The sequence below is a fragment of the Thalassophryne amazonica genome, chromosome 4 (genome assembly GCF_902500255.1).
Source record: "Thalassophryne amazonica chromosome 4, fThaAma1.1, whole genome shotgun sequence".
NCBI classification, from domain to species: Eukaryota; Metazoa; Chordata; class Actinopteri; order Batrachoidiformes; family Batrachoididae; genus Thalassophryne; species Thalassophryne amazonica.
This window is the reverse complement of record NC_047106.1, coordinates 40,798,413-40,870,501: the sequence shown is the minus strand read 5'-3', so window position 1 is coordinate 40,870,501 and position 72,089 is coordinate 40,798,413. Positions and strand designations below refer to the sequence as shown.

General features: G+C 41.4%; 1 protein-coding gene and 1 long non-coding RNA gene across 2 annotated transcripts; one reads left to right on the top strand and one right to left on the bottom strand.

Moving 5' to 3' along the window:
• Positions 1 to 17,986: 17,986 nt before the first annotated feature.
• On the top strand, positions 17,987 to 19,662 carry LOC117508093. Its single transcript, XR_004559981.1, has 2 exons — positions 17,987 to 19,460; positions 19,497 to 19,662. It is a non-coding gene; the product is annotated as an uncharacterized LOC117508093 (long non-coding RNA).
• A 3,001-nt stretch (positions 19,663 to 22,663) lies between these two features.
• On the bottom strand, positions 22,664 to 50,081 carry fzd4 (frizzled class receptor 4). Its single transcript, XM_034167745.1, has 6 exons — positions 49,833 to 50,081; positions 35,425 to 35,562; positions 30,899 to 31,288; positions 30,644 to 30,789; positions 28,809 to 29,056; positions 22,664 to 24,733 (listed from the first exon to the last, which is right to left on the bottom strand). The coding sequence occupies exons 1-6, from the start codon at positions 50,079 to 50,081 to the stop codon at positions 24,315 to 24,317; spliced, it is 1,590 nt and encodes a 529-aa protein (XP_034023636.1). The 3' UTR covers positions 22,664 to 24,314.
• Positions 50,082 to 72,089: the final 22,008 nt, after the last annotated feature.

Here is a 72,089-nt window from a genome sequence, read left to right as displayed (position 1 = left end):
GCACCGGGATTATGGTGGAGGTTTTCAGGCAGGACGGGATGACTGCTTGGTCCAGGGAGAGGCTGAAGATCCTGGTGAAGGTGGGGGCGAGCTGGTTGGCACACGCTCTGAGCACCTTGCCAGGTACTCCGTCTGGGCCAGCAGCTTTCCTGGGGTTCACTGCGAGGAGCACTCGCCTGACATCATGCTCTTTTACAGTGAGTGGAGTGGTGCGGGGACCAGGTGGGGGCGGGGGGAGGGCAGGAGCAGGTGAGTGCAGCTGGGAAGATCCGAACCGAGCAAAGAAGCCGTTTAGCTCCTCTGCCAGTGGTGCACTCAGGTCCGCTGTTGGAGCATCACAACCCCGGAAGTTTGTTATGTCATGTATTCCCTGCCACACCCTCCGTGCGTTGTTGCTAGACAGATGGGACTCTATCTGCATCCTGTGGTCTGCCTTTGCTCTTTTTACTCCTCTCTTCAGGTCAGCTCTGGCAGCACTATACAGAGCTCTGTCACCTGACCTGAAGGCAGCCTTGCGGGCCCTGAGGAGTGAGCGGACCTGGCTGGTCATCCAGGGTTTCTGATTTGGAAAAGCCCGGATGGTTTTTGTCACAGTCACGTTCCCGATGCAGAACTGAATGTAGTCCAGAATCATTCCCGTGTGTGTCTCCAGCTCATGGGACACACACGGGACAGGACGACTGCAGGAGTTGGCAGGTGTTGTCCCAGATGCTGCACAGTTTCCTCAACATCCTCCACTCTGACACCTCCACCACCGACTCTAGCTTAACCCCCAAACACAGCCAGCTTTCCTGATGAGCTTGTTGAGCTCATGAAGAGGTAAAAATTCATAATGTACAGACATACAGCACAGTTAGATATTTTTTTACACACACACACACACACACACACACACACACACACACACACACACATATATATGTATATATATATATATATATATATATATATATACACTCAACAAAAATATAAACGCAACACTTTTGGTTTTGCTCCCATTTTGTATGAGATGGACTCAAAGATCTAAAACTTTTTCCACATACACAATATCACCATTTCCCTCAAATATTGTTCACAAACCAGTCTAAATCTGTGATAGTGAGCACTTCTCCTTTGCTGAGATAATCCATCCCACCTCACAGGTGTGCCATACCAAGATGCTGATTAGACACCATGATTAGTGCACAGGTGTGCCTTAGACTGCCCTCAATAAAAGGCCACTCTGAAAGGTGCAGTTTTATCACACAGCACAATGCCACAGATGTCGCAAGATTTGAGGGAGTGTGCAATTGGCATGCTGACAGCAGGAATGTCAACCAGAGCTGTTGCTCGTGTATTGAATGTTCATGTCTCTACCATAAGCCAGTCTCCAAAGTCGTTTCAGAGAATTTGGCAGTACATCCAACCAGCCTCACAACTGCAGACCACGTGTAACCACACCAGCCCAGGACCTCCACATCCAGCATGTTCACCTCCAAGATCATCTGAGACCAGCCACTCGGACAGCTGCTGAAACAATCGGTTTGCATAACCAAAGAATTTCTGCACAAACTGTCAGAAACCGTCTCAGGGAAGCTCATCTGCATGCTCGTCGTCCTCATCGGGGTCTCGACCTGACTCCAGTTCGTCGTCGTAACCGACTTGAGTGGGCAAATGCTCACATTCGCTGGCATTTGGCACGTTGGAGAGGTGTTCTCTTCACGGACAATGCGAAGGAGATGTGTTGCACTGCATGAGGCAAATGGTGGTCCCACCAGATACTGACTGGTATCCCCCCCAATAAAACAAAACTGCACCTTTCAGAGTGGCCTTTTATTGTGGGCAGTCTAAGGCACACCTGTGCACTAATCATGGTGTCTAATCAGCATCTTGGTATGGCACACCTGTGAGGTGGGATGGATTATCTCAGCAAAGGAGAAGTGCTCACTATCACAGATTTAGACTGGTTTGTGAACAATATTTGAGGGAAATGGTGATATTGTGTATGTGGAAAAAGTTTTAGATCTTTGAGTTCATCTCATACAAAATGGGAGCAAAACCAAAAGTGTTGCGTTTATATTTTTGTTGAGTATATATATAAAAGGGGATGTTCACAATAATAGTAGTGTGGCATTCAGTCAGTGAGTTCATCAATTTTGTGGAACAAACAGGTGTGAATCAGGTGTCCCCTATTTAAGGATGAAGCCAGCACCTGTTGAACATGCTTTTCTCTTTGAAAGCCTGAGGAAAATGGGACGTTCAAGACATTGCTCAGAAGAACAGCGTAGTTTGATTAAAAAGTTGATTGGAGAGGGGAAAACTTATATGCAGGTGCAAAAAATTATAGGCTGTTCATCTACAGTGATCTCCAATGCTTTAAAATGGACAAAAAAACCAGAGACGTGTGGAAGAAAACGGAAAACAACCATCAAAATAGATAGAAGAATAACCAGAATGGCAAAGACTCACCCATTGATCAGCTCCAGGATGATCAAAGACAGTCTGGAGTTACCTGTAAGTGCTGTGACAGTTAGAAGACGCCTGTGTGAAGCTAATTTATTTGCAAGAATCCCCCGCAAAGTCCCTCTGTTAAATAAAAGACGTGCAGAAGAGGTTACAATTTGCCAAACAACACATCAACTGGCCTAAAGAGAAATGGAGGAATATTTTGTGGACTGATGAGAATAAAATTGTTCTTTTTGGGTCCAAGGGCCGCAGACAGTTTGTGAGACGAACCCCAAACTCTGAATTCAAGCCACAGTTCACAGTGAAGACAGTGAAGCATGGTGGTGCAAGCATCATGATATGGGCATGTTTCTCCTACTATGGTGTTGGGCCTATATATCGCATACCAGGTATCATGGATCAGTTTGGATATATCAAAATACTTGAAGAGGTCATGTTGCCTTATGCTAAAGAGGACATGCCCTTGAAATGGGTGTTTCAACAAGACAATGACCCCAAGCACACTAACAACCAAGCAAAAGTGTGCATATCATGAATGCTTGGTCTCGTTGGATTTGTGAGAATCTACTGAATCTACTGGTACCTTGTTTCCCATGTAACAATAAGAAATATACTCAAAACCTGGTTTTCAGCCTACCCTCGTATATATATCTCACGATATGTGATATAGGACTAATATGTTTTTATTTCTGGCAAAAAAAAAAAAAATGCTCAGTTATCTTTTAATGGGCTGTTCACTGTATTCAATCAAACAACAACAAAATACAAACCCTGACACAAAATCCAAATAATGTTTAAGGTTGACAAAATTCAGGAACAAAAACCCTGAAAAATGAGTGTGCTGTAATGCTGTCCAAAACTCTTAGATCAACCTGGTGTTTCTGTATAAATGTGGATTTTGGTATTTGCTTCAATTGTGTATCAGTAAATGATCATAAATGACATTTACAAATTATTGAAGTAAAATGATGAAGCATAGTATATAACAGATCAATTCAAAGAGATACATACCAGTTTACAGCCAAATACACAATTCCACAAAGAATTCATTTCTCGATGTAAATGGTCATCACGCAAGATGTAATATCTTTAATGCTGAGCACTCTAATTATTTCTTATTTAGGGAATTTTTCTTTACCTTAACTGCACTCTTTTTCTCTTTTTTTTTAATCCAAGGATTTTACACAGCACTTAATAAGAGAGATTCATATAAAAAAAATGGCTAAATGAGTAATCAAAATGAGTATAATAGAAATATCACCTGTGTACTGTAGTAACTATAGATACAGTGGAACAGGATTGACATCTAGTGGCCATAAAGGACAAGACACTTTGGACTTCCAGCATATTATCAGTGAATCTTCAATAAAATGTCACTTTATAGAGTTAGATCATATTCATTCATCTCACTGTTAACATGATATTTTTAAAGAATACACTTAAGATGCCACAGTTTTTTAATGGTGGCAGTTTTTACACGTAGTAATCTTTGAATCCCCGCAGAGTGGACAGAACCAGACAACTGTAACTGCTCCACTTTGATGGAGCATTTCAGCATTTCTTTTGGCTTCACTGCAGCATGCACAGATCAGATCCGTGTTTCTCACAGGCTGCACTTGCTAAACTTTTACACAGTCCATGCTACTCTGCATGTTGTGTGGGCCGCCAGAAGAGGAGGTACTGCTGGCCCACCACCAGAGGGCGCCCTGCCTGAAGTGCGGGCTTCAGGCACGAGAGGGCGCTGCCGCCACAGACACAACCGGGAGTGACAGCTGTCACCCATCATTTCATCACTCCATAAAAGCTGGATGTCATCTCCACCTCGCTGCCGAGATATCATCTACCTGTGAAGGTAATATTCTCTGCTGTATCTGAACTTAACACTGACTTTATAGTCTGAACTTCTTTGCAGCCGTTTTCCTGTGGGTGTTACCTTATCTGTGGGACAATAGAACTTCCACAGGTCCTGAATGACAACTACCCAAGTAAATAACCGATCCATCCCCAACTATGGAAAGTAACCATCTGGCTGCTGTAGCCAGGTGAAATATGGGTGTCCCCTTGTCCTACTCCATCTGAGGCACCTCCATGCTGGTCCATGGCCAGACAAACGCAGCACATGGCCAAAAGGGATCTGACACTCACAATGCAAGTGATACTCATCTTAGTCTGCCTAAGGGAACTATCTCACTGGCCTGCAACACTTGGAGAGTAGATGGAGACGTGAATTAGTGGCCAAATGCGAGAATGAGCGACAAATTTGCAGTTGGTATGTCACTGAAGTGGTACAAATGACAAATCAGTGCATTTCGTCTGAATGTCAGCTGTATTTCACACAGACTCGCGCAAAGATGTCCGCATACATGTCGCGTGAGTGCCACTCGAATGCCATGCAGCATTCTCGCGAATGTCCAGCACAGCCTTCGCGAATGCAAGGATCTGCTGATTTGCATGTGAATGCCGTGCCACACTCTCATGGATGTTCAACGCCACAAGCGGCTGAAATTATGACACATTTGCACACAATGTTGTCAGCTGGTATTATCCTGTTACTATCCTGCTATTGTGTGAATAGATGCTGTGTAAATTCCCCGGCATGTACCCAGTAATGAACAGCCCTGTATATAATAAAATAAAATAATTAATAAAATAAAAATAAATAAATAATGCTAGCAAAGCCTAGTGTCATCACACTAAGGAGTAAAAATACAAAAGGAAAAAACTGTGAACAGGGCACTCACCCACTTGTAAAATGATTTCCCGCAAGATGAAATATGTAATGGTCAGTGGTCCACACCATTAAAAGGTCCTGGCTGGTACATCACACACGGATGGTGTAAGGTGCTCACCTGTGGTCAGGTGTCCTCCTTGATTCTTGGAAATGACCACTAATCAGCCACTGCTGTGCTGAAGCCCACCTCTGTGCATGTGAGCTGACTGTGCATGCATGTGGGTCATGACTGCCATCATGAGACTTTTTTTAATTGTGGTCCTGATTTAGCAGGAAAAAAGATTATCCCAGGTGTTGTGAACAAAGGTGTTCAGCCCGCTGACCATGAGCTGTGGCTGCTGGACTCCCTTGGCTACTTCCAGAAGTGTTGACTCTCCCCGATCATCTCCACTATTTTGGTGTGCTCCCAGAGCAACTTCTGCGTGTCTCCCATGGGAAATGTTAGACCCTCATTTTTGTCTCCAATTACTCACAATGTAGTTTCATCTGATGTCACCCCTCACAAAGTTGTCTCACGATGCTTGCACGTTATGAGTTGCACTGACTACATTCAGAGGTTTTCCTGATGCCCACAGTGGCTGTGTGAGTGTGTGGGACTGTGTGGTGAGGACTCTTGTCGCCTCGCCAACTTTGAAATGTTAAAAGTCCAGGCTTGACGTGTGCAACACCCTGTGAGTCAAGAGAGGGACGAGCACCACCCAGCAAATGTCATGTGAAATCAAGCAGTTTGTCTTGCATTTGCCATTCACCCAGTGAGATAGGACCCTAAGTAACCACTTGTTTGACATAGTTATTCCTGGGTACACAAGATCCTCCTTAGTGTCCAAGTCTCACAATCATGCAGTAAGACAGGAAGAGCCAGGACCTATCAGGCTGGTAGGTGAAGAAATGCTGGACACAAATGCATGGCTCAAACAGCTCGGGTTATTAAAAGGCTTTACTGGTGAGGATTGCGAAGGTCAGTACACAAGTAGGCAGTCAAGGAAAAGCAGCAGTACAAAAAACATCAGGCAAAAAGTCACTGCAACAGGCTGTAGGTCAGGGACACACAAGAAGGCAGGCAGGTACAGAGCTGGAATGAAGGCACATGGCACAACAAACTGGTGAAGAACTAAGACACCCAGTGAGCTTATATAACCCCAGATGATAAAAAGCAAATCAGGAACAGGTGTGTGTGGAAGGCACCAGAACAAGGGCGTGGCCAGAGAGGGGGAAACACCCATCACCAAGAACCAAGAGACAGACAAGAGAAGTAGAGACAGACAGACCCAAACAGAAAAACCCAGCAAGAGAATAAACAAACAAAAACCAATGAACTCAGAAAAATAACAAACAGATCAGAGACAAGAATTAAAATCAGGTAACTAAACAAACTCAAACCCTGACCCTAAAGACTTGAACCTTTGTTGTCCTGCAAAGATATCAGCATTGGTCTCTCATTTCAGATTTTTGGTTCCAATTAACATCCCTGTTCCAAAATTGAGGAAATCAGGCCCAATTAATTACAACTTCAGACAAAATTTGTATTTTCCACAATTAAATGACTGCCTCCAAATGATCATATTCCATGATTCCCTGGTATTTCCGAATACACCTGAGTATGAGCAGCCATAGTGCACGTGTTGGTGGAAATCGTAGGTTGTACAGAAAGCTAAGAAAGTTCAGCTCAGTGCAAAGAAACCTCCAGGGATCTGAGGCATTAGGTTTAGATGCTGTTCTCCTGGTATTATAAACAATCTTTATTTCGATCTGGGAGATGGGCATCAAACCTACAGATTGGAAGAAAGGACTTTTTGTCCCAATCTGGCTTCTGTGATTCAGCTCTGAACCAGTACACGCTGTGTCCACCTGCATGTTTTTGTTCTTGCAGTCAAAGATGACTGCACACTGGAGAATCATAGAGTCTCCTGGATGGACTTGAACAAATGGAGCAACTTAAAGGACACCAGTGACATCAGGTTTTGTTTGGATTGTAACAACGACAGGGGTATCACATTCCTCTCTGTGCCAGAGAAGGCGCTTGCAAGGATTATTCTTAATAATATTCAGTTCCAGCTACTTGTTGCCTAGTGATCAGAACAGCCTGGCTTCACACCAAAGAAGTCAACCATGGGCTGCATTTGAGCCCATGCGAATACTCATGGAATGCAAGTATTAATACTGGCAGTGCTTTTTTCAGCCTATGTTGATTTTTGGAAAAGCTGCTCTCTGGGACATTGTGAGAATTTGTTGGATTGCCAAGAAATTACTGGACATCATAGGCAGCCTACACACAGATACTGTGAGTACTGTACAGAGTGGAGGCAGAGACTCTGAGGGAAATTGGCAGTTGTCAGGAATGTGGTCTGGCTTTTACACTGTCCAATTCTTGCATGGACTGGGTGTTGTGTAGGGTGGTGGAAACCAGTGACTTTGGTGCTTTTTTGGTAAGGAAAGGTTTACTGACTGACTTTGCGGACGATGGTGTGATCTTTGCAGAACCAATGGATTGTCCGATTACAGCACTTGAAAAACTGAGTGAGTGTCTGAGTTTGAGATGGTCTTGGATCAAAACTAAAGGTGCACTGACACTTGCATGACTTTGATTTATGCACTTGCATGACCTGTGTCGTGCAGGAGAGTAAACTAGTCTTTAACGGGTGTAGACTGAACATGAGAGGGGAGCCGACACGTGGAATTGCACAAAGAGAATTTTGAAATGTTCAAAAAAATCCTTCACACAAAAATGTCGTGCTACGTGGCGCGATCTGCTCACCAACACGATGTGCAGCTTGTCAAGTGGAGTAAAGAAGAACTGAACAGAGCGAGTGGCTGCATCAGCGGATCGCATCAGAGTGCATCTCATCTGAAAGATTATAACGAGATGTTACATCTGTCATAAACATATTTTAACAGCTGCAGACAAGAAGGAAAGGAAATGCAACTGTTTTACCAAGCCATGACAATGTAAACATGAAAAATAATTACCTTTTTAGGTGGCTCCAAATGCTTTCTGCAGCTTATTCAGCGAATGTTGCTGCTGAAGCGGTCATCTGTGATTCAGGAAGCGATTAGAGCTGTTTTCAACAGACATCTTGCAGGGAACATGATTAATCGGCTACTAAACAATTATTTTATATATGCAGCATCCAGCGCTCAGTGTGTGGCAGTTAGTTGAACAAAGCACAGCTTCCAGCTGGGAACACAGTGGGTGGGATCGTCACGACGCTGTGCGTGCAAGTGAGTGAATCAAAGTCATGCAAGTGCACCCGTTAAAGACGAGTTTACTCTCCTGCACAACACAGGTCGTGCAAGTTCATGAATCAAAGTCATGCACGTGTCAGTGCGCCTTAAGATGAGGAGTATCGCTTGCATAGTGAGGGAGCATCAGCTTTGACATTTTGGTCACGTGGAACGTTTCTCTGTGCATGAGTGTTAAGGACCCTAGCAGCTGGAGAAGGTCAAAGGGATGTCGAGTTTCACACAATTGCAACAAATTTCAGAGATGTGGGCATGAACTGATTTCCCTCATGTGTCACTGCCATCCAGGACCCAAGGCGGTTTCTTGGTGTCATTGATGTGGTGAAGCGCAGCACCAGTGCGTGATCCCAGACTTGATGTGACTTTACTAATAATTTCACTGATATTCTTTGGGCACATTCTGATCATGTGCATCAGAACAGTTGTACATATTTAAGTGATGTAAATACAACAGATTTGTTTTCAGTGTGGCTTGTACATACATGTCGTGACTGAGGCCCATTGTACCTGGATGTCCACGATCACCATACTTTTGCAAATTATTGCCCCTGTTCTGCATAAGGTACAGAAGACTGTAATAAATAAATATTCCAGCCTCACAAAGTTTTTAGACATGTTCAAAAATTTCCTAGTTGCTCAAAATGTTCCTCAACACTATTTTTACCACTGCTTGGACCTGATGTCAGACTGTAATTAGATATCTGATTATGTTTTAAGGCAAAAGTGTGGCAGTTGGGTGTCATAAATTGGCAAAGGGAGACCGGCCATAGACTGGATCCAGGACAGTTGCAAACCCAGACGCTCCGATTACTGGCTCAGCTTCTGAAATGCTGCAATCAGGGTATTCACTCATACTTTGTTCATGAAAATGTCCAAATAAAGGATTCTGCTTTATACAATGTGCCGTCATGCACAAAGGCCTCTGTGTTTCGACCTGATGCTGAACAAACCTCCTCTCTCCTTCGGCTTGGCTTTTGGGTTTCGGTTTCAGCTCGTTAGCAGTTTGGCTCACAAACTGGGACTTTAAAATCTCCCCCCCCCTCACTCTCGTTCTGAATTAGCTGAAGAGCCAAAGTAACGACGTCACCCAGAATCCCCAGTGGTGGCCATTACTCAAATCTATTCATACCGACCCCGTGCAGGTTGGGAAAATGATTTCAACATTGCTAAGAGGCAACAGCTGCAGCATTCTGTTGTTACAGGATGACAGATTTCTCTCTCCCTCATTTCCCCCTCATTCCATCTCACTCTCATGTTCTCTCTTTATCCCTTCGTGTGTCATTGGCGTACCCTAATACACTCAGTTTTCCATCTATTTCAGCCAGTTACAACCTCATTCTTTCACTTTTTTTGACAAATGCACCCATGTGTACCCACAGCACATTCCAAGGAATATTTGTCCAAGGAATTTTAATCGACCGCCTTCACATTTCTGCCATGGAGGAAAAACTAACTTACTGTTCTCTGAGTGTGCACGTGTGTTTTGTAGCAGCTGCTTTAGTCCAATGTTTACCATGAGAATGGATATTTTCAGGGTCCCGTGAGTCAGATGCAAAGGTAATGTATTGTTTTTCAGGTTGGGTCACTTGGTGTTTAGGGCCCTGTCCCACTGGGGAGAGGATTAATTGCGCATGAATTGAGTACACAAAGTACGGGCGTTCATTGTCGTCTGCAACAAAAATGGCCAAAAATGACAAATGTCCCAGAATTATAAATATATTAATAATATATAGCGAATATATGATGAACAATCGTGGATGTATAACACGTATAGTGAGGAAACAGATCTGATGCATTGAGATTTTCACGGCAGTATTACGGGTGTATTATGATGCATCGCGCACGTGTTGCGGGTGCACGGCATCTGCTTGCGGTCATAAAAGAAGGGCGCTCAGGCTGTCGGCATCACTATTCACACCAACAATACAGCCTCTGGACCATTTGCTGGACTTGGACAAGTTGACTGGAGTAAACAAGCAGTGAATAGGGCGAGTAGTGATGTCAGAGGATCGCATCAGAGCGCAGCTCGTCTGAACGATTATAACAAGAAGTTAAATCTGTTATAAACACAGGAATAAATACTGTAACAGCTGCAGACAAGAAGGAAAAAACACGCAACTGTTTTATCAAGCCTTGACAACATGAACAAGTAAATTAATTACCTTTTTAGATGGCTCAAAATGCTTTCTGCAACTTGTTAGCCTCACAGGCGTGCGAATGGCCCAGCTGCAACTTCCTCTGTGATTCAGGAGATGATTAGAGCCGTTTTCAACAGCCAATTTGCAGAATAAAATGATTAATCCGCCACCAAATAATTATTTTATATATGCAGCATCCAGCACAGAGCGTGTGGCAGCCGGTAGAACAAAGAACAGCTGGACGCCGATTCGTACCATCCTGTCTATGGCTGATGCTGAGACCCTGATCCATGCATTTATCTCTTCTAGATTGGACTACTGCAATGTTCTATTTTCTGGTTTACTGCAGTCTAGCATTAGGGCTCTCCAATTGGTTCAAAATGCTGCAACCAGACTTTTGACACAAAGCAGAAAGTTCGACCACATTACACCCATTTTGGCATCCCTTCACTGGCTTCCTGTCCCAGTGAGATCAGATTTCAAGGTTCTGCTACTAACCTATAAAATTATTCATGGACTGGCACCTCCCTACCTAGCTGACCTAATTAAATCTTACGTACCAGCCCGGGCTTTACGTTCTCAGGGTGCAGGACTACTTTGTGTCCCTAAGGTGAATAAGAAGTCTGCGGATCACAGAGTTTTCTCTTATCGTGCCCCTGTTCTGTGGAATGATCTCCCTGTGTCAATAAAACAGTCAGATTCTGTGGAGACTTTCAAGTCCAGACTTAAGACGCACTTATTTTCCCTTTCATATGGCTAGCATACTGGTACAGTTTTGTTTTATGCTTTTTACTCTTTTAATTCATTTATTAGTAATTGGAGCGGTCCGCGGCCTCAACTTTACCTAAATTCTGGGTCTTTTAGTGAAGTTGCAGGGCTAGTGGCCGGCGATCACCTTAGTATTTCTCTGTTTTTCTTGTTGTTTAATGCTGGCAAATATACAGTATTTTTTGGTCTTTCTGATGCCTAATTCTGTTTTTTCTCTCTGTTTAAGGTGCTGCTCCACCCACAGATGGGAGTTGTATTCGTGTTGGCGATCCTCCTGTCCTATGCGCCAATAACATTTCTTGTATATTCGTCTGTGAACTGTTCTGTGAATTGTTCTGTAATTTATGTTTGTAGCATGGCCCAAGCAGAGGGTCACCCCTTTGAGTCTGGTCTGCTTGAAGTTTCTTCCTGAGGGAGTTTTTCCTTACCACTGTTGCTCTGGGGGTTGGTAAGGTTAGACCTTACCTGTGTGAAGCGCTTTGAGGCAACTCTGTTGTGATTTGGCGCTATATAAATGAAAATAAATTGAAAATTGAAAAAATTGAAAAACACCGCATCTGATTTGCATCCACGGCAAATCAGATGCAAAGCAGACGTAGCTAAAACACTTTATTCGTTTCCAATCTGTATGCAGTCGCTACAACTTAATTTAGTCCGTGATGTGAACATGATGGGCACGCAAAATATCCATTTTACACACTGTCCCAGTTCGCTGCCAAGCTGCAAATCCCTGTCAGTTGCGAATATCAGCAGATGACGGCGAATATACAGCGCATTGATTATGTATGTGTATGTATTGTGTATGTATGGAGTATGTAAGGCGGATGTCATCCGCAGCCAAAATTTTGTGCAGCTCAAAAATCCTGGCAATGGAAAAACGTGCCTCTGTGGATAATTTGCGTACGTGTGCAGGTGTCGGCCGACTCATACAAGCATGTTTCACGCATATTGCGGATGTTAAGTGAATATGAGCCAATTTTGTGCGCAATCCATATGCAAATTCTCCTAAACGCCAGGGGACAGGGCCCTTAGGGTGAGTTGTTAGCTCCTTAGAATGATTTTTAAGTTACTGTAGAAGGGGTGTTACTCCTTATCGTTGGGGGAGGTTTCATTTTTATGGTTTATATTTTGGTAATGCAGTCACTGTAGAACAGGTAGCTAAGTAGTATAAGGAGTTAGGCTATATGGAGGCCTGGCTTTGATTGCAGGTCATAAAACCAGTCTGTGTTTTTGGACAAGACCCTTCATCTGCATTGTCTCAGTTCACCCAGCCATAATTGGGTGCTGGTGTTTGCTGGGGAAGTAATCTAGCAGACTCTCATCCATTTCCTGCTATGGGATCTGGGGATAAGCACCGGCATCAACAGGCCTTGGGACCTCCATAAACCTGTTAGTGGGGGCTGTTAGCGACCTTGTTGTTCACTTTTGGAGGAAAGTGCGTTTTTTTTTTTGCTTTGCTTTGCTGATTTATCCATTTTCTACATCTGCTTACTCCAATTAAGGGTCACAAGGGCAGCTGGAGTCTATCCCAACAGACATAGGGGGTGTGAAACACCCTGGACAGGATGCCAGTCTATAACAGGACAGTCAAACACATTCACACCTACGGTTAATTTAAAGTTTCTGTTTCACCTAACATACATATTTTTTGATTTGGAAGGAAGCCGGAGCACCTGGAACCCATGGTAACGCAGGGAGAACACGCGAACTCCACACAAAAAGGCCCCAGGTGGGAAGCGATCTCACAACCTTCTTGCTGTGAGGCAACAGTGCTAACCACTAAGATACCATGCTGCCTTTGCTGATTAACTTTTTCTGAAAAACCAAATGACACAACAAATGGTTCAAGGTGAAAATTTTTATTTTTTAGCAAAAAATTGCAGTTTTGGTCATTTTTTTCCCCTAAACAGCACATTTGGTCACCTTAAACTAAAGTAACTAAAGTAGGGTGACCAAACGTCCTGTTTTCCTAGGACATGTCCTGTTTTCACGTCCTATTCTGGCCGCCAGGGTTTCTTTTTTTTTTAGAAAGTGATGACAATGTCCTGGTTTTCATTGTTTTTTTTATACTGGGCCATTAAATTGGCCAGCATTTGGGGAGCTATTAATCGCCGGAACTATAGGTGAAATTGAACCGGAACAACTCGTAATTGGCAGAATGGGTTGTTTTTGCTTAAATTACACCCAAAACAAGTATTGATGAGATGATCAGGTCTCATCATTAAAATAATCAAGTTATTTAGCCACTATATAAAGCTATAGATCAGCATTAGAACCCCCAGACTCTTGACAGAACAATAGGAGCTTGTATGGTGCCATCTAGTGTTAGTGAGGGTCACTTTTCCAATATGGCGATCTGCTATTCCGGCAATTAGTGCTAATTGGGACAGAAAAGAGATAAGTTTGTGTTTTGAACATGATGGTCGGGGGGATTATCTTGAGACTGGTTATCAATATCTTTAGAGTAGAGGGCATAGTAAGGTACTGTTCTGTCAAACATTCCCTCAATTGTACTATCATTCCAGTTCTGCCAACTGTTGTGGTTCTGCCGATTAGTACCCGCTGCCAACTAAGTATCATTTAAGTATCTCATTGCTGGGCTGAGTGTTCTTGTTTTCGGTAATCAAAATATGGTCACCTTAAGTTAAAGTAATGGTGGCAACACTGATCACAAAAAGACAATGTGGACAAAAGGCACAATTCCCTCTTTGTTGTTTGGTGGAAGCTATAGCACCTCACACATGCCCTAAAGTCCTTCCTGTTCTGTTCTTTAGCCTGTTTTTGTGTATACGCTTGCTTGGGCGCACGTGCTGCACCACATCTGGAAACAATAGAGCGATCGAAGCCGTCACTTTCCCTTTAGCGCTGGCTTTTGAATGGGTTCTTAAACACTCTGTTCATTCATGCTAAATTACAGGAAGGTAATCTGAGCTGCAGACTTCAAATTGCCTATTTCTCTGACCTACTCACACTCAAACATGCTCAGAATTAATCAGTTTGTGCAGATACAGTTTTACCACCAAATTACAGTCTCACTTACATTAAGTACAATTATGAAGTCAAATTACAACATAGTTTGAAGTTAGCGGAGGTGTGCATGTTTCGGTAAACGTTTTAGTGTGTACTGTGTGTGTATGTCGGGAAGCTACAAGTTCATAGTTGATGAGGTTTGATTGACGGTACAGTAATGTTTATACTGTGTGATTACTGTGTTTCCACAGTGGATTCAAAACAAATTTAGTGGTTATGGAGCAATTCTTATCCTAACCCAAAGCACAGCTAAACAGCAAATCAAAGCAGAGTGACTGCTGTACAGACGGGCAGCGTTAACAGGGTTCACATGTCACAAGTTGTTCCAAGGCATTTTGTAAAGCACTAGAACCTCAATAGGGTCATTAGACACCAGGTGGCAGTATTAATCAGCCCATGATGTGGACACAGATGAGTGGAAATCCATGGGATTTGCACCATACAGACTGATTTACATGAATTTATTTGTTTTTCAGTTATTCAGTTCCTTATGTTAATCCTGCCCTCTTGAGGTGAGGTTGGTATAACATCTGATGCTGTTTTTTTGTTTTTTTAAGTGTTTCTTCCTGGTCTTAACACCATCCATGATCTAATGCTAATTTTAAAGGTATAGTGCCACTGGGTTTTTTAAAAGGTTTAAGTCATAAAAAGAATTTTCTTTGGCACCACTAGTTTTATTCCTTAGCATTTAGATAAGGGGTTCATAATATGATATTGCCAATATGATCAAAATTCATGCTGTCGGAAAACAATTTAGAATTTCAACCCGAGGGGGAGAAATTCAAGGAATCAGTTGCTATGACCAACATTTGGTAGATTTGGAAGTGATTTATAAGAAATCTTATGGATGTTAACATGGGATGGCTCACAGGTAATCTCAAAACCTGCATGATGGCTATGAAGAAAAAGATGACTTTCACTATGAAATTTCCCCGCCAGATAAATATGTCCTCTTCATTAAAATGACCTGCAATCATGTTTCAAAAACAAACCTATATTATAATGCTTGGATTTCATTAGAAACTAAATTTGTTCAGTTATGTGAAATTTGAAAGGCCCTGTAGCCTTAATTACATCCTGAGAACCTTGTTGTAACCATCAGTGGATGTAGGTGGCTTAACACAGGGTTGAGCAACTTTGTGTCAAGAAAGGCCTGACAAACACTTCTACTGGCTTTAATCAGATTCAAAGGGCTTCCGGTATAGCTCTTTGTTACTTTTCTGTCATTTATGTCTTCTTTCATCACCATATGAACCCATTTGCTTCTGTATCTTCCTCTATCCAACTTTTATCTCCATCACTTTTCTCTCCTACATCTCTTCCATCCCTTCCTATGTCCCACTCAACACACTTTTATCTCATGTAACATAGCTCTCAACTCTTCAACCTTCAGCCTCTGATGACTTAATTCTTGACCATGCATACTCGTCACCCCTAACCATTACCTCAGCATCATCTTGGGCCTTGTGTCACAGCCACAGCTTCCAACAAAACTCACAGTAACAGCAGTCCTGTTGGTTTATAACATGTTTGTCTAACTTTTTCAAACCAAGGACCACTTAATCAATTTAAAAAAGTCTCACAGACCACCTGACTGCACAAATATACAAAAACAATATGCCTTCTTACCACTCCAACAGTATATTACCACCAAAAATCTTACAAACAGGATCTGAAAGCATATTAATATGAAGTCATGCACAAAGCCTGGACAGTCAAATCTGAGATGCATTCACCAAGCTCCTCTAAATATCTGGTATATGTTTGGAGGGGGGGGGTCTATATAATAAAATGAGCTGAAATATGAGTTTATTATTATTATCAGGAAGTACAGCTAAAGCTACCCATTTTTGGTATCAAATTGTAAGTAGACATGTAAATGAGGGCTGCCCCCTTTGCCTGACTTCATATCCTCAGAAACACTGAACATACTCAGGTGGAGATGCTTCATTCAAAGGCAGGTGGACATTTGGCTTCAGCCATAATTCAAACATGTCAAATTCATGCCCCAATGCCAAATCATTAACAAGTTGTCATTTCATAGGTAATGATCTGATACTGACAAAGCCAATACTCAGGGGCTCACTGGGTTCATCAGGCAACAGTGTTTTCACTGATGTCACAGTTTTTGGTGGGCCAGCCATATTGCCATGTCAGTGACATTGGCAAGTAGACAATACATAGAAGAAGCATACATTCTACTCTCTGTGATGGCAAAAGTTTGCAAAAATGTTGCAAAACTTTGTGAGACAGCCGTGAGATAGAGATGGACTCAACAGTGAAGCAGGACCTCACTATGAGATAAAGATGAAGTTAATTGGTGATGAAGATGGTGTGAAATCTGCCATTTGCTGGTTGGAGAGTGAGAGTTCACTGCTTGCTATTATGTACATGGACATCATGAATTATTTATTTTCACCTGGACCTCTCAGAGGACTTGAAAAAAGATTTTTCCTGACTTTGACCTTTGAAATTTACCTTGAAAATTGAATGTTTTTGCCTATAAGGATATGAATCCTCTGTAAAAAAAAATTTCATAATATATGAAAACTTTGGGTTACAGGCTGTTCAAAAACAAACGGGTGAAAACATAACCTTCGCCAACTTCGTTGGAGGAGGTAATAATGAACCATGACAGCATTTGAATGCTAAACATAGGTGCACGCGTAAATAGAATGGATAGCGGCGTAGCACCGAGATGGCCACTTCTAGGTTCGTGATATCACGTGAAATCATCGTGATATCATTGTGAAAACATTCTATACCTTTAAAATGGAAGGTAGAGTTGTTCTCCCAGTCATACGATATCAGTCTTAGATCTCAGAGTTAAAGGATAGTGTATGTTTGTATCTTGGCCAGCTCTTGATTTTTCCCTTAAAAAAAAAAAAAAAAAAAAATCAATATTTTGTCACATTTGTTGAAGTTAATAGTTACTATTTTAACCTCTATCCAATCTAGCTTTTTTTACACCGTAAAACACGTTAACCATGTCATCACTGACATGGTTAACATCTGACTCACCTAGCTAGTTAACTAACAAGCTAGTCACTACAACAATAGCTATAGTGTCTCTGTTCTGAAAGGTTTTACCAATATACGGCTAAAAAACACATTTCTTAAAACAACTAATCACAATTCAAAAATGACACAATTTTGTGTTTAGGTTTTTGTTTTAATGTATGTTCTGGCAAATAAAACTGGTCCAGAGAGAGGTAGCATTAGCACATAAGGTAACCCCAGCCAAAATACATATTTTCACATAAAACAGTGAAGAAAATATTGCCAACGAAAGTTTTTATTCGTGTCCTTCAGATACAAAAGTATTCTTTAAATAACAAACACATTTTAAAGTTTTGTGAGTTTTTTTACAAGGATAAATTATCAAATTTTCTTATAATACAGTGATGACGCCATATCATCAGAACATCTGGTTTTCTACATAAACGAACAGAGTGGATTCTTTATCATTTAAGGTGACCTGATCCCAACAGTGATTTACATCTGGGCTTCTCAGAGGCATATATAGAAAAATGGTTGTTAATCTTCATAAGGCTGTGGCACAAACACGCACTATTTAAAGGCACGTCTCAGTATTTGCGTCAAAACGACACCTGACGCTTATCGTGTGGTCACAAGAAAGGAGGAGACCAAACATTTAGGGTAAATTGCAAGGGAGGGGAGGTGGTCACAGGTTTGTTTAATTCAATCTGTTTGTTTTACTTTGAAAATGGAATAAGTGGATTCAGACATTGAGAATTGTTGAGACAGTGTCTCAAGATTTTGGATTTAACCAGAACATTTACTCCAGAAACTAAAATCTACAAAATCCATCCTTTTTTGACTGAATTTAAACATTAGCTAAGAGGAAAATTGAGATACTATCTGCTTACAGTTGACACAAAGGAGAAGAAGAACCCACACGACTCAGGCACTTGTACTATTACGCTGCTTGGAACCAAATAATCCTTGTGCTCCAATGTACAAGATGTAATATGAGACACAGCCCAGACATTACTCACTGGACCGATTGTCAGGCAAATACACTGCACGCAGAAGTACGTTCACAATTGCTGTGTTAAGAAACATTTGAGAGCTTTAACAACGCATTTAAAGCTCCATATCCTACAAGAAGATGAGACCAAGTAATTAGTCTAATCTGCACTTTGAACTTTTGATAGTGTGAATGAAGCTGTAGAGAGAATAATACACAGTTCCACAATGGAAGCAATCATCAATTTTCACATTGGGGTGATGATTATTGCATGCTGGTAGCCCTACCTCCCGGAAATACAACAAAGAACATCAGAAGATTTTTAGACAAATGCACACAAAATTTCAATTGTCCAGCGTCACACAGATCTGAGTTCATTACAAAAGACCACAGGCTCATTTATGCTCCTTTTTCTGTGCATTTCAAGCTGTGTAACAGTCAATCCTCAACTACTTCCATATGTCCACTACATTGACATGAACATTAAGCAAAACCTTCAGTAGAGGGCAGTGCAGTTTTTCTCAAAAATCTCTAACATCAAACATGGTGGTGGCTGAATAATTCATAATAACGTGCCTACTACAAAAGAAACAAACGCGCAGGCAGCGGTGTAGACAGAGGTGGTCTGTGTGGCTATAAAACACTTTGTGATAAGATTCAATATATTAAAAAAACTTGTTAAAATGTTCCGCCACGGTGAACAGTCATCATTGTGCTCTTTTCATTAACGTGGTATGTTGCTTGAACTTTGGTGACACTGTTCTCAAGAATCGGAAGTCATTCCGATTCTTTCATTCCGAATTCCATTTTGTTTGCATCTGTGAGCTTTCAGAAATGAATACAGAGTGTAGACAGAAGGCTCCGCCCATACCCGCATTTGACACGGAACATAAATGAGCACTAGATTGCCACAAAACTACCATTTTAGAAATATTAACTGATAACTATACTTCCACTGTTAAGGCTGAGTGATTTACCAGTTGAATTTGAAGGCATATACTATGTAAAATATATGAAAACTGACTATTTTATTTGCATAAAAGAAAAATCTGCATTTTATCAAAATACTGGAGTGTCATATTGAGCAATTTAATAATTGTGGTATTTCACAGGAAGTGTTACTTGCATTTTTTGGTTCCAGACCATATAAGAGGTGTGTATCCATACTCATGACGCGATACACATCTAGTCCAGATGACAGTGCTAATTCACCCAATGTTAACATGCCAACTAAAATACGGTATTTTAGAAACAGAAGTCAAAGAAACACAACAAAATAATCTGATTGCACTATCTTTTACTAATTGGTTTGAATGTCATTAATGAAGCAAAAATTAAACTGGTAAAACAATCAATCAATCTTATTGATAAAATTGATTCTACTAGCTTGTAGGAGTCATAAATAGTTGGAAGCTAACAGTGGGAAAAATAGTATCTGAAGTATTTCATTCTAGCCCTTTGCCGTAAGCCTCAGATAATGCTGGGTGCAAGGCATGCTGGTCATTGTAGGCTCTTCAACTCATCTGCAATGAGTACAATACATTTTTGTCTGTCTTCTCTGGTCATAGTGCACTAATTTTAAGAGTCAAGTATATTAATGAGACCCTTGAAATTTTGTGAAAGTGCCCATTTCCACGAGACACCTCAATCTTAAAGAAAGAAGTAAGTCCAACTCAGACCCTGAGGTCCCTTGGAGCTAGTGCGTATACCCAGAATCTGTAGTGTGAAGCGAAAGTATGTCTGCGATTCCTCCTAGATGGAATACCACTCCATCGCAGGTCACTTCCCGAGACAAAGCCAGTGTTACTGACCAAACGGTCCCCTCTAAAAATTGGCCCACCCTGCCTTCACTGTGCATGCGTCTAAGGCTGACTCTGAGTCTGACTCTCTACACCCAAAGCAATCAAAGGGAATAATGTGATTATTAACCGTCAGATGATAAATTAAAAACCTCTTAATGCATTCTAAAGTCTGATTAGATATGGGAGTCTGATTAGAAACAGAAGCAGAAATGATGTGATAATCTGTGAGTCCCTACCGATGCTCCGAAATGACGTAGGTGCAGCAGCACATCCGAGTTTGACGTGCTGCTGTGGTGCTTTGATTGCTGCCCCGTCTTTTATGATGAAATAGATAGATCAATCAATCAATCAATTTTTTTTATATAGCGCCAAATCACAACAAACAGTTGCCCCAAGGCGCTTTATATTGTAAGGCAAGGCCATACAATAATTATGTAAAACCCCAACGGTCAAAACGACCCCCTGTGAGCAAGCACTTGGCTACAGTGGGAAGGAAAAACTCCCTTTTAACAGGAAGAAACCTCCAGCAGAACCAGGCTCAGGGAGGGGCAGTCTTCTGCTGGGACTGGTTGGGGCTGAGGGAGAGAACCAGGAAAAAGACATGCTGTGGAGGGGAGCAGAGATCGATCACTATGATTAAATGCAGAGTGGTGCATACAGAGCAAAAAGAGAAAGAAACAGTGCATCATGGGAACCCCCCAGCAGTCTACGTCTATAGCAGCATAACTAAGGGATGGTTCAGGGTCACCTGATCCAGACCTAACTATAAGCTTTAGCAAAAAGGAAAGTTTTAAGCCTAATCTTAAAAGTAGAGAGGGTGTCTGTCTCCCTGATCTGAATTGGGAGCTGGTTCCACAGGAGAGGAGCCTGAAAGCTGAAGGCTCTGCCTCCCATTCTACTCTTACAAACCCTAGGAACTACAAGTAAGCCTGCAGTCTGAGAGCGAAGCGCTCTATTGGGGTGATATGGTACTACGAGGTCCCTAAGATAAGACCTCGAGACAGATGATGACTGGAGTGCAGTTTTAAGCAGAAACGAGGTGATAATGGCTGAAGCGCTACTGACACTCAGAAATGACGCATGCACAGTGAAGGCAAACCGATTTTTAGGGGGGACCGTTTGGTCAGGGAGACCAGTACCCATTTACAGCTGGGTGGACTAAGACAACATAGATGAACAGGTGCTGGAATCAGACCCAGGTCTCAATAACGATAGCCTAACTCTAAGCCCACTGACCTAAGTGCTCAGCATTCTAAAAACATCTTAAAGAAATGATGGAAATATGAATTCAAACTGAAAATTGTAATCAACTCTTCCCTTTTCTTGAAAATACATCCATTACTTTTTTGAGTCATCTTGTACGCAAATAGACAGATGCAGCAGTAATAATTAAAATGTAAAATCTAAAATGATTTTTTTTGTTTGTTTGTTTGTTTTTGTTAAAGACTAAAATTAGGCCAGCATGTTCTGGCCTGGGTGAATTTTATATTCTTTCATGCCTGTATTTGTAAACCTGCACGCTGTGTGTACAAGCGTGTGCGCACACATAAATTACCTGCGGCAGTGCTTTCTTTTTGCATAATGGATCTTATGGCAAGTGATTGTCGAATAACCTCTTAGTCCCCAAACTACCTCTGGGTCCGTGTTTGGAGAAGACGGCAGAGGGAATAATTGAATTTCCTGGATTTCATGGTAACTCAGGAGCACATGCAAAGTTTCAAAAATACTAGATGCATCACTGGAAGTTAGCTGAACTTCTCATAGTCTACTGAGGTAAGAGACAGAAAGTCTATATTTCTGTTTCTACAATGATGGATTAATTAAACATTGGATAATCCGATTTACCATGGTATTACTTTATATCGTCATTACTATGGGTTTGTGTCACAACTAGCAACCAAACACGTAAATATCCAAAATATTTTAGGTAAAAACATATCCGTAAAGACGGTTATCATGTTTTTTGGTTGATATGAGCAATAATCAACATTAACAGTAGGTTTCAGATTTATAAATCACAAACTTCAAATACAAGTTTGGACACTGTCACTTTAGCGTAAGGATTACTGCACCCACATTAGCTTTATAGTCACAAGATAATGCATTTGTTAAAAGGGAACACTGGCATTTTTCAACCTGAACTCTATTTTTAGATATTTGTAGGTTCATCTTTTCCCTAATAGCAAAAAAATTTAAATTGACGCAATATTGATTTACAGTAAACCACTCCTTGTCGCCACTGAACAAGAGAAAATATAATCTGAAGTGTTTGGTAGCATGAAGAAGATCCCTACGGAACTAAACATATGCATGGCTCTGTTGTAAGCAAAACAAGGTCCTCATCAACAACTGACTTCTAATGAGTGAGTGGACAGTGGTGCCATCAAATGGCAAGGAGGTGAAGGTGTTTAATGACATAATCATCATCTTGCAATGCGTCTTTACATTACAGGTAAAAAAAAAGCCCATGTTTACCTCCGTAAGGATCCTCTCCTTGCTACCAGACATGTAATGACATTTTTGCCTTTTCGGTGGTGACAAGAACCACTTTTTTTTTTAGCTTGCCTCCAACAATTAAATGATGTATCTGTTTAGCCCTAGACGGCAGATGGTGCTTGCATTGTAAATCAAACTACTATGATTAAAATAATTTTTGCCCCTAGTGCAAAAATGAACCCAGAGATATAAAAACAGATACCTGTCTATCCTTGTCTTCCCCTTTAACGGAAAGTCTTGTAATGCCTGGCTCGACAGCAGTGCCAGCTGATGGCTAAGATGCCAAGGTAAGTGGCTAACTATATAATCAGTTATCTCAAAAAGGTTTTTTTTTTAACAGTTCATGAGGTAAATATCCACACGTGTACATCCAGAGGGAAACTGTATGTGCAACCAAACACTTCTAATGCTGTTTTCACACGTTAAGTGGTGGCAAGAAGTGGTTTACTCTGACTGTTTCTTACTGACCCATCCAACAACATGTATTAGCCGGTTAGCCCACAGCGGCATATGCATATACAAGTACTGCGCAAATGAAATATATATTTTGGCCTGAGTGAAAATATAATCCCAAAACATCTAAAAACAGAGCCCAGGTTAAAAAATGCTCTCCTTTAAGTACATTCCACCTGTGCTTTTGCTGATTTACATTGTGCATTTACTTATGTAAAGCCTGTTTGGGTTTATAGCACTGTTATTTTTAAGTATCACTAATGCAGTATTAATCATGAAAAATGACTCGGTTTGAGGATATGTGCCTCATAACGTTTGATAGTCCAACCACCTCCCTGGTAATGTGTAAATTGTGATGAGTACAGACATTCATGTAAAGTACATATTATATATATATATATATATATTATGTATGTTAGTGCATTAGCACAGCTTAGAGCTGGTTTACCCCCCAAAAGTATGGGCAAAATCCATCAATTATATTCTAAAAACAAACATACAACTTACCAAAATAAAACCTTGCTCCAATGTAAACTCACTTGCAGATTTAAGGTCACATTCCTGTATTTGGGGTCTTTGTTACTTTTGGTTTGAGATTTCACCGTCTTTCCTGTGTGGGTGCACATTATCGGATGTTTTTTTGGGTAAGCTCAGCTTTCGTCTGCATAACCTTTTGCACAAGAGCAATCCAGTGTAAAATACAAAACTTCAAAAGAGCCCAAAGAGACACATTGCCATCAAGGTTTACTGTATCTACGGAGCAGGTGCAGAGGGCTCAGAGTCCTGCTGAATGGAGATCCGGGAGACGGAGAGGTAGGTGTGGTGGTGCACAGCTTAGTGGTGCGTCAGTCTCAACTGCATACTGATGCTTTGCCTTCTCCATCTCTTTGTCCTTTATTTCTTCCACCACCCCTCTGGGCACTGAAAGTTCAACAGAGGTAGAGAGGCTATACTTATTGCTACTTATAGGTACGTGTCAGTCCTCCCATTTTCTCCTCCTTAAACGCCCCCCATACTTAAGGGTCCCTGCTTTGAGGCTTTGTCACTAAGAGGTGGTGAGGTATAGTGTACCCAGAGCTATTCTGCTGCCATTACACCTTGTCAAACGCCCGCTATGTTCATCTCTCGACCTTTGCCTTCTCCCATTTTTCTTGTGGCTGTGTGAGAAAGAAGCAGGTCCATCATCCCTGTCTGCGGTCTTGCTTTCTCATCTCATTCTTTCACACAACTGTCTCGTTGCCCTTCCCTGGTTTGATCCACCCTTTCCCCGCTGACCTTTTTCCCGCTCGATTTGCCCTTCTGTCCCTGAGTAAGCGTGCAGAGCAGCGCTGCCAGGTGTGAAGGGTCTTTGCTGACCAGATCCACATGCCCGATGTAATGCCCACGAGCAACGACATGAAGATCCGCAGCATCTCCGATGCGACGTACGAGTCTTGTGTATTGGACCTGAAGTCCTCCCAGTGTGAGAGCTGGTACAGGTAACAGCCGATGACGGTGGAAGCCGGAACAGTGTAGAGCACAGAAAACACTCCGATCTTCACCATTAAACGCTCCAGCTTATCTGTTTTGGCGCCATCCTTCTGCAGATTGGAGCGGATCTTGAAAAGAGCCACGAGGCCGGCACAAATGAACAGGGTACCTGAGAACAGATAATAAATCAAGCAGTCACTATCATAAAAGAAGAAAGTTAGTGGCACCTTCAAGCTGCAGCCATATTTATATAGAACACGCAAAACTTATCACCAAAACAGGGACATAGAGGTAATGAAAGGCAGTAGTAGTATTCTCAGTCTCAACTCGTCACATTTTTACGTTTGGTCAGTGTCGCTTTCAGTCACAAAGTGAGGAGTTAGGTACCCCTGGTGTGTCATTTAGTGATGATTGGGGAGATGTGGGTTGTATTTTTTTGTTTTTGACACCAGCATCATTCTCTTAGTTCACAGAACGATCTGCTTCACTTCCACGTCATCAGGAAACATTCAGTTATGAAATGATCACTTGTTTCCATTTTCTTTCACACAACAGGAACAGAATGTGTTGCTACAACCCCTGGCAAAAATTATGGAATCACCGGCCTCGGAGGATGTTCATTCAATTGTTTAATTTTGTAGAAAAAAAATCAGATCACAGACATGACACAAAACTAAAGTCATGTCTAATGGCAACTTTCTGGCTTTAAGAAACACTATAAGAAATCAGGAAAAAAAATTGTGGCAGTCAGTAACGGTTACTTTTTTAGACCAAGCAGAGGGAAAAAAATATGGAATCACTCAATTCTGAGGAAAAAAATTATGGAATCATGAAAAACAAAAGAACGCTCCAACACATCACTAGTATTTTGTTGCACCACCTCTGGCTTTTATAACAGCTTGCAGTCTCTGAGGCATGGACTTAATGAGTGACAAACAGTACTCTTCATCAATCTGGCTCCAACTTTCTCTGATTGCTGTTGCCAGATCAGCTTTGCAGGTTGGAGCCTTGTCATAGACCATTTTCTTCAACTTCCACCAAAGATTTTCAATTGGATTAAGATCCAGACTATTTGCAGGCCATGACATTGACCCTATGTGTCTTTTTGCAAGGAATGTTTTCACAGTTTTTGCTCTATGGCAAGATGCATTATCATCTTGAGAAATTAATTCATCATCCCCAAACATCCTTCCAACTGATGGGATAAGAAAAGTGTCCAAAATATCAACGTAAACTTGTGCATTTATTGATGATGTAATGACAGCCATCTCCCCAGTGCCCTTTACCTGACACGCAGCCCCATATCATCGACTGTGGAAATTTACATGTTCTCTTCAGGCAGTCATCTTTATAAATCTCATTGGAACGGCACCAAACAAAAGTTCCAGCATCATCACCTTGCCCAATGCAGATTCGAGATTCATCACTGAATATGACTTTCATCCAGTCATCCACAGTACACGATTGCTTTTCCTTAGCCCATTGTAACCTTGTTTTTTTCTGTTTAGGTGTTAATGATGGCTTTCATTTAGCTTTTCCGTATGTAAATCCCATTTCCTTTAGGTGGTTTCTTACAGTTCGGTCACAGACGTTGACTCCAGTTTCCTCCCATTCGTTCCTCTTTTGTTTTGTTGTGCATTTTCGATTTTTGAGACATATTGCTTTAAGTTTTCTGTCTTGACGCTTTGATGTCTTCCTTGGTCTACCAGTATGTTTGCCTTTAACAACCTTCCCATGTTGTTTGTATTTGGTCCAGAGTTTAGACACAGCTGACTGTGAACAACCAACATCTTTTGCAACATTGCGTGATGATTTACCATCTTTTAAGAGTTTGATAATCCTCTCCTTTGTTTCAATTTTTCTGTGTAGGCTCTCAGTTGTCCAGGTGGTTTCCATAGTACAGAAGCTTGAATCTTCAACTAATTCTCGCGTCAAGCAACCCAGTCCAGTCGAAGATTCAAGCTTCTCTACTATTTGTTTCAATTGACATCTCTCGTGTTGGAGCCATGATTCATGTCAGTCCACTTGGTGCAACAGCTCTCCAAGGTGTGATCACTCCTTTTTAGATGCAGACTAACGAGCAGATCTGATTTGATGCAGGTGTTAAGTTTTGGGGATGAAAATTTACAGGGTGATTCCATAATTTTTTCCTCAGAATTGAGTGATTCCATATTTTTTTCCCTCTGCTTGGTCTAAAAAAGTAACCGTTACTGACTGCCACAATTATTTTTCCTGATTTCTTATAGTGTTTCTTAAAGCCAGAAAGTTGCCATTTGAAATGACTTTAGTTTTGTGTCATATCTGTGATCTGCTTTTTTTCTACAAAATTAAACAACTGAATGAACATCCTCCAAGGCCGGTGATTCCATAATTATTGCCAGGGGTTGTACTACTCAGATGTGTCTTACAACAGCTTGCACACTGTTGAGAACATTGAGGATTAATGCTGCCTTCCAGGTACCTCCAAAGTCAAATCGCGGCTGGGAATGACGCCACACCCAAGATAAATGCATTCTGGTTTCCACACAACACCACGAGTCAGAAAATAAGCTCAATGCCTCCAAACGTTTGCAGTACAGAGTGCTACAAAACTAACTGGTTCACCAAAGAGACCTCATGAAAGAGGACAGATGGTGCAAAAGTTACATTGTTGTTGTTTTAATTTACTGCTCAGTTCGTAGTGCGATGTAGCCTGTCATTGTTGTTAATGACATGTATCGGGTTAGCCAATACAAGCGGCGCCATTTCATAAATAACATATTACATGGCCAAACACATTACATATGATCACTTATCACTTCCATAAGGCGTCACCACTTCCAATGCCACCTAACTGATGGATCTCATTGAAAACGTCTTAATTGCATCAAGTTCATAACAAGTGTTGCGCTTGCAGTTTATTCACAATAATTTATATAAAAAACAGTCTTTGCATCCAGAATATTCTCCTGACTGTCTCTATTCAGGAGTATAGAGTGTGGGGTTCCCTTCTCAGTGCCATCCAATCACAATTAGAGAGCTGTCGTTTCCAGTGGGGTTGGTCTCTGCCGGGGCTGCACCTTGTCACCAATCCTGTTTGTGATATTCATGAACAGGATATCGAGGTATAGTCGGGGGAAAGAAGGTTTCCAGTTTGGTGGGCTCAGGGTCTCATCACTGCTTTTTGCAGATGATGTGGTCCTGTTGGCTTCATCAGCCTGTGACCTCCAACACTCACTGGATCAGTTTGCAGCCGAGTGTGAAGCGGCTGGGATGAGGATCAGCACCTCTAAATTTGAGGCCATGATTCTCAGCAGGAAACCGATGGACTACTCCAGGTAGGGAATGGGGTCTTGCCCCAAGTGAAGGAGTTCAAGTACCTTGGGGTCAATGGAGCATGAGATTGGCCAGAGAATTGGTGCAGCAGGGGCGGTATTGTATTCGCTCTACCATACTGTTGTGATGAAAAGGGAGTTGAGCCAAAAGGTGAAGCTCTCAATCTACTGGTCAGTCTTCGTTCCTACTCTCACCTATGGTCATGGGGGTGGGTCATAACCAAAGAATTAGATTGCGGGTACAAGCGGCCGAAATGGGCTTCCTTAGGAGGGCGGCTGGTGTCTCCCTTAGAGATAGGGTGAGAAGCTCGGTCATCTGTGGAGAGCTCGGAGTAGAGTCGCTGCTCCTTCGCATTGAAAGGAGCCAGCTGGGGTGGTTCAGGCATCTGGTAAGGATGCCTCCTGGGTGCCTCCCTAGGGAGGTGTTACTCGTCCATCTGGGAGGAGACCCAGGGGAAGACCCAGGACTAGGTGGAGAGATTATATCTCCACACTGGCCTTGGAACGCCTCAGGATCCCGCAGTCAGAGGTGGTCAATGTGGCACGGGAAAGGGAAGTCTGGTGTCCCCTGCTGGAGCTGTTGCCCCTGTGACCTGATCCCAGATAAGCAGTTGAAGATGAGTGAGTGATGAGTGTGTCTCTTTTCAGCATGACATCTGGGACCCACCAAACCTTTGTCTGTGCTGCCACATTTAAATTAATCTCTCACACATTCATGCCTCGGCACGCACACACCATTTCACTGTGCACTTAAAAATACAAAACAGATGAGCTCAGCATATTTCAGTGCTGCAAATATACAAACTTAATTTAGTGCAGCATGTGATGATTGAAATACACGTAGGATCTCACTATTATCACAGTGCTTTCAAACAAATTTCGAAAACCACCACCGAGCTACACAAACAGCTGCTCTCATTTTGTAATTACCTATGAGAAGGTAGGTGGCCAGCGGAGCCACGACGAAGCCCGTGAGCGCCTCCTGCTGCTGGTTGCCAACGTAACAGAGTCCTGTCAGGTCGTCAGCATCCACCAGTCTCATGATGAGGATGACGATGGTCTTAACAGCTGGGATGGCCCAGGCCGCTATATGGAAGTAGGAGCTGTGCATTTCAATGGCCTCGTGGCCCCACTTCAGTCCAGCAGCCAAAAACCATGTCAGAGTCAGGATCACCCACCTGGAAGACAAACAAATAGAGAGAGAAAAGTTCTGCTCAGTCAAACTGTCAACGTATCTTGCAGACATTTTGCTGCTGAATACTAAAATATAGTCACGATTAAACCTCTTCATGCTGGGAACTGAACTATTTCAACAAATGTTAGTGTTTTAGGAACATCTGCATGTAATTGTACTGTGATTGCAGTTTTACAGTAGCAGAACTAAAAAAAAAAAGTGCAAATGACTGCCTTAATTTTATTAAGTTTAGTTAACTCAAATTTATACCATTTTGTGCAACCTGCTCAACCAACTGAGCCATGTGCACAAATATATTTCAACTATTTTGTTTCGTTTTAAGGTCAAAATGCCCGACAAATTTATCAATTTAATATCTTTCGTTTTAGGTTTGCTGAGGCAGATTAGATGGTACATATTCTCAAATCAAACAACAAGAAAATGGGCTATATGTACCTATATTAAGAGTGTACACGACTCTGGGAAACTGTGCAGATGGTAAAACATTTTGGCTTGGAACTAGAACGTTGGTGGATGAAGTCATGTTGCGTACTAATGTGTACTCAAAAAAACATTTAGACTGAATTTTAAGATTTGCTCATTTTAATTGCATATAAGATTTTCGTCCATTTGGGTTGCAGTTTTAACATAAAATAGTAAATTTGATTTTTCAGGCAAACTGGTTCATATGAATTAAAAAAGAGAAAGAAATCTGGCTATTATGTGCATGATTTTTAAACAATGTTTTATTAGCATGCTATTCCCTACATCTCCTTTTTCTGTTTCATTTATGCTTGACTAACAAATTTATATCAGTAAATTTATTAGTCATCATGATGTGACATCCCACTTATGTCAACTTTGCAATTAATCTGCGGCTCTGTTTTTAACATTAGCAGCAGTTTATCTACATTCCATTCAACAGCGCGTTGAGACGTTTGCTCAGAGTGACGTAAACGTCGTCGGAAACACGAGTACTTACTTCTGAGCAGTCTCAGTAGCTGTTTGCTTTGACTGCCGTATGCTTACAGACTGTTCACAGAAGTGCACAAATGAATACAAGTATATCATCACATGACCGCTAATAGCCAAAATCTAAGTTGTTATGAATTCTGTGCAACATGTGCTTTAAATAACTGAGGTAACATATTTGGGCTTGCAATGTAATTTAGTTATGGATACCAGCAGCAAATTAGTAAAACAGCAAATACTTCTTAACCAAATACGATCATGTTAAAAAAAGAACGTGATATCTTTGTTTTTCTTTCCAAAAGGAGGTTTGTGAAGACAAAAAGGAAAAAAGAGGTCAAAGTGAAAGGGAATAAGAAGAGTTCTGGCAGCAGTTTGTTTCCACTGCAGCAGCAGCATCACTGAAGAAGTGCTCGTTTTACAATAAGCGTCTTTGTATGAAGAAATATAGGAGACCCTGGAAAGAAGTTATTATTATGCAAGATCAATATATTTTAAAGGAAAAAAGATAAATGATGCATGTTCCAGTCATTAATCCAAAGCCTTATTCATAACAACTGAACACCAAAGTCAAACTGGGACAAACTGATTGATATGAAAACGACTGACTGCCAGCACTAACCAGAGTGAGGAAGCCATGCCAAAGAAGTAGAGGAGAAGAAAAACGATGGCGCATCCAGTGCTCTTTAATCCTTCTTGAACTAGAACTGGTACTGCTGCTTCTTCTAGGTCACAGGAAACACGTTCTCTCCCCAGAGTCAGTCGCACCTGCAGGGGCAGACAACAAAACGAGACTTATTCGTACATAACGTTATTTATCTTTTTAAATCTTTCACTTGGATTCTCAGCAGACAAATAAAACATGACTGCGTCTCACCAGATACGCAACGCTGTACAGATTGCAGCACATAGACAGGAAGATGATGGGCCTCTCGGGGTAGGAGAAACGCTGTGAGTCCAACAGGAAGGTCAGCACCGTCAGCATGGTGGACACGAAGCACAGCACGGCCCACACAGCCATCCATGCGTCGGTGAAGACTTTGGCACCGCGTCGGTAGAGCCCGCTGTCGTAGCCGCACTGCAGAGCACAGCTTTCGCTCCGTTTCACCCAGGCGTACTGATCGGACGCGGATCCCAGGGCCTGACACTCCTCCTCCTGGGCTGGAATGGGCCGGGCAGGGTGGAAGGGCGGCTCGTCGTCCCCTGGACCCTCCATGCACATGTGGTTATGGTCATTTTGAGGCGGGAAGACACTGCAGTTGAGCACCTGGAGAGGAAACATTGATACAATAAAGCATCAGCATAACTGGGAACATCAGCTGACTGTTACTGAGGCAAACCCTACTCCAGACACTCTTAAAAGATACTCCATATATGGTTACATTGTATAACTTACGGTGCATCCAGAAAGTATTCACAGTGCTTCACTTTTTCTACATTTTATGTTACAGCCTTATTCCAAAATGGAGTAAATTCATTTTCCCCTCAAAATTCTACTCACAACACCCCATAATGACAACATAAAAAAAAATTATTTTTTTATTTTTGCAAATGTATTAAAAAAAACACTAAGAAATCATGCGTACAAAAGTATTCACACCCTTTGTTCAATACTTTGCTAATGCATCTTTGGCAGCAATTATATGATGCCACAAGCTTGGTTCACCTATCTTTGGGCAGTTTTGCCCATTCCTCTTTGCAGCAGCTTTCAAGCTCCATCAGGTTTGATGGGGAGCGTCTGTGCACAGCCATTTTCAAATCTCTCCAGAGATGTTCAGTCAGATTCAAGGACATTCACAGAGTTGTCTTGAAGCCACTCCTTTGATATCTTGGCTGTGTGCTTAGGGCAGGGGTGGCCAAGTTCGGTCCTCGAGAGCCACATTCCTGACACTCTTAGTTGTCTCCCTGCTCCAACACACCTGAATCCAATGAAAGACTCGTTAGCAGACTTTTAATGAGCCTTTCATTGGATTCAGGTGTGTTGGAGCAGGGAGACAACTAAGAGTGTCAGGTATGTGGCTCTCGAGGACCAAACTTGGCCACCCCTGGCTTAGGGTCACTGCCCTACTGAAAGATGATCCATCACCCCAGTCTGAGGTCAAGAGCACTCTGGAGCAGTTTCCATCCAGGATGTCTGTAATTGCTGGATTCATCTTTCCTCAATCCTGACTAGTCTCCCAGTTTCTGCCGCTGAAAAACATCCCCACAACATGATGCTGCCACCACCATGCTTCAATGTAGGGATGGTGCCTGGTTTCCTTCAAACATGATGTCTGGCATTCACACCAAAGAGTTCAATCTTTGTCTCATCAGACCAGAGAATTTCATTTCTCATGGTCTGAGAGTCCTTCAGGTGCCTTTTGGCAAACTCCAGGTGGGTTGCCATGTGCCTTTTACTAAGGAGTGACTTCTCTCTGGCCACATACAGGCAGAGTCCTGGTGGATCTGAACTTTTCATTTTCAGATGATGGAGGCCACTGTGCTCATGTGGACCTTCAAAGCAGCATAAATATTTCTGTATCTTTCTCCAGATTTGTGCCTCTAGACAAACCTGTCTCAAGAGGTCAACAGACAATTCTGTTGACTTCATGCTTGGTTTGTGCTCTGACATGCACTGTCAACTGTGGGACCTCATATGCAGACAGGTGTGTGTCTTTCCAAATCATGTCCAATCAACTGATTTTACCCCAGGTGGACTCCAATTAAGTACCCTGAGATGTCCGCATCAGTTACAATGTCAGTTTTGGCCCCCTGACCAGCTTGACAATTGGAACAATCATCTTCCCCAACATGTCTTGGTCAACCAAGGAAAATACATTTTGCCTGGAGGCCTGTTTCACCAACAAATCATACCATTTGGAGCATAATTTTGAAAGAACATGACTTTTATGCAAAGCGACCAAGATAAATGAAACTTTGTGGAATGATCATACACCGTGTGTTTATGTTTAAGTAAAGCAAATTTCAATTTGCTGGGCCTTTGTAGGACTTATTACAAATTTTATGGGTTATAGGGTTTTATTTTGGTTCGCCCTGTAGTTGGAGATTAAATGTGACATTGAATGAATTAAGCCAATTTCGAATCTTCATGGTGATACTCAAATGGGACATTTATTTTAACAAATCTAAGCACAAAATCATAAATGCAAAAAACAGCATTAGCATGAAGACAATGCCTGCAATCATTAACTAGGCACAGACTACCCATTTGAGCTTATTCACCTGCCAAGGTTCACACACTTTCTTCACTTAGTGAAGGGAGTGGTGGGAGCTCCAGCAGGTCTAGTCTTTTAAGGGTTAAATTAACTTAATAAATGGCTTTTGAATAGTCCACTAATAAAAAATAGTCGACTAGTGAGATGTTAGCTAGTTGTATTCAACTATTACAACTAGTTGTTCCATCCCTACTAAACGTATATGCAGTGCACCAGCTCCAACCACTGGGAGCTGTCAATGGCATACAAATCATATTTGTAAATCAAAATCACTAACCAATTCCAGAAAGAAGTGCTCTGTTTTCAGTCTATCTAGAAATCTCCAGAAATATCCTTAAGTGATGACAAGTGGAAAATCCCTCACAAAAAAGTCCATTTGCCTCGCTAGGGGAAGGATGGATCCTTGTTGATTCCTGGAAAAAATAATTTCTCCACAGGTTCTTTCCAAATAATTGTTTTGTTTTGTCTATAGGATTAAATAAAAACTAAAAAGTGTTTTCATGCTGACAAGGCTATTCCTTTCAGCATTCCAGCATTTAGCGGCATGTGAATCCTCCATGGAGAGAGGGGCTGCCCTCCAACTACAACCTCTGGCAGCCAGAGAGATACAGAGCCATGTGACCTTCAGCCTCTAGGATTGGATATGAATCAATGATCGGCTACAGCAGGGACTGAAACAAGAGGTGACACTCTCGTTTTAAGAAGTGGTTGAATGAAGTTCCTGTGTCTGATCTATTAATAGAAATATGACAAAACAAATCAGAGTTGGAAGCACCAGCACATAAGCGATATACACCAGAGGGTTATTAAAAACCAAAAACAAACAAACACGCACACACACAAAAAAAAACACACTTGGACATACATTGATGATGGCTTTAAAATAAACAATATGACCATAAATTGCAACTGCAACACGTTTATTGTGACAAGTGAAACAAGTAAAAAAAAAAATATATATATATATAAAATTCACAAAATAAAGGTAACAATTTGCAGGGACACTTGTGTGGTGGTAAAATAAAGATGTTAGAATATCTAATAATAAATACAATAACAAAAATAAATTGGCTAACTAATAATACCATTCATTCATTCATTTTCAATTACTTATCATGGTCCGAGTCATGGTGGCAGTCGAGCAAGCAGCTCATCCCACACTTTCCTATCCTCTGCCAAGTCCTGTAACCCTTCCCGCTGTAGCTGAGGTGTTCCCAAGCCAGCTGGGGAATCTTTCCAGCATGTTCTATGTCTTCCACGGGGCCTTCACCCTGTTGGACATGCCTGGAAGAACTCCCTAGGGAGAAAGTCAGGGGGCATTCTCACCAGGTGCTCCAAACCACCTCAAGTGGCTCCTTTTGATGAGAAGAAGCAGCAGCTCTACTCTGAGTCCTTCCCCGATAGTCGAGCTTCTCACCCTGTCCAGAAGTGTAAGCCCAGATATTGGACAGAAGAATATCATTTCTGCCGTTTGTATCCGCAATCTTATTCTTTTATTGTCATTGTCATGTCATTACTCAAAGCTCATGACCATAGGTGAGGATAAAAATGTAAATCGACTGGTAAATTGAGAGCCTCGCCTTCCGGCTCAGCTCCATCTTCACCACAATGGTACGACACAGCGTCCCTCAGATTTCAGGCACCACCCCAATCCATCTATTGATCTCATGCTCTAACTTTCCCCCACTCGTCAACAAGACCGCAAGATACTTAAACTCCTCCAAAACCTTTTAATTAAACTGATTTAAATTAATCAACCTTGGAGAGGAAGAGCAAAAGAAGTGCACTAAACCCCTTAACAAAATACTTTGCCAAACTTAAAAAAAGACAGCCATTCAAAATGTTACCTTAATTTTTTAAAGCAGAGCAGTACATTCTTATTTTTGGAGTGCAACATCCACACAGAGGAAATGTTGAAAATTGTTGGTTGCACAGCATGTGAAGTTACCAGCATTGAGAATGTCCAACAACCGACATAAATCTTACAAAATTTTGTCCCCTAAATGGCTGAAAATGCTCTATTGTCAGACTCATGCACCACTGTGGATTGGTACATTCAAAAACACCGTTAGGGTTCCTATTTCTTCTCCCTGTGAATCCAGGGTTTAACAGGCGGTGTGCTGGGTCTGTGCCGTAGGAACACCCAGCTTTTCATACAGTTATTGCTTTTAAGATTTCGTGGACTCACCTCGGGCCATATGAAGCCAAACTCTTTAAGCACTGGGAAGCATTTTCGCTTGACAGACAGACACATGCTGCCACACGGGCCGATGGGGATCGGGACCTTGTCTGTACACATTGGCACGTACACTGAGCACAGGAAGAACTGGTGGTGAGAAGGAAAGGGAGAAGGTTACACTTTGAACATCTTGTGTATATACTTTGAAATTCAAACAAGACCTGTTTACATTCAGCAGACAGAAATGAGGAGTAATGTCATAATAGCGAAATATTAAAGCACACCTGAATTAGGATTCAAATCTAAACACTGAAAGTGCAGTACAGTTGTGAGAGTTATCCAATTTGCCCCCCCCCCCAAAAAAAACAAAACACAAAAAAATCTGCAGATATTGATCTCTGAGACAGGACTGAGACATCCTTAGTTTTCATATTGTCATTTACTAGGTAATAGCACCCGTGGCCAGAAAGACAGTAAGGGCTACGGAACTTTGACATCTGACCCCAATGACCTTGACCCAAATGACTGCCCTGCAGCTGACCTTACCATGGCAATTCTGGAATCCACCTAAATGTGTGACAGATCTGGTCCAATTTGGGCTGAAAATCAAATTCCTTGATTATTGCCAAAATTAAACATTTGAGGGCAATTCCAGGGTCAGGTCTCACTGACATACCAAGTTTTATAAAAATCAAGAGGACCTGAGAAGTGAAGAGACACAACCTTGACCCCAATTACTAACCTTTGGCAAAAATAACCTTACTGGGCCATTCTGAATCCGACCTTCATATGTGCCCCACGTTTTGTGCAAATTAGAGTGAAAAAAGGTACCATTTTGATCTTTGACCCCAATGACTGACCTTTGGCAAATCCAATCTAGCCTGGGCAATTCCACAACCCAGGTCCAGGGCATCGGAGGGAAAAATAAAATCAAAATACTGATTTGAGAGCAATTCTGGGGTTAACTCACCAAGTTTGGTGAAAATTGGCCAGTACACCTGGGAGAATTACGGGTATAAAGAAGACAAACACTGCTCAAATTACAGTCTAATATCACTGCTGCATAATATGAAATATTGTGATACAGTTTTGAGTTGACATCGATCACCCCTACTAATGAGAGACTTCACAAGATAAGCAGCACAGCCAACACCAATCTGCTTCAAGGTTACACATACAGTACAAGTCTGCATCTCTAAAAACAATCTGTGGGTTTAACAACGCTGAGAGCATGTGCCATTTAATGCTCTGTAATCCCCCTAAATCCAACACTCGGTTTTCTCGGTCCCATGGTAATCCTTTCTGAAATGAAACTCAGAGTTATAACAGCATCACAGGCTGAAGTTAGAATGCGACTTGTTTTCGATGGCCATGACATGAAGGAAGAACTACGTACTTAAACACAACCTCTGCTACCAGGGAAAAGTTGCCATTTTTACTTTGTGAAACGACATTTTATGGCATTTCACAAAGTGGCATAAAAGTAAAATCTGTTGAAAATCAAGATATCGACTTTTGACACACAAGAAGAAAGTGACTGTTTACGTTCAATTAAGTAACTTTAAAAAAAATACGTACTTCAACATCTTGAGACTGGGCAATGCTTTACTTCACGACTAAAGTAACTTTACATTTTAAACAAATACCCATTTGAGCCTGAAAGCATCACTGCACAGTAAAAGTACAATAGTGTTCAGAATAATAGTAGTGCTATGTTACTAAAAAGATTAATCCAGGTTTTCAGTATATTTCTTATTGTTACATGGGAAACAAGGTACCAGTAGATTCTGTAGATTCTCACAAATCCAACAAGACCAAGCATTCATAATATGCACACTCAAGGCTATGAAATTGGGCTATTAGTAAAAAAAAAGTAGAAAAGGGGGTGTTCACAATAATAGTAGCATCTGCTGTTGACGCTACAAACTCAAAACTATTATGTTCAAACTGCTTTTTTAGCAATCCTGTGAATCACTAAACTAGTATTTTCGTTGTATAACCACAGTTTTTCATGATCTGCAGGGCATTAATTTTGTTGGTTTGGAACCAAGATTTTGCTCCTTTATTAGTATGCTTGGGGTCATTGTCTTGTTGAAACACCCATTTCAAGGGCATGTCCTCTTCAGCATAAAGCAACATGACCTCTTCAAGTATTTTGATATATCCAAACTGATCCATGATACCTGGTATGCGATATATAGGCCCAACACCATAGTAGGAGAAACATGCCCATATCATGATGCTTGCACCACCATGCTTCACTGTCTTCACTGTGAACTGTGGCTTGAATTCAGAGTTTGGGGGTCGTCTCACAAACTGTCTGCGGCCCTTGGACCCAAAAAGAACAATTTTACTCTCATCAGTCCACAAACTATTCCTCCATTTTTCTTTAGGCCAGTTGATGTGTTCTTTGGCAAATTGTAACCTCTTCTGCACATGTCTTTTATTTAACAGAGGGACTCTTGCAAATAAATTAGCTTCACACAGGTGTCTTCTAACTGTCACAGCACTTACAGGTAACTCCAGACTGTCTTTGATCATCCTGGAGCTGATCAATGGGTGAGCCTTTGCCATTCTGGTTATTCTTCTATCCATTTTGATGGTTGTTTTCCGTTTTCTTCCACACATCTCTGGGGTTTTTTTTGTCCATTTTAAAGCATTGGAGATCATTGTAGATGAACAGCCTATAATTTTTTGCACCTGCGTATAAGTTTTCCCCTCTCCAATCAACTTTTTAAATCAAACTACGCTGTTCTTCTGAACAATGTCTTGAACGTCCCATTTTCCTCAGGCTTTCAAAGAGAAAAGCATGTTCAACAGGTGCTGGCTTCATCCTTAAATAGGGGACACCTGATTCACACCTGTTTGTTCCACAAAATTGACGAACTCACTGATTGAATGACTATTATTGTGAACACCCCCTTTTCTACTTTTTTTTTTACTAATAGCCCGATTTCATAGCCTTAAGAGTGTGCATATCATGAATGCTTGGTCTTGTTGGATTTGTGAGAATCTACTGAATCTACTGGTACCTTGTTTCCCATGTAACAATAAGAAATATACTCAAAACCTGGATTAATCTTTTTAGTCACATAGCACTACTATTATTCTGAACCTTACTGTATGATCGCTTTTGCAAGATATGGAAAGAGTGGTAGCATGGAGACCAACAACACAGACGTTACTCCAGTGGTGGGCACACTTCCGATAATCCGATAACAGATAATTATCGAAGATAATGTTTTCAGTATCAGATTATCTTTTTAGATAACTTTAAAAACCATTATCGGACCAATTATCTTCCGATTAATTTTTGTCTGATAACTTTTAAACCGATAAACAAAATAAACAAAGCTGAACAGCGACAAGCATTTTTAAAATTAGTTCAGCACCCACCTGTTAAAGGTTTTGTAACAGATGCATAGTTATAACCTTTGCAAACAGAAGAGAACTGCTTGTATAAAAAGCATCTCAATCCTCTGCAAACAAAGGAAAAACAGCCCCAAAAGGAAAAAGAAAAAAAAAAACATTTCCTTTAACACCATACCGATATGCTGGCAATATGACCTAAGTCATCCAGAGGCATACACTTTTAACTTATGGTTCAAATTTTAACCAAATGTGGAGAAAACAAACATGCGCACATTCTCTCCACATGCAAAAAATTTTGCGATGACACTTCCAGGGCTCCGTAAAAATGCCTGCTTTTACAAATAAAAAAATGGAATATTTTACAAAAGCACATTTAAACACCAACACACGACAGACGTCACATTAACGTGTTGGTTTACATAATGAATGACTGAACCAATCCGTGTTTAGCAGAGGCACTTTTACCCAGAATCCTTTGCGATCTGTCTCTTTGTTACAAAACGTCAGAATTAGTGCATTATTCAACATTAAAAGATATATGTTATAGTTTAACTTTGTACAAATGACAGAATTGACATTAATGGAGTTATTCTATCGGTATTAATGTTATTTATAAATCAACACCATAACTCAATATGACTTTATTTTTCAAGACCTCCGCATGACCGGAGCTTTGTCGTTGATAAAGAGCTGGCTTTACGGCTGCTCTCAGGTTGCCTCTGTGTTGGGAGGGCTGTAATAAACAAGAGCTTCCAGCAGGGGCAGACTGTTGAAAGAAAAAAGTGTGGTCTTATTGTTTGGGTCTGTTGTTATTTTTAATATTATTAGAAGCTATTAAATTTGTTTTACTAGTAGTTGTAAATATGCCAGAGATAATATTGGAATTTATCTGTTATCGGTTATCTGTAACTTCCGATACATTTTTGGGTGGTTTATTGTTTTATCTTTATTGAAGATAACTTTTCAGTTATCTGATTATCTGTTATCAAAGTTAATTTTTTGGTTATCTGTGCCCACCACTGTGTTACTCTAGCAGCACTACACAGGGACAGACCTTAAGTATTTTGACAGACTTGTCAATAAGACAAGTGGAACAACACCTTCACTTGTTCTATAAAATGGTACTTGCCCCACATTAGAAATCAAAATTTCTCTCAGGATGTCAAACAAAGGCCTGCTGAACACATAATTTTCATTTCTTCCATCCCATTTATTTTATGGATACACAATATTGGATTTTTGTCAATATTAGATATGCAGATATTCTTCTGTCTTTCTTCATTGTATATCCTTTTAAGCTGGAGAAGTACAACATGATACCATTTATTGCTTTTTGAATTATAGCTGACAGAACCCAGCAGGGATGGACTCACTCACCCACACATGTTTTACTGTACAAGCCCAACACTGTTACCAGCACAGGGAACAATATTTTATGCTGGTCAAAAAAAAAAAAAAAAAAAAAAAATTTTCTCAAACCATTGTGAAAAATAGTAGAAGTGAGTAGACTTACTGTGGGCTGAAGCTGTTTGAGCTTCCCTGCTGCAGTCATTAAGTGACCTGTGTAAAGCTACTGTTGATAACTCATCATCCTTAATGTGCTTCACAACAAAAAACATCCAGATGTTAAAGCAACAGCAGGTATGAAGTAAGAACACAGCAATTCATTTTACTGTGAAAGTGTTACTGATGGCCTAATATAGGTAAGCTAAAATAGATAACACTGGTTAAACTGAGTTTACACATACGCTTGACGTCAGCACTTCCACTGGGTATTCTAAGCTGGAGATCCAGACTTGCATGTGTGTGCACACATTCGAGCAACACCGAACACCTTCACCCAGTGACAGAAAATCTCATCTTTGCATGAGCACTTGAATGAAGCCAAAGAGAAACACAACTCCTTACAGATTGTCAAGGCTGAGAAAGGTACCCACACAGAAACATCACAGAACTATTACTTTCTTTGACAATTTGTTGGAAAAACCTCATCTCAAAGTGCCCTGAACAATCTACGCAATTAAAACTAGTCAGAATAAATCAATGCCTCCATAATATACAGTCAGAGGAATACGGTCCGTTATTATCTATATTATAATAGCCAAGTGGCCTATGTGTGCGTGTGTATGGCTTCAATCATGGACAAACTGGGGAGAGCTGACATTTGCCATTTGGTATGCAAATGTATTTTGGGTCAAAGATGAACGCCGCAAAAATGGAAACTGGATAGCCCTAATATTTTTTGAGAAATTAGGGATATTATCTAACAACAGTGAAGAATGGATGTTGTGCTGCAATGCACCATGGGAGCTCAGGGGTTTGGGGATTTTAAATGCTATACTGTGGTTCATGTTCGTTTAACAGTGTTGTTTGTGTTATTGATTTATTGTGTTTTTGTAGTTTGGTTGGTTTTGACAGTTTAAGAATCATGTTGGCATTACCATGAGTGGGAAGTGTAAAGGTGCACTGACACAAGCATGCCTGTGACTCACGCAATAGCATGAATGTCGTCGTGACGATCCCACCTGCTGTGTTCACAGCTGGATGCCGTTCTTTGTTCCACCAGCTGCCACGCACTCTGCGCTGGATGCTGCGTATATAAAATGATTATTTTGTGGTGGATTAATCATTTTTTCTGCAAATCAGCCATTTGAAAATGGCTCTAATCGCATCCAGAATCACAGAGGAGGCTGTAGCCGGAGCCGTTCGCACGCGCGCACCTAACTACCTTCAGAAAGAATTTTGAGACGACTAAAAAGGTAATTATTTGTCATGTTTACATTATCATGGCTTGAAAAAAAACAGCTGCGTGTTTTTTGCTTCTTGTGTGCAGCTGTTAAAGTATTTATTCCAATGTTTATAACAGATTTAACTTCTTATAATCCTTCAGACAAGCTGCGCTCTGATGCGATCCGCTGACGTCACCACTCACTCTGTTCACTTTTTCTTTACTCCATTTGATGAGCTGCACGTAGTTTTGGCGATTAGATCACGCCACATAGCACGACATTTGTGCGTGAAAGATTTTTTTGAACATTTCAAAATTCTGTGCGCAATAGCACGCACCGGCACCCTTCTCGCGTTTAGTCTGCACCCATTAAAGACGAGTTTATTCTCCAGCATGACATAGGTCATGCTATTGCGTGAAGCAAAGGCATGCTCGTGTCAGTGGGCCTTAATGCCTTTGATGTCTTTTGCCACTCTCTGTGTTTGTGTAAAAATAAAAAGCACCTGCTTGGAGCAGAATGCAGAAAAGGAAAAAAAGCTCTGGCTTGGTTATTGTTCTTCCCCGCAGCTCAGCACAATATATTAAAAGGGAATTGGCCTCTGTATGTGTGTGCATGTGTATAACTCTGATTACGGATAAACTGAAGAGAGCTGACATTTGCAGTTTGGTATGCTTATGTATTTTGAACGTTGATAGGACTAATATTTTTGTAGAAACTATAGATATTAGCTAACAACATGGAACAATGGACGTTGATAATTACATTCTGGACTCACACGCCATTCCGACAGGGGGTGGTAAATCATCTATATATTAAAAGCAAAGTGGCGTCTGTGTACATGTGCACGTAATTTTATTTAGTAAGTTCAATGTAAACACATATAATTGTAAATACATTAAAAACACATGGATGACACAAGAAAGTGATTATTATTTCCATTGTGGTCCATTTAAAAACCAAATGACAAAATAGAAGTAATAATAAAATAATAATAGTGTGTATATGATAACAAGAACTTAATTTAAAAATACATTAAGACAGTAAATGAACAATAAAAATTACATAATTAACAGGAAATAAAAGGGTTGAGTTCTTCCTCTACAAACTGTTGCGGTCTAAGGTTCTAAAAACATTATGGACTCACATGACATTCCAACTCATTACAGAAACTTTGAATAATGTATTACAACCCTTGAAAAAAATGTTACCTACCTATTTTATAACCACTACCCAATATAGAGCCCGTGGATCCCCACAGGCAACGCGCAAGTTCCATAATAACTACTTACTGTGGTATGTACTGACTGCTAAACATTAGTTACTTTCTGGATGCAAAAAACTCGCTGCAAACTTCCAATTTGTCTCACTGCTCTGATCAGTATCTGGATTGTTGCACAGCTTTATCTGCAACCCGAGCTGGAGCCAGGATCACGTTTCTTTCTACAAATAGAGAATCTTTGTTTCCTCACTGATCTGCACACTTTGCAGCTGTCCGGAGTAAATCTTTTTTTATTAAATGAAATCAACAAGAGGCCATGAGGGTGATTGCAGGTGATTGTCCATCTGTAGCTCAAACTGAAAAACAGTATAGGATAGAAAGAAAAAAATGCTGTGTATACACACACACACACACACACACACACACACACACACACACACACACACACACACACACACACACACACACACACACACACACACACACACACACACACACACACACACACACACTATTCTATTTCAGCTGGAGGGTTTCTATGCCTTGTTCTCACAGTGAGTGTGTATCCAGCCAGCAACTGCAGTGGATTCTGGCGTTTTCCTCCAACTGTTGGTAACCTGAGCGCTGTCACTTCACTGCTAAAAGCTGCTCCGGTTACCAGTCAGGAAGCCTCCCATTAGAGCAAATGTTAATGGATACGGTTTCCCATCCCTCCCTCTTTAGCCTGCGTGTGAGATGGGGGTGGGGGGTGACCTTGCAGGACCATTTTCGGCTGGAGCACAGAGTTTGGGTTTACATTTTAGTTGCTCTTTGCTCCATCTGATTGTTTCAAAAGCAGCACTTGACCTTATACATCACTGTATGTAGCACATTTTCTGATTTTATTCATAAATAATTTACTGTAACAATGAGGCATAAAAGGGGGATCTGAACTTACAGTTCCCAAATTACCTGACGCATACTTCATCTAGAAATGTCAGGTCCATAAGCATTTGACCATTTTTCTTGCCTCTGTACACCATCACCATGGAGTTGAAATGAAACAAGCAAGATGTGCTCGTGGTGTAGACTTTCACCTGTAATTCAAGGGGTTGAACAGAAATATCACAATAACCATTCAGGAATTACAGCCATTTTTATACATAGTCCCTCCTATGCCACAGGTGTTGAATAACCAATTTATGGACCAGGGTTCGATTCCAGATGTGTGCTTAAAGCTAATGTTTGTATCCTTGGACAGCTTCATTTGTAGTTTCTCAGTTCATGTCAGACTATGTCTGTGAGCCTGCATTGGTGCCACACCACAGAACTGCCTTGAGTCCTAGATGGCAACCACCTAGGAAGACAACTTGTCCATCACCACATCTAAAAAGGTAACCATCTATCAGCCAGGGGAAATATGGAGGCATCTCCTATGGCTTCTAAAGCTGGTGGGGTAGTCAAACCCAAGTTACCTGTGTGCTGGATCATGCAAATAAATGCACCACATGGCCAAAATGTCGTATATGAGTTCCCCTAAAGTAACAGGTACTTTGAAACAATGTAATTCCCACGCTAACCAAGGATCCTCCAAAGAGAATAGATGCTGAAGACATCCAGTCATCACCTTAGGACACTGGTAAGCATCCAAATTTCACAACCTCATGGTAAAACAGGAAGAACCAGGACTCCAATGATTTGGATCTTCATTCTCCTGCAAAGATACTGGCACTACCAAACACCTCTATCCAGTATCTTCATGATTACGCAAGCTTCTCCCAGGCATGTCTTCATTTCAAAGTCTGAGAATCCAAAGACATGGATGCCAAGGCCAAGATATATGAAGGTTTCTGCAAGTTTAGCGATTTCACCACATACAGACAAACCTCTGATGGCCAAGTCCAGGAAGTTCCTGAAAGCCCAGACCTTAGTCTTGATGCAGAACAATCACAAACGAAGACAGTGCGAGTCCTCATTCAGCTTTATCAGAGTATCCATTGATTCTGCAAAGATTACATCATCTTCTACGAAGTCGAGGTCAGTAAACCTTTTCTAGCTAACAAAGGCACCTAAACCGCTAGATGCCACAACCTGAAACCAACACCGAGCCCATGAAAGCACACAAGAGCAAGAACACATCTCTGACAAATGCCAGTTTCCATTAATTCCTTTTCTGAACCTGTTTTCTCCTTTATGGGTCACAGACAGCCTGAGCCTTCCACAGCGGTCAACTGGCAAAAGACAGGATGCCAGTCTTATCGCAGTTGCCAACACGTATAGACAGATAAACTCATTCACACTCTCGCTCACAACTACAACTTCAGAGTTTCAAATTCACCAAGTGTGCATGTCTTTGGAAGTGAGAGGAAGCCAAAGGACCCAGAGGGAACCCACACAAACATGGTGAGAACATGCAAACTATACACACAAAGACCCAGTGGGATTCAAACCTGGGACCCTCTTGCTGTGAGGGAACAGTGGTAACCACTGAAGGAGTTTAAGCCTTCTGTAGCTATGATTGGAGAATCTGCACAGTGCAACTTTTGCACCACAGTGACACAGACAAAGACTGTATTCAAAAGAAGATGTAAAATTTCAAGGATTGTTTTCCAGAAGGCACACGTCAGACTCAAGCCTAGATTTGATCTATGCCCTTGTGTAAAAATCAAGAGGAGTTTGTTGGCAGCGTTGTTACCAACACGGCAGTACAGTATGTCACACTGAAGACTCAGCTGTGAGGGGCATGAACTCACAAAGTCAACAACATACAGAGGAATCTTTTTTCATTAAAAATGGCACAAAAGCATGACACCACAAAAAGAAAGCGAATTTTTGCTTTGTCAACCTGTGTGGCGCCATCACGAGCGCCATCAGTGTGAGCCAGGACTGAAAACAGTTAAAAATTTTGTTTAATAGACTTTCTATTTCTACAAGAATTTCTCTAATATAAGGTTTTGATGTTTGTTTTTCTTGGAGGTTTTTTTTTTTTTGTATACTGTTTACTTAAAGTGTTTTAACCCAGAGGTTAAATAGTAAAATAGTTAAAAGCTTTATGGAAATAAATCCTATATTAAAGCCCTATATTAAACCCGGAGCAAGCTAGTGCACATCCCAGCGCATGAGTCACTGCTGGTTTTCACCTAACACAGATGTAATTTTTACGCCCTGCGCTGGCATCCTCATACAACTTGTACATATGTGGGAGTGGCATTCTAGCAGAGAGGTGTGGTCAAGCGCAGAGATTGTGCACTGATCAAGTGTTTGCATTTTACACCAACAAAAAGCATACTCACTCTACAGTATAAAGACTGCATCACTCAGATGCACCTTACACAGGAGGGTTGACAACATAAATACATCCTGTTTGGCTGCAAATATTGGAACCAGTTTCCTGCAAAGGTGTATTAGTATAACTGCATTATCGCCACTGTAGATGGGGAAACAACGCAGTATGGTCAAAAAAAGTCACTTCCTCTCTCTGTGCGTCTTTTGATCATGCGAGCATGTGCTTTAACATGCTAATATGACAACATTAATTAAAGCTACGTCCAAAGCCATTGCACCTCACTATTAAGCACATTTGTTATCAGCACCTGTGATGTGAGTTTGCAAAGAGAAGCCTTGCTGTCATGTCATGTCATCATGGAACAACACAATCTTATCTCCTCGACAAACAAAACAAAATAAGACTAAACACTAATGAAAACAAAGCAAATCCTCATCTTGCTACTTTACCTCTTCACCTCAGGGAGCTTTGGTGGACACTCCTGCTCTGACAAGTTGGCACTAATCTTATAATTCACAGGAAATCCTTTCACCTTCGTTTGCTTTCTTGATAGCGCAGTGTAAAGGGATTCACAGGTTCCAATCTTATTGGCTGACATTATGTCGACTACAACATGCCCCTGCCTACTGAGTATGTTAAATCCAACCCCTGTGCGCCACTTGCACTGATACTTCCCCCTGCTTAAATAACAATGTGCACATGGACACGTCCCACATGGATTTGTGCTCACTACACACTTTATGTATGTACCATCAAGATACAGCCCTCTATTTTAATGTTGACTAGGATCCAGGTGTGGTTTTGTCATCTTTTTTTTTTTTTTACATTAAAGTGCACTCTGATCAATTTCTCCTAAGTTAATCTGTTATCTTAAAGAAACTTATCAGTCTCACATGTGACAGGTAGTCAGCAAGCAAAATTTCATTCAGATCACAAGCAGGACTGAAGATAATAACAGTTGCTAGACGGATCGTTTTTTGCTAAGCAGAAAGGAGGCAATCCACTACAACATGACTGTGCAAACTAAATTATATCTGCACATGAACACACTCTCTCTCACATACACAAACATATAAATAGTAACGCCTTGCCTTTTGAGTTCATGATCACATGAGCTTTTAATAACTCTGAAAACTAGGAATCCTTGCATAACAACCCCGTGAGGCATTTTAACAGATTCACTGGATTGTCTGATAAAGACACTTATGAAAGTCTGTAAAATCACTGTGTGAACACTAGCCCATATTTGAACTAGAAAGAGTTTCAGAGGCGTTGAATAAGTGAATGTGACATATTTAAATAATTTGGTGAACATATTAGCACTTACAGGGAAAAATTCTAACCTGAAGCTGTTGTATTTTCTTCACATTTTCAACAATAATCCTCCAGGACCTTCAGCATTTGAGGAATACTGCATTTACGTGATGGACTGAGATCAGTCTATTGACCTGGGAGGTGGCTGAAGCTTGGTGCTACAGCTACTGTGTTGTCAATATATGTAAACACACAACTATGAATATCAATTCTGAAATGAAATCATAAACTGGATAGCTGGCTGATCATACATACACATCATTTGTTACTTCCTCAAAACCGACACCACTTATAGGACAATAAGAGCTACGACTAGCAGTGCCGAAAGTGTCGGGGTTGCTACACCTTTCTGTGATGGCGTTACCACTAATGTTACTGGTGCTACTGGCTCATGGCCAGTAATGTCACCAAACTATAAGATATATCAATCTGTTTTGGGTGGAGTTTATACTTCAGTAGGATTTTATTTGTTTTTTAACAGCCGCATTCGAAGATCCTAGGGGTGCTGCAGTAGGTCACTTGCGACACCGGGATATAAACGTTGAGACTCTGGCAGTTTTTGGTTATCCAGAGCTCGGAAGTCCGGGCCGTTGCTATGGAACACTTCTGCCCCATAAATTACAGATTATCAAATCAATCAATCAATCAATTTTTTTATATAGCGCCAAATCACAACAAACAGTTGCCCCAAGGCACTTTATATTGTAAGGCAAGGCCATACAATAATTATGTAATTATGCTTAAATTTGATAAGTCTTTCAAAAGAATTAGATTGTAGACACGCTTGGGTATAACTGTCGGGCATTTGACTGCAAATTGGACACAAGGAAACAAAAAATGATCGACAAGAAAACAAGCCTCCCGAAGCACAGATGGCTTTGAGACGTTACATTTCAGCCATTTCCACACAAAACTCATCAAGTTAAATTAAGAACTCAGAGTCATACCATGCTGGAATAGCTGATAATGCAGGTAGTATGAAAGACTTGCCATTGTGAACAACAGTTCTACATTGTTGGTATTCCCGTTTGTAATTGTCGTCTTCTCTTGGCGGCAGGCCGATCTCGTCTGCTGTCTCCGCTAAATCTAACAGCTCCACCAGCTTTCTGTAACTCGTGATCAAAACGTTACTATCTTTTAGACATTCTCTGGTGCTTTTAATTGTCCATTTCTCAGCCATGGTACTACTTCAACTGCCAAAACATAGATTCGAAATGTCGTCGCCGTTTGTTGTGCCCGGCCAGGCTCGCTGCTAAGTTGGCAGTGCATGCACATAAGCAGCCTACTGCGACACCCCTAGCATCTACGAATGCGACTAGCTCTTAAGATACTTGCAACCATTGTGGACGATATTTATTACTTCTGCTAGATCAACGCCACCTGTCAGAAAGGAATGAAATAGCAATTAGTACTGCAGGGGGGTGGCTACAGCTATGAGAGCTGGATCCCAAATGGGATCCAAATGGGACATTTTCTAGTATATCTAGCGGGAGCACAAAGTGTAGCACTCTGACACGCTGAGCTACAACAGAATCAAGCAATGTATTGTTGTACTACTACAACAACTACTAAATGGACTGCATTTATACAGCGCTTTTCCATCTGCATCAGACGCTCAAAGCGCTTTACGCATCAGTGCCTCACACTCACCCTGATGCTGCTGCCATGCAAGGTGCCCACTACACACCGGGAGCAACAACGGGATTAAAGACTTTGCCCAAGGGTCCCTTAGAGATTTTCCGGACAGGCTGGGATTTGAACTGAGGATCCTCTGGTCTCAACGCTTTAACGACTAGACCATCTCCTTCCCTACTAACTTATCTTGTATCTGTAGCCACTACCTCATTGCAAACCAGGCAGTGGAGGAGTGCGCGCAGGGCATCCGGTGTAAAATTTGTGCCAAATCAACTTGCAGATCCGCCTCAGATCTTCTGTGGCGACCCAGAGTGGAAAAAAAAAAAAACAAAGTAACTTACATAGATAGATAGATAAATATTTTCATTATCGATTACTCTGTCAATTATTTTCTTGATTAATCAATTAGTTGGTCCATAAAATGTAAAAATGTCAATTAGTGTTTCCCAAAGATCAATTTTGCCCACAACCCATAGACAGGATGAAAGAAACTAGTAATAAAACCAGAAAATATTCACATTTAAGAAGCTGAAATCAGGGGTTGAACTTTTTACCCCACTCAAAAAAAAAAAAAAATCAAAATGATTAATCATTATTTATTTTATGACAATTGGTGTCTTATCCATCTTGATTCTATGTGCAGCACTTGGAAAGTCTTTGTTGTTAAATATGCTATATAAGTAAAGTGGGTTGGATTGGATTATGAAAATAGTTAGCAAATTAGCAATTAATCACTGCAGCCCTAATAAATATATAGACATAGACACACACACACACACAAATCATTCTGAGTGATCATCTTTCCAATGTGCACTTTTATCAGTGACGCCTGTGAGTGTTGATTCTGTAGTAGTACTGATCTGATCAGGATGTAATTCGGTACCTTGAGCTGGCTGGAGCAGCCGTACTGGATGAGCGGGGTGAACGTGGTCAGCTGCAGCTCGGCGTCAGACTGCAGCACGTTGCCGACCAGATTGGGCATCTTGGTGACATTGTAACCGAGACCCTGGCACATACTGATGCGAATCGGGTCGCAGGTCATCTCCTCCACTTCATCCCCGAAAGCCTGCACCGTGCACAGGGGACAGAGCAATAAACCAGCCCCCAGAATGAGCACCATCACCCCGGGCATGGTGACCCCGCTGTCCGTTCACAGAGTTGGCACAGTCCGCCTCCTCAATCCATCCAGTTAAAGTATCCGCAGGATTTTTTTTTCCCTCCTCTCTACGTCTGAAAGCGTCACAGCGTTACGCGTTTGTAAACATCCCGTTGTTCTCAACTAGCAGCTCCGTCTGTGGCTCTGCGCGGCGCAACTTCACATTTTGCGCCTGTGAGCTTCCAGCACCAAACTTTATTGTGTCTACGAGAAGAGACTATTTTAGCCCACATGAACACCGCCGACCAATCACTGTCCGGGAGTGACGTTTCGCTGACCAATCACCGTCTAGGAGGCGGGATCAAACTAGAAGCGCGAGCCGTCTCCTCCTCCCCTGTGTTGTGAAGAAAATCAGAATTTCTTCCCCAGAGTTGCCAGACCCGTTTATTATAAGCGACATTTGCAAATGGCTTAAAAAGTGTTGGCAATGGAGATGGGACAGAACGGCAGTTTTCCATGTGTAACCCTTCATACAATAATTGAGCAATAATTTCAGAAACCCACAGTTGTTCATTTGTAGTTTTGGCATTAGTTTATAATCCAGGAAAAATTGTAAATTATAACAGAACAATAATACTATAAGTAAAGCAATTTTAGTTAGAGGTTTTCCGTTACAAAATTTGACTTTCCAACTGCACCACTTTGATATTAGTGTGGCAATATAAAAGTATATCAAAATAGAAATACAAATATAATACACTATCAAAATAGAATGGCAGCCAGGAAAGACAGTTCCTGAAACAGCAAGGACATAAATAGAAACTGCAACACATTCAACCAAAACAGCAATAATTAAATACAATTACAGCAATTACAAACATAAATTATATAATAGGTAACAAATTAATTAACATTTCACAATCATACTAGGAGCAGACTGCAGTGTATCAACCCTACAGCAGAGAAGGTGATTGACTCAATCTGCCATCCCTACAGGACCTGTACACCTTCAGGGCCCTGAGGTGAGGAAGGAATATAGTGGCCACTCCCTCTCACCCAGAAGACAAACTTTTTGTTACCCTCCCCTCTGGCAGACGGCTGAGGTCCATCAGGACTTAAACCTCAAGACACAAAAACAGCTTCTTTCCATCCGCAGGTAGACTTATAAATAATGCCAGAGACCCCCATTTACCCTGCCTCTGCCACTCCCACTCTCACAAAGTACAGACTGATCATTCCTGTGCTGTACATCTGCAGGCCTGCACAGCCCCATTCCACTATTCCACTATATCTATTTGAAAGTAAACTTAGCTTTGCCCATTTGTCTATTTGACTCCTTTACTTCTTACATAAGTATTTTCCTTTTCTTTTTATTGTTTATGCACTATTAATTCTTACAAAAGTATTTTCTTTTATTGTTGTTTATGCACAAATGACACCAGATCAAATTCCTTGTATGTGAGAACTTACTTGGCAATAAATTCAGTTCTGATTCTAGCATTTAAGAAGCATTTGTCTGTTTGTTACCAACTCCTCCTAGGTTGGATTCCCACCAAACTTGGTCTGTGGTGGATGACATTCAACCCTAGAATCAGCCTTAAGGGGTTTGTTCTGGCAAAGGTCTAAGCAGTCATACCATAAATTTAAAAAAATATATATATATTTACACCAATGTACACTAAACTTGGCAAAAATAAGTAAGTGGGTTCTGGAATTGGCCTGGTGAGGTCAGATTTGCCACAGTTTAGTATGGTATCAAGGTTATTGGGTCAAAGGTCAAAATATAACTTTTTACTTCAATATGCACTAAATGTGGTATACATATGGAAACTGATTGTGGAATTGACCAACAAGGTCAAATTTGCCAAAGATTAATTACTGGGTCCAAGGTCATGTCTGTCTGTCTGTTTGTTGGCCAACATCTCCCAGGTCCTTTTGCTATTTCTGTCAAACTTATGTAATTGAAAGGTGATCAAAGAAATTGCCATTCGAGAATTCATTTTGGAAAAAGTGAAGGAATTTCATTGTCAACTTGAATTTGACCAACTGTGGCACACACTTAATTTGGCTTGGCAAGGTTAGCCAAAGGTCAATCATTTGGGTGAAGGTCAAGGTCAGTGAAATTGAATGTCCAATTGCCGTAGCCATTAATGTCTTCGCACCCATACTTCTATAAATTCTAACCGATATGTACTTTGTTAGAAACCACATATGTCTGAAGATGAGCCAGGTAGAGCAGATGTGGGCAAAAACAATATGAAATCTATTGTACAATGTGAAAGTGAGAAGAATATGTATAAAATAACTACAGTCCATGAGTAACAGGTCTATGGGTCCATCTGGTGGAGAGTACCTCCCTCCATGGCTGTCCATCTTGGAATTATCCTGACTGAGTGAGATGGAGAGAGACACAAGATTAAATAGTTAATGACAGCGAGAATCATGTCCAGCAGCAACAGCATTAAAAAAACTGATTGTGGACAATGGAATACTCTGGGCTTTGTCTAGATGTGCGGTTATTTAAATGAAGAAAGCAACTTGTGCAGCATCTTCCTTACCTGGCCGCCCTGTGCTTGAACGGTGAAAAATGGAGTTTCTGAGTACTGTGATTCTTGCTGTGGCATGAAACACTTGGTATCCTCTCATGGAGCATCAAGACATGGCTATGGTCTTTGGCTGTAGATGAACTGGAAGCTTTGGAACACATTGGAAATAATCCAACAACCTGACATGGTTGTGAGTTCATGCATAAATTGTGACATAGGTGATTGTGCATAGAATGCTGCATTCATGTGGCTCAAGACAAGTCGGTTCTCAGCTCCATCCATGACAGTCTGCTGTCAGCCAGAGTCCTGACAGTAATCCTATGAGCCTATCCTCCACTATACTCAACACTGCAAAGTTCAGTGTATTTGCGTGAATACAGTTAAACAAAGTTAAGTTTTAATGTGGTATACTATCTCTGTACCGCGTGTGCCACGTATGTACACACTAATGTATTGGTAAATGTAATGGTAAATGGACTGCATTTATATAGCGCTTTTTCCATGTGCATCAGATGCTCAAAGCGCTTTACAATAATGCCTCACATTCACCCCAATGTGAGGGTGCTGCCATACAAGGCGCTCACTACACACTGGGAGCAACTAGGGCATTAAAGACCTTGCTCAAGGGCCCTTAGTGATGTTCCAGCCAGGCTGGGATTTGAACCAAGGATCTCTGGTCTCAAGCCCAACACTTAACCACTAGACCATCACCTCCCCTATATAGCATTATAGCGTGATTACGTGAACACAGCTTAATGATGTTGACTGGTCAGCTGCTGTGGTGCTATGTGAGTTGGCTGAGAATTCTTTATTTTCCTCTCGAGCACAGGTGCAGACAGTAACATTAAATAACAGATCACAACAACAAGAAAAATACTGATCTCATCTGCCAGTATGATCCTCTCTGTCAGGAAAGGCTTTTTTGTTCCACCGCCACGTGCACGACGTGGAAAACTGAAGCTTACTGGAGCTTTTTGGACGTGACCCCTGTCTGATGAAATGTGCTGTGACCATTGCTTTGAGTTTCTTTTGAGGCAAGCCACTTTTCTGAGTTTCTTTTCAAAGACACTTGCTTTTTTTTTCTATCTTGAAATCTGGCAACACTATCCACAGTTAATTCTGACAGTATCCAGAGCCTGTATTTATTCAGCTGATGTGGCTCACATTTATTTTTATTGGCTGTATTTTTAGAAAATAAGTTGCTGAAATGTGATTTTTCTGTCTGTTTTATTTTTGTAAAGCTTCTGATGGTCTTTTTAGGCCATCTGGGAGTTCACCACCGGTTCTAAAGGCACATCAACTCTAAATGCCCATGACACTGGAAATGAAAGTATGCTTTAAGTGGAAATCTGTTTTGCATTGCAATGGATGCACATAGCGGACAGGTATTGTCGAGTTGTAGCACACCAGAAGAAAACTTCTCTTTTGCAGCATGAAAAGCACAGTGAATTCTATTGTTTTGGATTTTTCTTTTTTTTTTAACTTGGTCCTCAGTGAACAGTGTGTGTGTGTAGTTCCCCTTGGATTTCCAAAATATAAGTACACACACACGTGTGTGTGTGTGTGTGTGTGTGTGTGTGTGGTGTGTGTGTGTGTGTGTGTGTGTGTGTGTGTGTGTGTGTGTGTGTGTGTGTGTGTGTGTGGGAATCTGAGGTCAGGGCCCCGAATAATTAGCATGGTACTGAAACAATAGTTTGGGCTGCAGCTGATGTTATCACGGGCGTGGTGTGTGTGTGTGTGTGTGTGTGTGTGTGTGTGTGTGTGTGTGTGTGTGTGTGTGTGTGTGTGTGTGTGTGTATGTGTGTGTGTGTGTGTGTGTGTGTGTGTGTGTGTGTGTGTGTGTGTGTGTGTGTGTGTGTGTGTGTGTGTGTGTGTGTATGTGTCTGTGTGAGTGTGTGTGTATGCACACGCATGTGAAAGAAAGGCCTGAATGGACGCAAACACTGACTACAGTTAAATCACTCTGAAAGCCAAATCAACGTGTCCGAGCACTAAAAGGAAGGGAAAAAAAACCCAGTTTATTTAAATTAAGTCACCAAATCAGTGAGTTTTCAGCCCAAGCGAAGGCAGGCTGTTTCTCACAGAGTGCACCATGCGTGCACGCTAAAACCCCTCTGTTTACTTTGACACAGGCGTGTGAATAGCATTGCTGAGTAGACCATATACTGGGGCTGACAGACTAATGAGTATCACACGTGCTCTGTAATGATCACAGTCACTCTTTAGGCAATAAACCTGTGCACATAAGAACCCGCTGCCTCATTAAAATTTACAGTCTGGGTTTAGTTGGTAAACAAAGAAGACACACAAGAAAAAAAATGAAGCTGTTCAATGTTAAGAAGTTTACTATGCAAGTAAACTAAAAAAAAACAAAACATAAATAACTGATATAGTCTCTGGTTTGTGTAGGAACACATTACATGTGTACATAATAAGATTACAAAACATACACAAGTACAACCAGACCAGATTACATCGGAAAAATGTGTGACCACATTACAGCTACATTGTCAAGGATTGATCACATTTTGATGATTACTGTTAAATGTGATACTTTTTAAATTCTGAAACTTTTTTCAATGAACCAGTGCTAATAACTCATCAACTAGAAGCAAACTAGAAGCGGTTCTACCCATGTAGCCACTACAGGTCAGCCAACACCCCATAGTCTGGCTTGTTTTCACTTTTTTGACTCTGGCTATAATGCCAGTATAGCATTATATATAGTAAGCAAAAAAGCAGTACGTCAAAATTCGCAGGGTATCAGACTCCTCAGTACTAGAGGTGGGTGATACCGGGAATTTTGGTATTGATCCGATACCAAGTAAATACAGGCCCAGTATCGCCGATATCAATACTTTTTCACATTTAAGCTTCATAGATCCAAAGGATCCAAAAGACCTAGGATAGAATTTCACCAAACATTGTACGTGACAACAAAGTACTTTATTATCACAATCAACATTTTTGTTTAAAAAATATCACTTAGCACAACTTAAAACACAATCTCCTGAGGTAGAGGGCTGACAAACCACAAAACAAAGGTGCGCTGCTCCGTGTTGTGTGACACAGCGCAGCGCTGCTCTTACCGTCAAAGAGTAGACTTTGATGAATCTGTGTGCGCAGCAGTCAGTGCGTGAGGGAGAGAAAAAAGCTTGAGTATCGATCTTTTTACACGAGGATCGTTCAATATCAATACCAGTGTTGGTATCGATATTAGCGATATTAAGATCGATCTGCCCACCTGTACTCAGTACGCACTTCGTATAAGTTGAACGGGACCTGGATGAGTTACTCTCTTCATAGTGTGCATCCCATGATGCAGCTGGAGTCTCACGTACACACACTCACCTTCAACTGCTTATCCAAGATCTGGTCCTGGGTATGCGGAGCTCCCAAAATCATGGACAACAGTCTGTCGCAGGGCCACATATACACAAACAAACACATTCACACCCACATGCACACCTATAGACAACTCAAAGTTTCCAATTCACCTAACCAGCATGTCTTTGGATGTGGGAGGAAACACCCAAAGGGAACCCACACAAACACAGAGAACATGCAAACACCACACAGAAAAGCCACAGGTGGGAATTGAACCCATGAGCTTCTCACTGTGAGGCAACAGTGCTAACCATTAAGCCACCGTGCTGTGTAGTTGGAGCCTGGCCACCTAAAATGAAGACCTTCCTAGGAAAATTTCAGTACGATAGCAGACATGCATGAAAATGCTAGCAGCATCCAAGGGGCCAGCATTGTACATCAGGACATACATCAGGACTCATTTAAGAAAGTCTGCTCTTGGAGAATAGAAATTTTCAGGGCATCCTTAGGTATGCACGTATGCATCATCTGCTAACATCTAGGTTAATGGAGAGGTAAGATGGTGGTGTAGTACACTGAATTGTGTTCTACTCGCTTCTTTAATTGTAGACAGAAGAACGTCAATATCCCGGTATCCAGTTGTGTCCCCACACGTCTGTAGTCCCCATTACCATTAATTTCTTTGCCCTTGCGAGTTGTGTCGATAGACGTGTTGGCTTATGGGCGTGTGCAACCCTTGGCCAAAACGCTGTACATTAGTGATAGGGGATTTGATTACCCGCAGTTAGACGTTAGTTACCAGCCAATGTTAAATGTTTTCCTGGGATCAGAGTACCCAACAAAGCTTCTCATTTCAGGGTGCTGGCATCACGTAATAAAGAGACTGCCGACTCAGGCACATGGCATACATACTGATAAGGTTTTGTTTAACGAACACTCCCGATATCTCATGTGCACCATATTTTCCAGAGTATAAGTTGCAGTTTTTTGTACAAGTTTGGGAAGCTCTACAACTCATATTCTGGTGCAATCTATGCTCCAAAAAATAATGTGTTTGTTATTAATAGTAGTAATGGTAAAAAAAAAAAAAAAAATGGACTGCATTTATATAGCGCTTTTCCATCTGCATCAGACGCTCAAAGCGCTTTACAATTATGCCTCACATTCACCCCGATGTGAGGATGCTGCCATACAAGGCGCTCACTACACACCGGGAGCAACAGGGGATTAAAGCCTTGCCCAAGGGCCCTTAGTGATTTTCCAGTCAGGTGGGGATTTTAACCCATGATCTTGTGGACTCAAGCCCAACACCTTAACCACTAGACCATCACCTCCCCTGTAATCATAATAACTTTTTATAGCGTTTACCCAGGAATCAAACATTAAACAAAAACAAACTAACAAAAAGCAAATAAGCAAATAATAAAATAATAAATGCAATATATGAAGTACACTACAACAATTCACAAAAATCCCAAATTTATGATCTGATAATACAGAAAAAAGGGTGAAACTTATACGCCGGTGCGATTTATTAGGGCCCGAGTAGGCAACGTCCTACGAGGACCCTATTGTAATTGCGCTGTTTATTATTATTATTATTATTATTATTATTATTGTTGTTATTATTATTATTCTCACTCTTGAAATCGAAATTTCGGCATCTTCCCATGCTCAAAAACTCACCAAACTTTCCAAAGTTGTCCGGCCGGATCCGAAATTCGATATTTTGGGGGCGTCGCACATGGTCGCAGAAAAATCGCAAAATAGTGCCCCCTAGAAATTTTCAAAAACCCCTCCGCATTGGGCTTTTTTCATCGTAGCCTCACGAAATTCGGTACACATATTTACCATGCCAGGACGCACGAAAAAGTCTCTTACTGTCATGGTGAAATATCGACAGGAAGTCGGCCATTTTGATTTTAAGTTTCCATTTTGAGCAAATTTTTGCCATTTTTGGCCATTTCCACTACTTACATTTGAACGAACTCGTCCTAGGGATTTCATCCGATCGTCTTCAAATTTGGTCAAAATCATCACAACACAATGGTGATCAAAAGTTATCAAAAGATTCTAATTAAGTCAAAAGGCGTGGCTGCTAGAGGTCGTCAAACGTTGGCGAGCTTTTCGGAGCACGCCATTTCACTTCGAACGGCTGTCACGCCCACATACTTCATCGTAGATCCTTCAAACTTCCTGGACATGATGAGGGCTCCGCCCTGAACGTCTACATATCTTAAGTTCCCACCTGCACCATAGCGCCCCCCGGTGGTGGCGGGAAATGTCCTATTTTTACTTTAAGAGGTCCTGATGTCACATACCTAACCCAATCAACTTCATTCCACTTCTAAAATATGCAGAACAAATTGGTGAACGTAGGCAATGAACGCTGTGAAGTTACGAGTAATGGCGTCCGTGTGGCAGCGTGCCGAATATTGCCCATTCGCCATGAAATTACGTTCTTCATTTTGACGGCTTTAATTTTGTCACATCATCATGAAAATTGATACACAGGTCGAGCACAACAACCTCTTACAATTCATAGGGGCGTCGCCCATGGGCGGGCCAAAATGCCTCAATAGCGCCCCCTTGAATCTTTCAAAAACCCCTCCCCATAGGGGTTTTTTTGGAGTAGGGAGATGAAAATTGGTACACGTGTGACTTGCATAGATGTACAAAAAAGTCTCTTGCACCATGAGTCTACTCCAAACAGGAAGTCGGCCATTTTGAATTTTCTTCTCATTTTGGCGTGATTTCCACATGTTGTATTTGAACAAACTTCTCGTAGGGATGTTGTCCAGTGCACTTCAAATTTCTTTGACAGCATCCAAAAATGATACTGACCAAAAGTTATCGAAAGCTTTTCTCTATGTTGAAGGGTGTGGCCGCTATGGTGCCGCCATTTTGACCCTTTGCCATAGAACATCAAGTCATGATAACTCCTTCATTATTTGCCTGATTGACTTGAAACTTCACATGTATGATGACAGTTGGCCCCTGAACACACCCAGCCCCTCTGTTTGTACACTGAGCGCCCCCTAGTGGATGAACAATCAACATGTCATAACTCCTTGATGCATTGTGTGATTTGTTTAAAATTTTAACTGTGTGATGAGTGGTTACCCCTGCATGCACATGCCCACATGTGGTCACAAGGGCACCCACTGGCCTGGGTAGGCGGTTGTGCGGAACGAGGGCCTGTATATGACTGCTTGCAGTCCTAGTTATTATAATAATAATATATAATAATAATAATAATAATAATAATAATAATAATTATTATTATTATTATTATTATTATTATTATTATTATTATTATTATTTTTATTATTCTCACTTTTGAAATCGAAATTTCGGCCTCTTCCCATGCTCAAAAACTCACCAAACTTTCCAAAGTCGTCTGGCCGGATCCGAAATTCGATATTTTGGGGGCGTCGCACATGGTCGCAGTGAAATCGCGAAATAGCGCCCCCTAGAAATTTTCAAAAACCCCTCCGCATTGGGCTTTTTTCGTCGTAGCCTCACGAAATTCGGTACACATATTTACCATGCCAGGATGCACAAAAAAGTATCTTACTGTCATGGTGACATATCAACAGGAAGTCGGCCATTTTGATTTTAAGTTTCGATTTTGAGCAAATTTTTGCCATTTTTGGCCATTTCCACTACTTACATTTGAATGAACTCGTCCTAGGGATTTCATCCGATCATCTTCAAATGTGGTCAAAATCATCACAACACAATGGTGATCAAAAGTTATCAAAAGATTCTAATTAAGTCAAAAGGCGTGGCTGCTAGGGGTCGACAAACTTTGGTGAGCTTTTCGGAGCACACCATTTCACTTCGAACGGCTGTCACACCCACATACTTCATCGTAGATCCTTCAAACTTGCTGGATATGATGAGGGCTCCGCCCTGAACGAATGCATATCTTAAGTTCCCACCTGCGCCATAGCGCCCCCCGGTGGTGGCGGGAAATGTCCTATTTTTACTTTAAGAGGTCCTGATGTCACATACTTAACCCAATCAACTTCATTCCACTTCTAAAACATGCAGAACAAATTGGTGAATGTAGGCGATGAATGCCGTGAAGTTACAAGTAACGGCGTCCGTGTGGCGGCATGCCGAATATTGCCCATTTGCCATGAAATTACGTTCTTCATTTTGACAGCTTTAATTTTGTCACATCATGAAAATTGATACACAGGTCGAACACGACAACCTCTTACAATTCATAGGGGCGTCGCCCATGGGCGGGGCAAAATGCCTCAATAGCGCCCCCTTGAAACTTTCAAAAACCCCTCCCCATAGGGGTTTTTTGGAGTAGGGAGACAAAAATTGGTACACGTGTGACTTGCATAGACGTACAAAAAAGTCTCTCGCACCATGGGTCTACTCCAAACAGGAAGTCGGCCATTTTGAATTTTCTTCTCATTTTGGTGTGATTTCCACATGTTGTATTTGAACGAACTCCTCCTAGGGATTTTGTCCAATGCACTTCAAATTTCTTCCACATCACCCACAGATGATACTGACCAAAAGTTATCGAAAGCTTTTCTTTATGTCGCAGGGTATGGCCGCTATGGCGCCGCCATTTTGACCCTTCGCCATGGAACATTATACTTAAACAGGTACTGATTTCACATACTTAACACCATCAACTTCCTTCCACTTCTAAAACATGCAGAACAAGTTGGTGAACATAGGCAATGATCGCCGTGAACTTACAAGTAACGGCTTCTGTGTGGTGGCGTACCGAATATCGCCCCTTCGCCATGACATTACGTTCTTCCTTTTGATGGCTTTAATTTTGTCATATCATCATGAAAATTGATACACAGGTCAAGCATGACAACCTCCTACAATTCATAGGGGCCTCACCCATGGGCAGGTCAAAGTGCCTCAATAGCATCCCCTTGAAAATTTCAAAAAGCCCTCCCCATAGGGGTTTTTTTGGAGTAGGGAGATGAAAATTGGTACACGTGTGACTTGCATAGACGTACAAAAAAGTCTCTTGCACCATGAGTCTACTCCAAACAGGAAGTTGGCCATTTTGAATTTTCTTCTCATTTTGAAATGATTTCCACATGTTGTATTTGAACAAACTCCTCCTAGGGATTTTGACCTATGCCCTTCAAATTTCTTTGACAACATCCAAAGATGATACTGACCCAAAGTTATCGAAAGATTTTCTCTATGTTGAAGGGTGTGGCCGCTATGGTGCCGCCATTTTGACCCTTTGCCATGGAACATCAAATCATGATAACTCCTTTATGCTTTGCCTGATAGGCGGTTGCGCGGAACGAGGGCCCGTAGATGACTGCTTGCAGTCCTAGTTTATATTTGTTTTTTTCCTCGTCAAGAGCCTTTTTTTTTTTTTTTTTTTTTTTTTGCAGGTGTGTCTTATACGAGGTCTATTAGAAAAGTATCCAACCTTATTATTTTTTTAAAAAACCATATGGATTTGAATCACGTGTGATTGCATCAGCCAAGCTTGAACCCTTGTGCGCATGCGTGAGTTTTTTCATGCCTGTCGGTTGCGTCATTCGCCTGTGAGCAGGCTTTGAGTGAGGTGTGGTCCACCCGTCTCGTCTATTTTTTATTGCAAATAAATGTCTGAACGATTTGGATCTTTGCTGCATCAATTTTTTTCCAGAAACTGTGAGAGACCTCCAGGTGGACACCATTCGGAAAATTAATATGGCTTTCAGGGACGATTTTATGGGGATTCTCTGGCTGATCTCACTCTCCATTGTCCCCTCACTTGCGAGCCAGACCACGAGGTAATTGAACGCCTTCACTTGGGGCAAGACCTCATTCCCTACCTGTAGTAGGAAAACCATCGGTTTCCTGCTGAGAACCATGGCCTCAGATTTAGAGGTGCTGATCCTCATCCCAGCCGCTTCACACTCGGCTGCAAACCGATCCAGTGAGTGTTGGAGGTCACAGGCTGATGAACCAACCCCTTGATAGGGGTTGAAATGAATGGAATTCTTTAAAAGCCTAGCCTAAATCCAGGTTTCCTGGAAAATTACAGAGTGGTTTTGAACCTACCTTTCTCCTCAAAAAATCTTAAAAAGTGGTTTAACAGCAGTTTGTGGTTTACCTAGCTGATAATGATCTCTTTGATCTTGTTTGATTTTCTATTTATGATAATCACTTTATGAAAATGAACAAAACTGCACATACATGACAAAGCAATTGTACTGTATTGTAAACAGTTTTCAAACAGATGTGGGCCACGTACGCTCATCTATATAAAACCTGCAGTAGGAAGTAGAAGGCTTAGCGGGTTTAGTGATGGCAGCAATCCCCTATATGTCACTTGCAGGAAATTCTTTAAGCTTCTCCCTTTTAATTTGTGGTCACAACAGTAGATCCGGTATGGATCTGCATGTTGATTTGTCACAAGTTTATGTCGCATGCCCCTCTAGATGCAGCTCCACACTATGTGGAAAATGGGCAGGGGTGGTTTTCAACCATGAAACCTTCTGCACTGGAGACAAGTGCGCTAACCGCTTGGGCACAATGCTACCGCTCCTATGTCACTTCCAGTCAATGCTCCAAATATATTTAAATTGTATTGAAATGGCATCATACTATTTTAAGCTGAAATCTAACACATTTCTACTGTTAATAGTCACACTGTAAACTTTGCAGATGATCCAATCGGTTGTGTGTGAGCAGTTTGCTTTGTGGTTCTTTAAGCTTATGTGACACTCGTGATTGTTTTTGTGTGTCAGTGCCAAGAGTGGATTCAGTGGTGTGGCTTTGCTCTCCAAACTAACCACCTTTCCTAGAATTTTGATGGTTTAATGCTTTGGATCCCCGCCTTTGGAAGACCATGTGGCCTGCCTGGCCAGGGATCAAACCTCACCAGAGTATTAAATGTTAGATTTTCTGCGCGGCACCACTGCCACTTTTGTTACTCATACATAAAAATACAAATACAGATGTATGTTCTTAAACACCGTTATTACTTCTGCCAATGAAGTTGTGTTTAGTACAATTCTGAGGTTCCGAGTTCAAGACCACCCCTGCCCATTCGCCATGTAATGTGGAGTTGCATCAACAAGGGCATCCTCTGCAAAACTTGTGCCAAATCAACATGCAGATTCATGTTGGATCTGTTGTGGACACTGAAGGAACTGACTGTACTTTCTGGCGTATGAAGCCTGATTTATGCTTCTACAACTCCATAACTTTGTGGCCCTGTGATCATGTTGATGTGACACTTTGAAAGTTCTCCGTTGCATTGGTGGGAGTTGCAATGCATGTACCGCTGGAATAGCAGGGGACGCAATGTGTTTCTTTCTACCTGCAATGCCACTCCTGCTGGTCAATTTGTTTCCTTTTTCTGGACTAATTTGTCTCTCAATGACCTCCAAACCAATATTAGGTGCAAATTCCCTCCATGAATTGTTGTTCATTTGAGCACTTTTGTAGTTTTTCTCCTCCGTGTTGGTAAAGTTGGTTATATTTGCAGACTTCTTCTGCCACAGATTCCGCTATTTGATCCATGATTGAAATGTAATCGACATGCGCACCTGCAAAACTTTTAATCAGACGACAAATATGATGGGAGAGGAAGGAGTGAAACCGGAAAAGTGACCAATCACAGCCCGGGTGGTCTATGTTGTTTCAACGTGGAGTTTCAGTTTTTGGGAGGTGCACATCAGGCTACAGGGAGGAGCTCGGAGAGGGTTCGCAGCCATGCAGAGGTACAGAGCTGCGGAGACAAAATAGGATTAACAATTAATTAATGAAACTAATAAATTAAATCACATTTTGTGATATTATCATGAACTGGCATGAAACTGGGTTGTAATTTTAATGATCTAATAAATGTTTTTAGTTGAGGTGGCACAGTGGGTTAGTGGTTAGCACTGTTGCCTCACAGCAAGAAGGTCATGAGTTCGATTCCCACCTCTGGCATTTCTGTGTGGAGTTTGCATGTTGGATGCTTCGGCTTCCTCCCACATCCAAAGATACACAGGTTAGGTGAATTGGATACTTTACATTGTCCATAGGTGTGCATGTGGGTGTGAATGTGTTTATTTGTCTATGGACACCCTGGACAGATTGTCATCCTGTCCAGGGTGTACTACTCCTCACACTCTATGACTGCTGGGATAGGTTCCAGCCCCCCGTGACCCTTAATTGGAGTGAGTGGTTGAAGATAAGTGAGTGAGTGAGTCTGAGTTGACCTCCTGCTTCTCCAGCTCCTCGAGGTGGTGCTTGTTGCCTTTAGGTAGTTTTGCTCATTCGTCTTTGCAGAACCTCTCAAGCTCCATCAGGTTGCATGGGGAGCATCAGTGCACAATCATTTTCAGATCTCTCCAGAGATGTTCAGTCAGATTCAGGTCTGGGCTCTGGCTGGGCTATTCAAAGACATTCACAGAGTTGTTCTGAAGCCACTCCATTGATATCTTGGCTATGTGCTTTGGGTCACTGTCCTGCTGAAAGATGAACCATCGCCCCAGTCTGAAGTCTGATTCTGGGACCTTCAAAGCAGCAGAAATGTTCTTGTACTTTTCCCCAGTTTTGTGCCTCGAGACAATCCTGTCTCAGAGGTCTAGAGACAATTCCTTTGACTTCATGCTTGGTTTGTTCTCTGACATGTGCTGTCAACTGTGAGACCTTATATGTAGACAGGTGCGTGCCTTTCCAAATCATGTCCAATCAACTGAATTTACCCCAGGTGGACTCCAGTTAATCTGTAGGAACATCTCAAGGATGAATAGTGAAAACAGGATGCACCTGAGCTCAATTTTGAGCTTCATGGCAAAGGCTGTGACTTATGTACATGTGATGCCTTGGCTTTTTTATTTTTAACAAATTTGTAAAAAAAAAAAAAAAAAAACCTTTTTCACATTGTTATTATGGGATACTGTGTGCAGAATTTTGAGGAAAGAAAAGAATTTCATCCATTTTGGAATAAGGCTGTTGCCACAGTTACTTTGAAAAGTTACTTTATTAGTTACTTTTTTAGTTACTTTATACAGTTACTTCATTAGCAGCTTTATGCAGTAGCAGCTGCCAACAACTTGTAACTTATAAGTAATGTAACTAACAAGGTAACTAGTAATGTAACTTGGCTACTCTTAAGATTGAGTAATCAGCAAAGTAACTTTTACTTTTTTACTTTGCTGATTACTCAATCTTAAAAATACCCATTAGATTACTAGTTACTTTATTAGTTACATTCAGCAGCTGCCAACAAGTTGTCCACAGCTGCCAATAAAGTAACTATATTAAGTAACTGTAAAATGTAACTGTAAAAAGTAACTTTTCAAAGTAACTGTGGCGACACTGGCTGTAACACAATGTGGAAAAAGTAAAGTGCTGTGAATAGTTTCTGGGTGCATCATATGGCCAGTGAATGCAGCTTTCTTTCCCTTGAAAATGAAGGACTTCACCACCCAAACAATTCTGTGAGTCATTGCATGTTTTTTTTCCAAGACAAATGGTTGCTAAATTAAAATGAAAAAGAAAATGGCAAATTCCATGTACAATTGTAAATAAGTATCGATAAGTATTGAAAAACAACTACTAAACTACTAGTTATGTCTAGTACACTGGATTGTCACGTGTAGTTATTGAGGTTACCAGACAACAGGGGATAGCTGTGGGAAAAGCTAATGACGCAACATCAACGTGATCTGTGGGGTATACATTCTCATTTCAGAAATATTTGTTCGTAGGGCCCCACTGTAGTAGTATGTTTCCCCTAAACTGAGTCACAACCTTGGTTTTTAGTTACCAAAAAAGCTAAAGCGTGAATGAAAAAGTTAGCTTTGCTAATTAGCTGTTAGCTGAACTGTTCCCACATTGCACTTTTTTTCTTCTTTTTGTGATTGTTTAAAAACATGATCTGTGCTGTTGTGTCAAAGTGGATTTTGACTTGCTGCTCTAAACTACATGCACCTTATTACTGAGGCATTAACTTCTGACTATTAATAATGTTGTCTTATTTCAGTAGACAGCTGTAATCTCCAAAGATGCTAAATCAGATACTGGCATGAGCAGAGATTCCACCTGCTCCAGTGATTTGATTCCAGCCTCAAATTAGATGTTAGTAACCATCTCTGTTTTTTTGGTGTTTTTTTTAAAAAATACATTATTTTATTTGAGTCTCATTTTTAATGCTTGTGTAGAGCTGAAGCGTGCAGCTTCATTGTTTTAAAGGTTGTGTTGTAGTAAATGATCCACACACTTACGGAGCACTGAGTACTGCTCTGTCATAGCAACCAAGAACTGTGTTAATTTGGCCCCAGTTCTGTTATGGTCAGTGTTTTCCTGCTGTGGGAATGTAACCACTCTATTCTTTCAGACTGGCATGTAGCATGAAAGGCAGCAACTACCATGAGGATGGAAAGAGACACACAAGTGTGTATCAGTCACTGGACAGGATCTTCTGCCAAGCGGCCAATCCTCAAGTCCTTGAAGTGTGGTATTAATAGTGGTGCCAACTCCTTGGAACGGTGTCAGACTTCTGCAAATGTGCACTGCTTTCTGCAGGAGTCTGCAGCTGCACATGACTGTTTGTGGTTGTTTTAAGCCTTTGAGTGTGTGTGAATTCAAGCATTTGTGTATGTGGTTGATGCTGTGTGCATTTGTCGCCATGGAGTCCAGGTCACAGGTGCGGGGTTTCACAGGTGGACTTTGAATTAGAGTGCACCATACAATCTCAGCCACAATTTTAACTGTCCTCCATCACCTTCTCACTCCTTCATGTCACCTCTGGCTCTCACATCTCCTTTAAGGCAGATTTATGTTCATATGTTGCTGTTGTCTGCAGCGTTGACGTGTCTCATGTACTCTCAATGTACATCTTTGATAAAGGCGACAGCTCGCTGCAAATGTACACACAGGGACAAGCACACAGTGGCCATAACACATTCTCCATCTGTTGCAGGTTACTGGTAGTGTGTGTGCACATAGTGAACCTGCTTATGTTAGGCGCATCTGAGTGTTGGGCTCTTTACAGAAAGAAGAACGTAGCACTGGACTTTAGATATCTGGCCCAAGGCCCAGATACTTTCTTGTGATATCAACGCATCATGTTTGCATCTATTCACACCTAATTTTTAGATCAACACACCCACACAAGCATAAGCACTGTGATTTAGAAGCTTTTTTTTCCATGTAGAGACCCCCATGATAAAGAAAGGTTGAAGCCCGCCCGGCCCACACAAATGCAAATGAAATGATTCATTTGTTTGAGGAAAAAAATTAATATACGTATATTTACATGCTCCCCTTTCAACTAGAGTAAAATTGAGGACCTTTGAGCAGAGAACCACACATGAAGATAAGTACAAAGTTCTTTATTCATTGTCCACAGATAGGTGATGGTCAAAAAGCACAAGATAATCAGTCCAAGTAGCAGCCAAATGTGCTAGGGAAAACACACTAAAGAAGGTCCATAAAACTAGACACCAGAGTCCAAGGGAGCAGGCTAAAAAACAAAACTGGGTCAGGCAGAAAGCCTAGAGCATGCTTGAAAGCTCAGTATGACACACAAGACAATCTGGCACAGGAGAGATGGAGAGAGAGGCTTAAATGGTAATCAAGGTGAAAAGCACCAGTTAAGGTCAAACACATTAAAAAAGCAATAGAAACAAACACCGGAAGGGAATCTTAAAATAAAACAGGAAATGACATGGACTAAGCAGAAATGTGACACCTTTTTGCTTTGTTTCATCCAAAGAAAAAAATCTTTTTAATAGCTATTGATTATCCAGCAAGTGACTTATTATTTATTTATGTGATGTGCACTTCTAATTTTGACAAACAAACTGGTTGGAAAAATATCATCATTGTCAGGTGGAAATTAGTAATGACAGTTATAGTTCTTTACACAGCTTTGTCAGGTCAGGATAGAGCTCAATGACTTTTTTGAGACCTTGTTGTTGTGTGGGCCGCTGAAGAGGAGGTACTGCTGGCCCACCACCACTAGAGGGCGCCCTGCCTGGAGTGCGGGCTCCAGGCACCGGAGGGCGCTGCCGCCTTACAGGAGCAGCCAGGATGACAGCTGTCACCCATCACTGGAGACAGCTGATCCCAATCAATAAGGAGGTATATCAGCAGGACGGCATCTCCACCTCATTTGCCGAGATATCGCCTTACCAAAGAGGTAACGAACTCAGCCAGTTGTATTATTCTGAGAATTAATACTGTGTTGCTTGTGCTTAGGTCAGCTGAAGACCGTATTGGACGAAGTAGGATAAGTACTCACCTTCCTACATTTCTTGATTGTTGTTGACGAGAGGTGGAGGTGGACTCTCCACTCTCCGTGTTGCTGGGTGCAGCCGCATCCACACCTGACTGTTTCTGTTTCTTGCCAGCAGTACCGGATCCGACGAGCGGAGGCAGTGGCCACCTGGGAATTCGGGACTTGGCGGCTCCAGTATTCCCGGGGTTCGGTGGCAGAGGAAATCGGGTTGGTTCCGGTTCGACTTGGACAGACGTCTCCTATCGTCGAGCCTGCCCACACGACACCGTTGTAATAAGACTCAATCTCCATATTGTAATCGGTTGTATTTGTTGTGCCTTTTTCACAACAGTAAAAACAGTGTTATTTGATTCCTCCATTGTCCGTTCATTTGCGCCCCCTGTTGTGGGTCCGTGTTCCTACACTTTCACAACACTTGTTTTCTTTAGACCTTTTTGAGACTTTTTTGAGACCTTTTAAAATCAGCCATTTTTTTAAACCCAAATTTTGCTTACAGCAAATTTCTACATGCAAAGTCATAGAACTATCAGAGTTTGTTTTAACATGACATATTTATCAAATATAGACTTAAAAAAAAAAAAAAACTTATTAGATGACCCCTCTTTCAACCACAACAACCACACCAAATATGAGCAGTAAACACTAGATACCTGATAATATCACAATCTGAAAAATAAATATTGTATTTTCTCTTTTATTTGGAAAAACAAGCACCTAAATAAATTTTAATATTTTCTAACAAGCAACAGCGACCTTCATGGCAACAAGGCTTGATAGACAATCTTGACAGGCCTGTTCATCTTTATTTTATTTTACTAGAGTGTTGCCCGTGGGAATCCACAGGCTCTAGATTGGGTAGTGTTTATAAAATAGGCAGCTACCATTTTTCAAGGGTGGTAATAAATTTTTCAAAGTTTCAGTAAAGATTTGGAATGGCATGTGAGTCCAGAATGTAATTATCAATGTCCACTGATCACTGTTGTTACGTAATATCCATAATTTCTCCAAATATATTAGTCCAATCAACGTTCCGTTTTGGCGGCGTTCATCCTTGACCCAAAATACATAAGCATACCAAACACCAAATATCACCTCTCCCCAGTTTGTCTGTGATCGAAAGTCATACACATGCATGCACACATACACAAACACAGAGGGCACTTGGCTTTTAGTATACAGTGGTCCCTTGTTTATCGCGGAACTTACGTTCTAAAAATAACCCGCAATAGACGAAATCCACAAAGTAGTCAGCGTTATTTTTTACAATTATTATAGATGTTTTAAGGCTGTAAAACCCCTCACTACACACTTTATACACTTTTCTCAAACAGGCATTAACATTTTCTCACTTTTCTCTCCTGTGTAAACACTCGCTTTTTTCTTCTGGGCGAGTAGATTATAAAAAGACACACGCAGAACACAATGCGCGTGTTCTCCATTCACTCACTGCCTCCGGGGGTACGGATGCGGGACCCGCAAAGAACAGCGGAATCTCCTCTCGCAGCCCCGAGACAACCGCTGAGTTTTCCCAAAAACCGATGAGCAGGTGGCGCCGGTCCACTTGGGAAGCAGATGGAAACTGTCCCCACGCCGTAGGGGACTGCGTGGGTGAAACTCTGGCAGAGCAATTGCAGCAAAATAAAATCATGTCCCCTTCCACCGTGCATCTGCTCCTGCTTCCTGTGATTATAGAAGCGCCTTGACAGGGAGGATTTATAGAAAAATAAAACAAATCAGAGCAGGGCGTTTCAGTGACGTCAGGTCAGAGGTCAGCGGAGTTGGCACGCTGATTAGGAAGCTGTTAGGGCTGCTGAGTGTGCTTCATTGTGCTGCGAGTGTGTTCTTTGGTCGTCGTTATTCAGATGGGGAATATACATCATGTAAAAGCTTTGTTACAGTGTGTGCACGCACATATGCACTCGGCATGAGGGAGCAGTTCTGCTCCTCCTGACCTTCTGCAGACACAGCTGTTTCTCCTCTGACTGGTGACTCCGATGACTTTTATTCATGTGCTGTAGCTAAGTAACCACATAATATGAATTTCTGTAGCTCTGCTCACAGTCTCTGATTTATCCTCCTGTTTCTGTGTGTGGGATGGTGGCGCATGCAGCGAAAACACAGCTGTGCGCTTTTTCCATACATGAATACATCCATCCATTTTCTGAACCCGCTTATTCCAGTTAAGGGTTGTGGAGGGCTGGAACCTATCCCAGCAGGCAACGGGTGAGAGGCAGGGTCCACTGTGGACATGCTGCCATTATAGGGCAGACACCTACAGACAGACAAGCACGTTCACACTTAAATGAATACATGCTTTTTATTAATGCTCTAATGCCATGTCCAAGCATTATGGACATCAGCATAAAGATCTGCAGTGACGGCTTTGGTGTCCTCCAGAACTAGGCTTTGGAAAGAAAAGAAATTGAGCAACAAGCTCATAACAAGCAACACGTTACTTCACAACTGATTCAGCTACATTCATGCAAACTGCTGCCCACAACACTGTGTTGACTTGTGACCATGTTATTTTAATTTTAGGACATAAATGCTGTTAAACAATCAGAAACTAACAGTTAATTACACACAGACTTCTGTGGTGGAAACCCTCTCTCTCTCAGTCCGCATTCATTGCGTATCTAGTGCATTTGTCTTTGTGAAAGTAGTCTGTCACTGATAGACTACATCTTACTCTGTTAGCCATGTGTCTTTTGGATATTATATAGGCAGATGTGAAAGGATTTATCCTCATTATTAAGAAAGAAAACTAAGTCTTGTATAGGCCCTGAACTCCATTGGTTTCGGTGTCGCCACCCGAACGGTCCCCCCTAAAAATCAATCTGCCCTGCCTTCACTGTGCATGCGTCATTAGCCGCGGTTCACCAATTATCACCTCGTTTCTGCTTCAAACTGCACTCGTCATCATCTATCTCAGCGACTGATATCTTAAGTGTTTGTGCAAGAATCATTTCCACATAAATTCAGCATTATTTCATCATAAAAGACGGAGGAAGCGATGAAAGCGCCGCAGCTACACAAGCTGGTAGCTGATGCATTCACTGTGCGTTGGTCATTTCAAAGTGTCACGGAGTATTGCTTTGTTTCTGCTTAAAATGTCCTCGTTTCTGCTTAAAACTCACTTTAGAATGATCTAAGAGGTTTTACCTTGTCATCTGATGATTAATAATCCCATTAATCCATTTAATGGCTTTGAGTGTAGAGACTCTGTCTCGGACGAGCTGCTGAGCTCCGAAATGACACATGCACAGTGGTGGCAGGGCGGACCAATTTTTAGGGATGGAGCGTTCGGGCTCATTCATGAAGCTGATGAGAATCTATGACACCCTTTTGAAATTAGGTCAATCTATTGCAGGTTAATACCCAAACTGTAAATGAATACTGATTCATTTACAGCTGGTTGGATTGGGACAATACAGATGGTGAAGAACACAGGTATAGTGTGATGCCTATATCCTGTATCCTATATCCTATATCCTATCCATGGCAGGTCCAGTATGTATCTCCATGTTGATTTGGCATGTTTTTGTTGTTTATTTGTTTATACCAGATGCACATCTTGATGCCGCTGCAGATGTACATGGAGAATGGAAATGGATGGTCTGAACCATGATCATTCTGCAGACTTGGACTGTGCCATATGCCCTTTTAACTCAGTGAGTTACAACACAGTAACATTTATTGTGGTTATCATGTTGACAAACTGAAGATGATGGACTCATTTACCTTTCTCACTAATGCACTCATGGCACCTATACGAGTACTTTACAGGCTGGGTGCCTCAAGTTTTCCAGAGTTGCTCCATTAGAAAGCTCAAAACATTTTGCAGTAATCAACAGTCATCCATTCACATTGATGTCTGTTGTATGGCTGGGGGGCCTGGCTGCCTTTTTGTTTCTGTCTTTTGTTTTTCCTTCC

Excerpts from the sequence above, each read along its gene's own strand:
- fzd4 (XM_034167745.1), bottom strand. The coding sequence starts at position 50,081 with ATGCCCGGGGTGATGGTGCTCATTCTGGGGGCTGGTTTATTGCTCTGT. Across the intron at positions 35,563-49,832 it reads GCTGCTCCAGCCAGCTCAAG|TTCTTCCTGTGCTCAGTGTA; the intron begins GTACCGAATTAC and ends TCTCACCACCAG. Across the intron at positions 29,057-30,643 it reads GGCATGGCTTCCTCACTCTG|GTGGGTGATCCTGACTCTGA; the intron begins GTTAGTGCTGGC and ends TTTGTCTTCCAG.